The sequence below is a fragment of the Helianthus annuus genome, chromosome 10 (assembly GCF_002127325.2).
Source record: "Helianthus annuus cultivar XRQ/B chromosome 10, HanXRQr2.0-SUNRISE, whole genome shotgun sequence".
NCBI classification, from domain to species: domain Eukaryota; kingdom Viridiplantae; phylum Streptophyta; class Magnoliopsida; order Asterales; family Asteraceae; genus Helianthus; species Helianthus annuus.
This window is the reverse complement of record NC_035442.2, coordinates 148,901,243-148,968,429: the sequence shown is the minus strand read 5'-3', so window position 1 is coordinate 148,968,429 and position 67,187 is coordinate 148,901,243. Positions and strand designations below refer to the sequence as shown.

Below are 67,187 nucleotides of genomic sequence, written 5' to 3'. Positions count from 1 at the left end.
ACATACATTGTAGCGAAGCAAGAAAGATTCTTTGCCAATGTCATGAAGGTCTGCACGGAGGACATCATGGGGCCACTAGTACCGCTCGAAAGGTATTTGATTCAGGATTCTATTGGCCGACCATTTGTAAAGACTCACAAAGTCTTATCAAGACACGTGATGCATGCCAACGATCAGGTAATATTTCTTCCAAAAACGAAATGCCACAAAATGGTATTCTTGTTTGTGAAATTTTTGATGTGTGGGGATTAGACTTTATGGGACCTTTCCCACCATCAAAAGGAAACAAATATATACTTGTGGCCACTTGTCAAAATAGGCCGAGGCCGAAGCTCTTCCAACAAATGATGGAAGGGTTGTGGTAAGATTCTTGAAACGACTATTTTCTCGTTTCGGTACTCCAAAAGCATTAACAAGTGATAGAGGTACCCATTTTTGTAATCATCGACTTGAAAAAAATTTAACAAGATATGGGGTCTATCATCGAATCTCAATCGCATATCATCCTCAAACAAACGGACAAGCCGAAGTGACTAATCGAGGTTTAAAAAAGAATACTTGAGAAAATCATAGGATTAAATAAAAAAAGAATGGGCAACGTATAAATAGACGATGCATTTTACTGCGGCCATTTCGAAGCGCTTTTAACAACCAATAAGGTACCACCCCCATATAAAGCTTGTACTATTGCAAAGTTGTCACTTTGCCTAAGTAGATAATGGCACATAGGGCTACTGGGGCAATTAAAGAAACTGTAAACTTAGACCATGAAACCGCCGGAAAAAAATCGATGTTTATCAAATAGAGCGAACTAGCACGAATTAAAGAAATCAAGCATACTCTAACTCCGATATTTATAAGGAACGTATGAAAAACTTACATGATAAACATATTAACCTTAATGAGTTCGAGAAGGAGATCAAGTGCTATTGTTTAATTCACGACTGTCGATTATTTACCGGAAAACTAAGGTCTAGGTGTCAGGACCTTTTTCCGTCACCCATGTCTTTCCAACATGGTGCAATTGAGATTAATCTCAAAATGGTGTTCCATTTAAAGTCAACGGACAAAGGCTTAAGCTCTACCAAGGATTTATTGAGGATGATGAGGAAGAGATTTCGCTACAAACGGTTGAGGTATGATTAAACAAAGGTTTGTGTATATATGTATATTAACATCATGTCTTGTAAGTAATGAGCATCGGGAAAGCTTCAAAAAAATAGGTAAGAAAAATGAACCTCTTTCGGGAAAACATGTCACTCACACGTGCACTATAAAAAAAAGTTAAAATTTTAGCAGCCCACGGGGCCGTGGTCGGTGTGCAGACGGGTATAAACCCCTTTTTCTTCTTCATTCTTTCATTTCACCACGACCCGTTTCCCTGAAAAACCTCTGGTTCCTCTGATTCTCTGGCATTTTTCATGTTTTATTTCCATTCAACGTCTGCAAGGTATGATTCTAACATCTTCTTTAGTTTAGTTTAACGATTTGCATGCGAAATAAACCCTTTTCATAAATGCCAAATAAATTACTAAACATGAAACGTCAATGTCTGACTCTAGTTTTAATATATGTTACTAGATAGAGGATCCTGTACATTAATTCAGAAGTGTGAGAAGTGTATTAAAACACTATATATAACACTATATAATACCAAATAAACACCATACAACACTATGTAGCACCATATAACACCATATAACACTATGTAACACTATATAACACTATATAACAAAATATAACACTATTTTTTGTCTGATAGCATGTCTATGATAGATGTATAGTGTTATATTTGTTATATAGTGTTACATAGTGTTATATGGTGTTTCATGGTGTTATATGGTGTTACATAGTGTTATAACGGTGTTTATCTGGTGTTATATAGTATTATAATACACTTCTAACACTTCTGGATTAATGTACAGGATCCCTACCCTATGTTACTATTTATGTATTTCATTATTATTTATCATCTTACTTATATTTGTATTTATAGATTTATTTATAATTATTTTAACCTATTATTATTATTATATTATATTATATTATATTATATTATATTATATTATATTATATTATATTATATTATATTATATTATATTATATTATATTATATTATATTATATTATATTATATTATATTAATATTATATTATATTATATTATATTATATTATATTATATTATATTATATTATATTATATTATATTATATTATATTATATTATATTATATTATATTATATTATATTATATTATATTATATTATATTATATTATTTATATTATATTATATTATATTATATTAATTATATTTATATTATATTATATTATATTATATTATATTATATTATATTATATTATATTATATTATATTATATTTATATTTATTTATATTTATATTTATATTTATATTATATTTTATATTTATATTTTATATTTATATTTTATATTTATATTTATATTTATATAATATTTATATTTATATTTATATTTATATTTATATTTATATTTATATTTATATTTATATTTATATTTATATTTATATTTATATTTATATAACAACTCAAAAACTACAGTAGAATTTTTGTTATTTTTCAAATTCACCGTAAATTTTTCCCTTTTTGTAATTTTGTTCCGTCATCTTGATTCTCATTTTTTTAGTTTTTCAGTTTTTTTTCGTTCTTTTCACTCTCAATTTTTTTAGTTTTTAGTTTTTTTGTTCCTTCACTAGCACACACATCACTTAATTTTTTTAAAATTAAATATATTTTTTTGTGTTATTTTAGTTTTTACAAATCATATTACACATGTATTCCTTTTCTTTTATAGCTTTAAAGCTACAATGTTTCCGTACACTTCGAATACACTGCTGTGACGTGCTTATTGGTATCTATGTTTCGGTATAGATATTATTTAAAACCAAGCCCAATTATGTTTCGACGTAAATTTTAATCAAAATTGAGTCGGTTCAAATAATATATTTTTACTTTCTTTTATTTTTTTAATAAAACTTTAATTTTTAACGTTCATTTCTACGACATAACATTTTTCTTGATTGTCGAATATACCGTTGAGATGTGCTTTTTAGATCTAAGTTTCAACGCTTTCGTTTTTTTAAACATTCAATTTTACAACGATGTAACTATTTCGTTATATCTGTAGCGACATGATTTTTTTATCTATGTTTCGATGTTTAAATCAAACCGCCATAACGCGCGATATACTCCACTAGTTACGGAGTGCTTAATTTCAGTTTTCAATAAGCAAAGACAGGATAAAATATACATAGAAAACATAACCCACGTTTAATGCTGAAGGGGTATGGTCCCAAAAAGTCGCGCAAACCTCAGATCAGGTTGCGTGTGAGACCATACTCCTTAACACAACAAGGTGTTAACAACAACCTTGCGCGGCCTACATCGCTCTATGATTATCCCGCGCGAGGGAATGTACACAACAAACCCAGATATCAGCACTTAACATAAAACAATGGAAGAAATGAGCCACTCGGTAAGGAAGCGCGCGGCTACCTACAGTGGTACACAAGGTACAAGTGGCAGTAAAAGGAGCCAATGAGCGTCTAGCAGGCTCTGGTCAATCGTGCGCCACGATCGCCTGACGAGAAGTACACAAGGACGCCTACATGGCACCAATCAGAGGACGGAGACAACTGTCCCACGATCTCCACTCGTCTGCTGATGACAGAAGGACAACAAGGCCGACAACAATGACACGTGGCTCCAATCAAGGTGCGCCAGCACCAACGAGCATCTAGAAGCCACTAAGCGGTCGACGCCAGTGAGACAAAGAGCATATCCGTTTTGTTGTCCGCTTCTGGCCCAAGGACCCATCAGCCCATAACCCCTCACACCTCTCCGGCTATAAATAGAGACCTTACTTCACAGGTTAAACATTCTATTCTCTTGGCTCTCACTCTTTACACTTAATTACTCTCAAAGCAGTCGCTTATTCTCACGCCGGAGCCTGGTTAAGAGGGAAACCCCCACATTCCCCTCTTAACGAGTAACGGTGTTCTGTTTTGCAGGTTAGATTACCAGTCGGAGCTTAAATATCTTTAAGAAGATTAACCAACATGAAAGGAACATAAACCAATCTAATTAACTCTCTAATTAGATCACTGTTTCTTCATTGGCGCCCACCGATTTTTTCTATAACCACCCTCATCTTCTTTTATTTGAGCTTTTGACATCTTTTCCTTCGACTATGACTAGTCAAGGAATCATCCCAGAGTTCGGTTTCGGAACCAACTCTAACACGGCGTTGGGTGAAGGAGTCCAAACCTTCCAAGCCCAACAAATCGAAGAAATCGGCGAAGTCGAAATCAACAATACTGGGGGTCCGCGCGGGAGCTTCACCCGTATCACACAAGTGGTCACCCCAGGAAACGGAGAAGGACCTTCGAACACAGCGCCACCTCAAAATGTATCTGCATTACTTGGCTTACCAGAAGGCGAAACCCCAGCCTCGTGGTATGCCAAGAACATCGCCACTATCAATGCAGCATACCAATCGCTCATCGCGCAGCAAGCAGTTTTGACGGCAGAACCGTCCTTGGTCACCCCTCCGAGTCAGGGGGTGCGCCAAATGCCACCACCAGCCAATATACAAGGCAGAACCAACAGGCCTCCCCCTACAAGACGTTTAAGCGTACAAGACACGCGCGATACAAGAGGGGAAACGGATAGTTACTACGAATATCCGTCGAACCTTCAACGAGGCCCTGTTCACAGCCGGCTCACGCCGCGCAACATGAACAATGAATGGGAAGAAACCGACCCATATGATCCTACATGGGAAGGTGATGAAGAATCATCAGTCTTTAATCGTTTACCAAAAAACCATGAGTACTATAAGCCAAGACAACACATTGGCTATACAGAAGAAGCTGAACGAGATTTCCGCCTGGCATACAGACCAGCGGAAGCTGCGGAACACTCCAAGTTTATCCCGAAAATCGCACTCGCACCGCTCTCACGAGAGAAGCTACCCCCAACCGTTGGGAAATTCAATGGGTTGACTGACCCAGACGATCACGTCAGAACATTCACGAGTGTAGGTTGCATGGGAGGTTGGAACATGCCCATGTGGTGCCACCTGTTCATTCAAACTCTTACCGGAGCGGCTCGCGCCTGGTTTGACAGCCTTCCGCCCGGAAAGATTAAGTCATGGACAGATTTCAAGACGCAATTCTTAAGCTACTTTAGCCAACAACGTCGCTACCAACGCGACACAGCCGAAGTAGAAGATATTTGGAGAAGAGATGGTGAAGGTCTGGAGGACTTCATCACGCGTTTTAACAAAGAGTGCCTGGAAATAGGCGGCGTCAGTGAGCAACTCATGCGCTGTCACTTCAAAAAGGCTATACGCTGCGATAGTCTCATTAGAACCATCACAGGCAAAGATGGAATGCCGAAGGAGTGGGATAAACTGATGGAAGCCGCAAAAATCGTCGCGCAAACTGAGGAGTCCCTTGCTGGTGGAAAGGGCTACTACCCAGAAGATCGATTTTCAAGAGGAAGTACGCGCGACAACAACAACAAGCGCAACAAGTACAAGAGCCATGACTGGAAGTCTGAGAGACCCAGAGGCCGTGACGACAGGCCACGTTACAGAGAAGATGCGCGAGAAACGATTGACCGAATCGGTTACAAGAAAGCAGTCAGAGACGACAATCGTGACAAACACTGGACTCCGCTCACAAAAACTCCAAAGGAGGTATTGATGACGGAGAATGTCGATTTCAAGGCACCAAGGCCAATGACAAACAAGAAAGGGCAAGACCCTAACTTGTACTGCGATTTTCACAAAGATTCAGGGCACCTAACCGACGACTGTTACAGCTTGCGCCAAGAAATCGAGAGAGCGCTCAAAAGCGGCAAACTAAGCCATTTAGTGAAGAATGTACGCAAGGAAACCCGTCAACTCCAGCGCCATGATGAAGGTAACCACAAAAAGGTCCGTCGACTAGAGACTCACATGGTCAACGGACCCAGGTACAGCGCGAAAGAGAAAGGCAAACGCCCTTATGAACCTTCGTGGCAAGAGCAGCAAGTTGTATTTCCAGTAGTGCGCGGCGGACCTCGCGCCACACGTCCTGTGGTCATCACCGGCATAATCGGGCATTATGAAACTGACTACATATTCATAGACCCGGGAAGTACTGCTGACATCATTTATGAACAATGTTTCAATCAGCTGGATGAAGAGGATAAAGCGCGACTCGAACCTGTCGATTATCCTTTGTCTGGATTTTGCAACGAGATGGTTTTTCCTCTCGGACAGATCAGTTTCCCCGTCACGCTCTCTGACGGGAAACACTCAAGAACAACAAATGTGAACTTTATGGTAATGCCAGTGAAATCGAGGCATGATGTGCTTCTTGGGAGGGAAACATAAGGCGAGCTAAACATGGTGACGTCAACGCCTCATTCTGCAATAGGTTTCCCAACCAAAACAGGAGTCGCAATCATATACGCCAAGAAAGAAGTAATGTCAACTGAAGAGCTGCGCCCAACAAAGGCGACAAAGGTCTCCACGACTGAGCCGGAGAAATGGGTTTTAAACCGAAAATACCCCGAGCAGACCGTGACAATTGGCCACGCCATTTCGTCGGACATCAGAACACGTCTGAAGCAACTGCTGTTTCGAAACATGGATATATTTGCCTGGACGCCGGCAGACATGACCGGTGTCCCGCGCAACATCACCGAGCATTGCTTAAACACGTACCCATCTGTCGAGCCAAAGGTCCAAAGAAGGCGCAGCCTAGGGGCAGACAAGACAAAAGCAATGAACGAGCAGGTATGTGAGCTGCTCAAAGCCGGGATCTTGCGAGAGGTAAGATATCAGAGTTGGGTGGCGAACCCTGTGATGGTCGAAAAATCAAATGGCGGATGGCGCATGTGCGTAGACTACACTGATCTCAACAAGGCGTGCCCAAAGGATTGCTATTCCTTGCCTGAGATCGATAAAAAATAGATTCTCTCGCGCCATACCGATGGAAGTGCTTTCTGGATTGCTATAAAGGATACCATCAAGTGCAGATGAAGCTAGAAGATGAAGACAAGACAGCATTCAGAACAGATCTTGGAATCTTCTGCTACACAAAGATGCCTTTTGGTCTGAAGAACGCAGGCGCGACATATCAACGCTTGATGGACAAAACCTTCGCAGGTGACATCGGAAAGCACATTGAGGTTTATATCGATGATCTAGTGGTGAAAAGTCCCGAGGAGGACCAAATGTTAAAAGACATCGAAAAAACGTTCAACTCATTGCGCAGCGTAAATATGAAGCTAAATCCAGCCAAGTGTTCCTTTGGCATGGAAGAAGGGAAGTTTCTGGGCTTCATTGTCACAAACGGCGGTTTCAAGGTGAATCCAGAGAAGGTACAAGCTATAGAACGAATGCCCTCACCGAGAAACATCAAGGAAATGCAACGACTAGCCGGCCGGCTGGCCGCGCTAAATCGTTTTCTCTCCAATCACGCCGCAAAGTCGTATCCCTTCATCAGTACACTGCGCAACTGTGTAAAGAAGCAAGAGTTCAAGTGGACACCGGAGGCAGAGACAGCTTTTCAACAAATGAAAGCATGTCTGATTGAACTGCCCACCCTTACGGCGCCATTTGAGAAAGAACCCCTTGTACTATACTTGTCATCCTCGGATAAGGCAGTAGGGTCCGTGTTGCTAGTGGACAGAAACGGAATTCAAACCCCGATTTATTATGTCAGCAGGGTACTCACAGACCCAGAGACAAGATATTCCACGATGGAAAAGCTAGTGCTTGCGCTACTTCATGCCTCCAGGAGGCTGCGCCGATACTTCACCGGGCATGTGATAACCGTGCTGACAAACTTCCACATCGGAACCATACTACAGAAGCCTGAGACGTCAGGCAGATTGGCGAAGTGGGCCATTGAGCTGGGAGGCCACAACATCTTGTATAGGCCACGCCCAGCAATCAAAGGTCAGGTTCTAGCCGACTTCATCACAGAAGTGCCGGCTGATAAAATCAAAGAATGCGAGATGATAGAGACTCCCAAAGAAGATACAGAGGAAACTTGGATGCTTTACACCGACGGGGCATCAAATGAAGATGGCGCGGGAGCAGGTTTGCGCCTAGTAAGCCCCGAGAATCACGAGTTTACTTACGCCATTAAGTTGGATTTCAAAAACACCAACAACGAGGCTGAGTACGAAGCATTCCTGGCAGGCCTACGCCTCGCCATCAAGATGGGAGCAAAGAACTTGCGCGCGCATGTTGACTCACTCCTGATAGCAAGTCAGGTAAACGGCATATACGACGCAAAAGGAGAAGTCATGGCCTTGTATCTGGAACAAGCGAAGGAATTGCTACAGCAATTCAAATCCCACAAAGTTATACACATTAATCGCTCAGAAAACAAGCCTGCCGATGCTTTGAGCAAGCTTGCCTCGACTTCCTTTCAACATCTCGCCAAGGATGTAAGGATAGAGGTACTCAAGAACCCATCGGTATTGCTGCGCCAAGTTAACGTAATCGAAGCAGGGCAGCCATCGTGGATGACCCCCATCATCCAATACTTGCAAGAAGGGGTGCTTCCCGAAAACAAAGCGGAAGCAAGAAAGATCCAAAACAAAGCCCTACAGTACGAAATGAACAACGGTATCTTGTACCGAAAATCCTTCCTGGGACCACTACTGCGCTGCGTGGACCCCCAGGATGCGAATTATCTGATAAGGGAAATCCATGAGGGGATTTGCGGCATCCACTCCGGGCCACGGATGGTAGTCGCGAAAATCATGAGCGCCGGTTACTACTGGCCGGGTATGCATGTTGACGCGATGAAGGAGATCCGCAAGTGTGACTCTTGCCAGAGGCACTCTCCAAAAACGCTGCGCCCTAAAAATGATCTTATCCCCGTGTCCACCGCATGGCCTTTTCAACAATGGGGAATTGACATGGTGGGACCCTTCCCGGATGCTCCCGGCGCCGTAAAGTTCATCATAGTAGCTGTCGACTACTTCACAAAGTGGGTAGAAGCCAAAGCCCTTGCATCCACCACAGCTATGATTGTGCGCAAGTTCATATGGGAGCATATCATATGCAGATTTGGCCTTCCGCTCAAGATCGTGACAGACAATGGCACCAACTTTGCTTCGGACGATCTTAAGAGCTGGATGAAGGAGATGAACATTGAACACACTTTCACCTCCGTTGCCCACCCACAAGGCAACGGACAAGTGGAAAGTGTGAACAAATGCATCGTCGAAGGGATAAAGGCCAGATTAGGAACAAGGCGGCGCGGATGGGTCGATGAGCTCCCAAGCATTTTATGGGCTCATCGGACCATGCCAAAGACGAGTACCGGCGAGACCCCTTTCAGTCTGGTCTATGGCTCGGAGGCGGTAATCCCGGCGGAGATTGGCCTGCCCTCGCCACGCATGACAACGGTCAACACAGTTGACAATGAAGCGGAAAGGCGCCTAGACTTGGACCTGTTAGAAGAAAGACGCGAAATCGCGAGAATCAGAGAGGCCAAGTACAAAACACAGCTGGAAAGGTACTACAACACAAGGGTTCGCATTTGTACTTACCAGGGGAATACGCCTTTCGCGACAACGAAGCATCAAATGCGGAACGCCCAGGGAAATTGGCACCTAAGTGGGAAGGCCCATATCTGATTCATGAAGTCCTGGGCAAAGGGGCCTACAAATTGCGCACCCTAGATGGCCACATCTTACCAAGAACTTGGAATGCGCAACAATTGCGCAAATGTTACATGTAATCTATTTCGGCCTTGCGCCATCTTTCAATTCAATATGCCAGCTACAAGCCATTAGCAATTATGTACGAAGGCCTAAGCGCCCATTTCTGACTTGAATGAAAACATACGACATGTTTCTCTATTACATTTTTTCGTTACAAATGCATGCTAAACTTTTGATTAGCGCGAAAACACTCCAGCATTTCAGGGTTGTTCAAACCACCTCCAAGGTCCTCCACGAACAAAGCGCGAGACCGGGTGGATACCTTAGATACTTAAAAAACGCTTCCATTTATTCGAACTAATTTAACATAAAGTTTTTATAGCAATGCAATAATTGCAACGGAAAAAACCAAAATGTTTCATTCCATTTAAAACTTGCGCAAATGCGCAGCATTGTACATAGTGTGAAGAAATTACAAAGGCACAAATGCCTATCATCCACCTATTCAACAAACTATCCTATTCATCGCGGCGATCATCACCATCATCATCGTTGCCGTCATCTTCGCCATCATCATCGTCGCCATCATCATCACCATCACCGCCATCATCACCAACTAGCTCTTCGTCGGACAACTCGACGGTGACTGGTGGATCGAGGACCGCCTTAAGACGCTGGCACCAGTCGTCTTTCTTCAACGACTCAACAACCAACTCCATGATAGGCAAGGAAAGGTTGTCATAGGAGCTTTCAGCGCTTGCCAGTGCAGCATCAGCATGTTCCGTCACTGAGCAATGACTTATGTCAAATTCCTGCCCAAGCATCTGCTCAACGTGATCGGCACACTCCAGGTAGCCTCCCCGATGACCCACCGCACGCGCCGCATCTGTCAGAGCCGCTACGGCGCGGTCTAGCTCGCTCGCATTCAGGATGGAGTTGGCAACCTTCACAACAAACAAAAAGCATTAAAAATAAAACTCTCAACAAGGAAAAGCATAAGTCAAAGGCACTTACCAGCACTACTCCTCGAGTGCGCATCCATTCAGCCTCCGAGACAAGCGTATCAACGATGCCTTGGGTCTCGGAGTAGTTTGTCTGGGCCACATTAAGCGCAGCAGTGCTGACAGCACGCGCCTCCTCAGCATCAGCAGCCTTGACCTTCTCAGCCTCAAGGTCAATCTCCAAAGACTCGCATCTGTCGATTTGCTCATTCAAGCGACGTTTGAGTTCCGCAATCTCAACGTCCTTGGCGTGGAGATCCTTGTCCTTGTTGGACAATTGCACCTTGGCTTCAGTCAGCTCAACCTAAAAATTGGCAAACGCCTTGAGAATTGACTTAAAGAAATCTCATAAACAAAAAAGGGAAGAGCGAAAGTCAGTAGAACTAACCTCCATCTGCTGCTTGGCAGCTCTTTCACCCTGCGCTTCCTCCACCTTTGAGGTCAAGTCCGCAACTTTAGCCTCAAGATCAACGATCTTCTGTCGTAGCGCATAAGCACGATCGTTGTCTTGGGCGCATATACGCTTAAACTCGGACTTCTCCTTGGCCAGTTGCTCCTCAACATTGTGGAGTTTTTTCTGCAGCCCCTCGCGGCCCCACTCTTCAGCCTTCTTGTCAGCCTCGAACTTGGCTCTCTCCTCACCAAACGCGGTTTTAGATTTTTCGAATTCAGCAATACGTTTCAGCATACGCTCGCGATAAGCCTCCCAGTCGGCACGCTCCCTAACCATCGTTCGCCATTCGCGAACTATTTGATGGTTGGCAGCACGAGCGTTGGCCTCACCAAGAATATAAGTACGATACAACATTTCGTGAGGTTTCGCCCTTTGCCGATGGACTTCAGCAGGTGTAAAGGAGTTCAGGAACCACTCGCGCGCAGGGCTGAACTCGATGAAAGTATCTTTCTGTTTTAAACTCCAGGGGGCCTGGTGAGGAGCGTCCCCACGCTCTTCTTCGGTGTAAGTTTTGTAGTAAATGTCCCCAACGGTGTCCTTCGCACCTATCACATTGGGGTTATAACCCCCAACTCCACCAGAGCTCGCGCCGCTTGAGGAGAAGCGGCTGGAACCCTTGGAAGTAGTAACAGGACCAGTGTTGGTTGGTTTGGTGACCTCAGGGCCTGGAGGTTTAAGAGGCTGATCCATAGCCTTTTTCGCCGATAGCTCCTTCTCCAAGGCCTGCTTCCTCGCCACTTCAGCCAACCTCTCCTGATCCGCCCTCTGCTTCCTCTCCTCCTCCTTTTTCTTTCTCTCCTCCTCTACCTTCTTCCTCTCTTCTTCTTTCTTTCTCTTCTCCTCCACAACTCTCTTCTTCTCCTCCTCTCTCTTCCGGTCCTCCTCCACCTTTCGCTGCGCCTCAGCAGCCTTCGCGGCATCCTGAGCCGCAGTGTCAGTGGACTTGACGGTAATCTTGGGCCTCTTTACCCCGGCCTCACTAAACGTGACACCCTTCTCAGGGGTCTTCTTCTTGATTTCTGAAAAATAAAGCAAGAGCATCTGAGTAAAAAGAAAAGTATTAAGAAGAGAAGCGAAGAACTTACCAGGAGAAAATTTGTATAACAAGCGCAGCTTGCTCGTTTTCCCAACAACGGGAATCACAGCAGACGTAGGGGCGGAAGCCACACCAGTCGTGGCTTCGCTCCTACCCCTCTTCCGCCCAATAAGCCGGGCACCAGCATCTTCCTCTTCTACTTCTTCATCCTCTGGGAAAGACGGAGTCGCGCCAGCTTCAGGGTTGCGAGAACCCGCGCTCCCAGAACTTTTCGACCCACCAGCACCAGTTTTCCCCTTAGCTGCATGTGATAAACCTTCATATGAGTCACTGATTATCACATAGTCGCCTAAATCACGTTGACGAAGGCGAAGAGTACCTTTGACAGCAGCAGATGTTGCGCGACTAGGGCCGGTGCCCTTACTGGTCACCTCAGGCTCCACCTTCTTCTTCTTCTTCACCGGCTTTTTCTTCTTCTCCTCGGGGTCAATCCCCAGGTCGCGCAACACACCTGCAAAGATTTCAGACCAAGAGCTTAGCTCGCCGTTGGAAGAACCTACAGACTCCTCGCTGGAAAGATAGAAAGTTTCTTTCCCAGCGAGAGTCACAGAGCGCAATGGACGAGGTTTTGGGTATTGCGCACCTTTAGTAGTAGTTGGCGGCGAAGCGAAAGCATCAGCAGCTGGAAACATGAAGTTTCCTTTAATCTGGTCATACCAGCTTTCTTCATCATCGCGCACTGGGCGAACGCCCATGGAGCCACCAAACGTGGAGAAGGCAGCTTGATAGAGTTGCGCTTCTACACACAAAAATAAGTAAGTAACAAGGTAAAGCGAATACACTTAGAAAAGGAACAAAGAAAAGTCTAACCTTGATCACCGATCTTCAAGACCGGAACCTCCTTGCTGCTAGGTGACCACTGGTCACTCATCTTAGCAGCAACCAAAACACTTTCCCCAAACACCCGGTTAGGGGTTGGGGTTAGCTGCTGGTACCACCGAGCAGTCTTCGGGATCGGGAGATCTTCCTTGGGTATGGCCTCAGTCCATTCCCTAAAAGGCATGGCGATTGGCAAAACTTCTTCCCTGATGAAGAAGAACTTGGGTTTCCAATCGTGGAAACTCTTAGGAGGATTCAGCAGAATCTTCTTCGCCGCACCTCGGCTCGCAAACGAGAAGAACCCCATCGTTCTCTGCAACTGGTAGAAAGCACGAAACTTATCTACCGATGGCTCAATGCCATGAGACCGGCACAGGAATTCGAAGTGCCGCACCCTCACCATCCCAGGTGGGCTCATCTGGGATATATGGAAGTTATAGTAAAGAGAGAATACTGCCCAGAAAATTGGTCGCCGGCAGTCGGAAGTTCCCTTGAAGAAAAAAGTCTTCATAAAGGGTGATATAACCGGGTGGTGCATCAGCCGCGGTCTGGCCCTGAGCCGGATACCGGGCATCCCACTCCGGTGGGAATCTAAAACTACGAACAATCTGTTCGAATAGACCTAAGTCCCATCTAAGGACAGGAACCGGCCCCTCCTCATTAACAGGAGCCCCTTGGTGTTCTTCACTCATGTTTTTAAGAAGATCTGGAAAAAAGGCTTGAAGAAAGTTTGAAGATTTGAAGAAATCTTGAAGAAGACGAAGAACACTTTGAAGATTCAAAGAGTTTTGAGAGAAAAGTGGAGAAGAAACGAGGAGAAGTGAGAACCTCTCACCTTCTCTTCGGATATATATACCCATCGCATTTAATGCGATGGGTAACCGTGCCGCGTTCGCCGCTAGGCTAACCAACGGGAGGTTGCCACGTCAAGCGGAAAACCAGGGGTGACGGTTACCACGCGCGCGTGGGCCTCACTCTCCTGACATGAAGTGCAACCGCCGCAGGCGGCATGATGACACCCGTGCCAGGGGTCAACTCAAACGTCGCCCTCAGCGACTTATCTCACCAACCTGTCAGAAGTTCAAATTTCGAAGTTTCCCGCCATAAAACGTGCAAGTAACTTCATGCAGAAGTCACATGAGTCGCGCCAGATATACGTAAACTACTATAACCTCGCGCGCTTAAAAGGCCAAACAAGAAATCACTCGACACCTGCCTAGTACCTGCGCATTGAAAACAACAGTTTTTCAACGTCCGCCATACAAGTCAGGATCAAAGGAACCATTTCCCCTACTCTTATTTTTTATTAAGTCCAGAGCTCCAACCACTTGCGTTGCGCATGGTGCAGCACTGGACTGGGGGGACTTGAAGGGGTATGGTCCCAAAAAGTCGCGCAAACCTCAGATCAGGTTGCGCGTGAGACCATACTCCTTAACACAACAAGGTGTTAACAACAACCTTGCGCGGCATACATCGCTCTACGATTATCCCGCGCGAGGGAATGCACACAACAAACCCAGATATCAGCACTTAACATAAAACAATGGAAGAAATGAGCCACTCGGTAAGGAAGCGCGCGGCTACCTACAGTGGTACACAAGGTACAAGTGGCAGTAAAAGGAGCCAATGAGCGTCTAGCAGGCTCTGGTCAATCGTGCGCCACGATCGCCTGACGAGAAGTACACAAGGACGCCTACATGGCACCAATCAGAGGACGGAGACAACTGTCCCACGATCTCCACTCGTCTGCTGATGACAGAAGGACAACAAGGCCGACAACAATGACACGTGGCTCCAATCAAGGTGCGCCAGCACCAACGAGCATCTAGAAGCCACTAAGCGGTCGACGCCAGTGAGACAAAGAGCATATCCGTTTTGTTGTCCGCTTCTGGCCCAAGGCCCATCAGCCCATAACCCCTCACACCTCTCCGGCTATAAATAGAGACCTTACTTCACAGGTTAAACATTCTATTCTCTTGGCTCTCACTCTTTACACTTAATTACTCTCAAAGCAGTCGCTTATTCTCACGCCGGAGCCTGGTTAAGAGGGAAACCCCCACATTCCCCTCTTAACGAGTAACGGTGTTCTGTTTTGCAGGTTAGATTACCAAGTCGGAGCTTAAATATCTTTAAGAAGATTAACCAACATGAAAGGAACATAAACCAATCTAATTAACTCTCTAATTAGATCACTGTTTCTTCACATCCCAATATCACATCCCCTTGTTCCTGCAACTAAAAGATAGTTCATGTTACATACCCCAGGGTCCAAATGAGGAAGAGATGCTATTAGCATGTAACATGTGTCTTCTTTGAAGAACTCCTGTGTCAACTTTACACAAGCCTCTTCTGCTGGTTCTAACCGTTCGTCTCCATAAAGTACCGTCCTCATTTCAAGAATAACTTTTCTTAGTTCACATACCTACACCACAAGATTAAAATTCGTTACAAAAGCCCTAAAAATTAGCAATAAAATCAGAACTTAGAATAGTGAATTTCATATTTTGGGAACGGTTCTCTTCAAAACTACAAATACTGCGAGAAGCCGGGAACCAATCTAAATCATTCACCTATAATAAAAAAATGTATAAATGTAAAACATTAAATAATTTCTCTATCTCAATAATTAATTTTCATCCACTCTCTCATCTCTCGGTTACTTGTAACACGTTTTTTTTACATATGTGTAGCTCAGAGAATCTGTAGTGAACATGCTTCTAATATAAGAACACACATACATTTCTAGCCAAATTCATAACAAATGCATGATTTACACACATCAATCATACAGGACTGTGCCAATAAATACCATATGTTTCATCAAATAGATCTGGACAGTAGCATGACATACACTTATTGCAATTTGCATACATACATGGCATATAACACAATACACAGCCTTATCGGTACCGTAGAAATACAATTGGATTAAAATTAAACCTTTTCGAGGCGTTTGGTTGTACGAATGGCGGAATTAGGGGCGGCGTACGGCAGGAGATGACGGAGGTGACGGACGAGATCCGCAGGTGTGCGAGGCTTCGATTTGAAAAGCCCCTTCATTGGTGCGGAGAAATAGGTTAGGAGTTTCGAGCGATTAGGGTTTTGAAAGTGAAAATCGATGAAAGGATGGTGTGATCGATTGATAGGAACATTGATGATTGACGCATGTGATTTGAGATTAAAGGATGAAATTGGGGATTTGTGAGTGAATTTAGGGTTTGGATATCATATGGATGAATTGATAACAATATTCAGGTGTGAATGATCCAGGAGGTTGATGGTGGGAGAAACGTAACTGCCTGTTATTTATTCTCCAAAATTAGCGGGAAGCTCACCTCTGCATGATAAAAAAAATATATATTTTTAAAAATGATCATTTTTTCACTATAATTATGTGTTTCTAAGTATGTCGTATAAGAGTAAATTGCTAAAATCGTCCCTGACGTTTATTCACATTTGCCAGATCCATCCAAAAAAGGTTTTTTTCTCATAGAAACCACTGAGGTTTCAAAAAAGTTGCTAAATCCATCCATGATGACTAATACTCTAAGTTGATAGAGGGGTAATTTAGTCATTTTTTTAATTTATTTACTTTACCATTTTTTAACAGGTTATTACATCCGAATGGGTCGGTTTGGCTTGTATTTTAACAAGAAAAATAAGGTAAAAAGAGAACAAGTCAGATCGGCTGTTTTCAGATTTCTGGTTGTGGTCTTTACGTACATTGGAACGCAGCCGTTGCCCCAGTAGCCGGCTGGTAGCTGTGGCTTTACTACCCTTCTTATGTTCACTGCGTACGCAAATTTCACCTCCTCGTCTCTTGGAATTTTGGATGCTTCAATCCTGTCAAAATAAAAGTAAATTATACGTATTAGATACTAAATATCATTATAAACATCATTACATATTCAGATTTTAATATTTTAGGGACTTCCGTTAGATCAATTGAAGTATTTAACCACTAGTTAAATTTCAACCACTATTCTCACAACCGGATTAGCCTTTCGGATTGGAACCATCCACACAACTGGTCTGGTTGACTGTTTTCATATCAGCTGACCTCATACATTGCTGTAACTTCTTGCTGCAGTGAAACCCATAACAATTTGTGCAGAATTACATAAACAAACATAACAATTTGTGCAGAATTACGGCTGGAAACTCTATACCATAATAATTGAACAAAAACTGCATCAACAAACATAATAATTCTTCAAAGCATTAAACAAAGTACAGAAACTATAATTTTAAAAACAGCCGATCTGACTTGTTCTCTTTTTACCTTATTTTTCTTGTTAAAATACAAGCCAAACCGACCCATTCGGATGTAATAACCTCTTAAAAAAGGGTAAATTAAATAAATTAAAAGAATGACTAAATTACCCCTGTATCAACTTAGAGTAGTAGTCATTTTGGATGGATTTAGCAACTTTTTTGAAACCTTAGTGGTTCCTATGAGAAGAAAACCTTTTTTGGATGGATCTAGCAAATGTGAATAAACGTTAGTGACGATTTTAGCAATTTACTCGTCGTATAATTATAAACATTAAATTATATTGAAAGATCGGCTATTGTTTCATCTACAATGACCAAGGGAAAAGATCAAATAGTAAGTGTATTTTAGTCAATCTCATCATTTCTTCTTCCTTCTTCTCCCCAGTTATTTCAAAACCCACCATTTTCAAAACCCACCATCTCCATCCTTTTCTTCACTTACTATCTCAATAATTACTACATTATAGTGTGATTTTCGTCATCAATCAATGATTCAACCACCCGATCAACGTGTTCTTCAGCTTTTTTCGAAGAAAACCCAGTTTAATTTCATTCAAAATCTCGTTTTTTCTGATGATTTTGAAGATAATCACTTGATTTGTTCGATTCAATCGCTGATAAGTGTTTCTATCATTCAAATTTCGTCAATTGATGAAGAAACCGGCTTCGATCCATGTAAGAAATTCTTTAATTTCATTTTCACGATCTGGGTTTTTATTTAGTCATTGCGTTTTACGATCTTGGCGGGGTCCGGGGGGCAGACCCTAGTAGCGGGGTCCCAGGGGCGGCAGCTCCTGGCGGGGTCCAAGGGGCAGAGCCCCTTGCTGTACTAAAAACGCATCAGAAAAATTAATTTTCCAGAAATCGACTCATTTCGAAGACAGTAATTCGTAGACAATTCAGACAGTTCATAGACAATTCAAAAACAGTTCACAAACAGTTTTATGTGCCCATTGCGTTCTAGAAATAAGAGAGTTTTATGTGTTTTCTGGCTATTGCGTTTTAGAAAAAACACATTTTTAAGTATCTTTAGAAAAATGCGTTTTAGGTAAAACACATTTTTGAAGTGTTTTTAGTCATTGCGTTTTAGGTAAAACACATTTTTAGGTGTTTTCAGTCCATTTCGTTTTACAGAGAACACTTTCTTTTGTTTTTTTAGGTCATTGTGTTTTAGAAATAAGAAATTTTTAAGTGTTTTCTGGCATTGCGTTTTACAAATAAAACATTTCTTTGTGTTTTCTGGCCATTGTGTTTTACAGATAAGACATTTCTTTGTGTTTGTTGTGCATTGCGTTTTAGGTAAAACACTTTTTTTATGTGTTTTCAGTCCATTGCGTTTTAGAAATAAGACATTTCTTTGTGTTTTCTGGCCATTGCGTTTTACAAATAAGTCATTTCTTTGTGTTTTTGGTGCATTGCGTTTTAGAAAAATGTCATTTTTTAGGTTTTTTTTTTCATTGCGTTTTACGTAACTGGGTTTAAATTATTTTTTTTTAAATATAGCAATAGTATACTCGTTTTAAAGATAAAAAAACGCTCGTTTTTTTGGTGCAATTTTTATAAAAAAATAATGTCGTATGAAAGAGTTATTAACGTTTAAAAAATGGGGGGAATTGGAGGAGAGAGAAACTATTGGCTTGGATTGACTAGAATGCCCTTGAACAAACTCACGCGCCTCTTTTGTTCCTTTCAATTTCCCTGATTTAATCTTAGCCCTTGATTAACTTAATGGATGGTCAAGATCACTTCCTAGCCTTCCTGGCCAAATAAACTTCCTATTGTATCTCCACCCCGATGACTTGTCTAAGCTATAAAAGTTAACATTTCATCAAGTGTATGAGTTTGACGACAAATGGGTGAGCCGTGAGCATTTACAAAGGTTGGTATTTCACTAATGTATTTTTTTAAACGGCTTAAATTACTACACCCATCTTTGGCGGGCTCGACCACTAATGAATATGATGATCATAAACTTCATCATCAAATCTATACATAAGATGTTGGGTGTAACGCCCTGCGTTTTCAAACATCCTACATTTAGAAACGTTACGTGAAATTCTATCTTTGGAAATCTTGTGTTCTTATAACCATTCTTTCATCGTAATCGTTGTAAAATACGGAACTTGCTTCGTAAATAAAACTTGTACATTACACTTTTTACCTAGTTAAATCATGTTTTATTTCATATTTCACCTTGTTACAAGTTAGGGGAAACATTGTTGCATATTATTACACAACTTAATTAACAAAATTACTCATTATAATGTTTTAAAAAAATAAAAAAAATAAAGAAATATGGCAGCCCAATTCAGCAAAATTCAGCCCCATATAGTTGGGTTTTGTGGGCTAGTTTCAAGGTGTAACCCCTTCTAAACACTTCCAAAGCCCAACCCATTGAAACCCTAATCCTTCCCCCTATAAATACCACTTATAACCAGCCTCCCTACCACTTTTGCAACCCTAAAAACTCACAAAACATCCACCAAACCGTAGCTGAAAGCAAGGGTTCGAGTAGATTGACACCCCTTCACGAAAATGAGCATAACTCACTCAATTCTTATCCGATTCACTCGATTCTTTTTCCTACTTGCTTGTATAATCATGGGGTTCGATTCCTAGACTTCTCCTTGGAGAAATCAGATCTGGAAATGCCCCGAAATAGTCCATAAACTTTCTGTTTGTTTTTATGTTCATCAAAAACTTGTTTAAACCTATGCAACTTGTGTCTAACACATCTCATACCTATGTCCTAATGCTTACAACTTATCCCATGGTTGGTTAAGCTTAAAAACAAGGTTGAGACATTTAAAATCAGAGGATTAAACCTCATAAACTTGTTGTTTTGTTTAGGGTTTTTAACCCACAAGTCATGTCAAACTTTGTCTTTGATACATGAGTGATTATGGAACAACTTGGGTTGTCGAAACATACAATCCTCACATGATTTGATGATTTCTCTTAGTTAGTGTGTATATTTCTTATTCTTTATTGTATGTTCATGACCCTCCTTGGTTGTTTTTTTTACATCAAGTGTAGTGGTGAACACATAGAGGTGCCTAAATGGAAGACTTGATCTTCCTACCTCCTACATGACTTCTATGACATTTAGAGGTACCAAAATGAAGATTTTAATCTTCTACCTCATGCTTGAACTATTGGACATATATTATATAACCTAAATATATTATTCGAATAATCGAATCTTTGATGATGAACTAGTGTTCATATGTCGGGGTACTAGATTACATCATCCTAGACTATGATAACTTGTCACGATTCTAATGGAACCTTGTTCCATGAAAACATCTAAACTCCTTCGAGTTTCCTAGTGTCAAGAACAAGCATCATATGTACTAAATGATTATTTTCCATGTTATTCTCATATCTTATTTTTATGTTGTTTTAAACACCGAATCTCGACTCTAAACATACTTGAACCTTAACCCTTATACATTCGGACTCTAAATCTCTACTCGTCAACAATTGGATAATCGGAAAACATATGCAAACTTTGTGAGTATACTCGTACTTTTCCCCTTTTTACTTTTACTACTTTTGGGGTGTAACATGTTTACCTATTGAAACTTACACATGAACTTTTGTCTAAACACATGAACATTCCTATAACATGCTTGTATATGTGATGGCTTGATACTTTAAATTTGGGTGATTCTTATGTGTTGAACTTATCATTAACTTCGTACGAGCCAAACCTTGACATATGTAGCGCTATAGGATTAACGACCCGCCTCTACTGAAACTTTGGTTATGTCATGAGCAAGTTGCGTTTTCTTGGTTTGATATGTTAGACACATGCCATGTTTAAATGTTTATCTTGAATCACATGCTTGCTATGAGGAATTGTTCAAACTTATCTTTTGCTATGTACGTATCAAACTTGTATACTCGCCTTTGCTTTTGCATTGAACTTTATTTTAAACATGTTACAGGTTGAGGACGATGATGCTATGAAATGAAGTAGCGTTGATGCCTAGATACACATATAGACGTTAGGGTTTAAAATGTTGTATCAAAATTTTGTTATGTTATCATGTTGTTTTGTTAAACTTGTCGTATTTGAAATTCTTGTAATGTTGACTATTTGAAGTTATGAAATGAAATGAAATTTGGATTTTCTAAATATAGTCACAAATAGCGTTATGATGTCTCTAGCAATCTTCACACTTCGTCTCATCCCGATGTTTCCGCCATTGGTTGGGGTGTGACAGATTGGTATCAGAGCCATAACTATAGGGAATTAGGAAAAGTAGGAATGCTTTAGCCTAGTCTATAGTTTTAGAACCTTATTCGTATGCTTTGCTTGGACTACTACATGATACTTTATTTGTTACTTATTTATGCTCTTTTAAACATGTATGTTACTCATGTGTAATATTCGACATGTTATTCTTACGCATTAATGCTTGTTTTATTATGTGTTAACACTTGTTTCGTTGTTCGATTCTTTATGTGTTATTCTTGACATATTTCTCTATGTGTTAATACTTGTTTTATTTCATTATTTAAGTATCATCCTTGATATGCTTTCTTATGTGTTTATACTTGTTTGTGTATCTCCTTCGACATACACTTCCCTCATGCATTTTACTCGATTATTCTAAATCCGACAACACTCATATTGTACAAATGAGACGAATTCACCAAAATAGGCGTGAAACCCACAATTTGGTGAACGACTCTCAATCAACCTATTCTTTTTTTTTACACGAGATATCGCGATTAAGCTAGGAGTGAAATCCACATCTTAATGGTAAATCTCAAATTTCAAGTTCTAGTGGACCCTCGTCAACACGTCGAAATTAAATTTTGACCCGATGAGTACCAACCACACTTAGGATACGAAATCGTCAAGTTAGGGGTGAAACCCGCACCTTGTCGACTAGTTCCACTCCTTGGCATTTTTTTCATAAATCCCGCCAAGTCTCGAAATTTCGATTGATTTGGGACATGTAGTAACCGGAAGGGTAAATACCGTTAACCGACTTGTCGGCGAGAGTATTTTACCTATTAGGCCAAAACATGCTCCTCAAATTCAATAGACTTTTCGACCACTTTGGTTAGTCAAAGTTCCGTTTTGGAACACTCCAAACTTTGGTCAAACATGTGTTTCTATTGTTCATTTTATACGATGCAATCTTTCAACCTCGAGTTTACCTTTGATTTCTCTTTTCACACGCACAACATATCGAACCTTTTCGATACACTTATATACGCATGATTTTCATATAATTTAAATTCATATGCCTTGTAACAACTAGTGGAGATGTATCATCGAGATTGGAGTGACTTCCTTACCTTGACGATTGACTCCACCCCTCTTCCCTTAAAACGACTTCACCAACGAGTTAGGGGTGATTCCCTTACTTAGGTGACCGTTACCCAAAACTTATCTTTCAAAATATTTTATTATGCAAACCCGATCATGTTTTATACCTAAATCATTTATCATTATTCAAAATACCTACTTATACCGATTTCAAAATACATTGTTTATCAAACGTACTTCTTATTCTACCATCCATTTTCACTCAAATCATATACACGAGATTCTTAATCATGTCTTTACCGTTTTACTACACGAATTTCCAAACCTTACGAAATGCTACCTATCAATTTAATCGGTCTAATGAATCTCTTGCCCATGAACTTCACATCTGATTTATTAACTGAAACACGTTCACATTATATCATCATACTAGAGACTTCCACTCTTAATCGAAATCAAACTAACCTTTCTCAATTACTTATAAGACCTCATAGATGTTATATGACCGTTTACCAAATACTCTTTCCAACATCAATAAATCCTTTGTTAAAATTATTTTTAAACAATCACTAAGTTCTTTTACTAAATTTCTTTTCTAAGGGTCGACGTTTTCACAAGAACTTTCAAAGTCCAAAATTTTCATGTTTTGATGCAAATGAAACAAACCCGTTATTTAAAAAAAAAAAAAAAACCTTCTCTACAACGCTTAACTCGTCATCCAAATTTCAAAACACGTGGGCTAGAAGACTTCATGGGGACCGACAATTTTCAACATACGTGAACTCCTTTTTTTTTAAACAAAAGTAGCATTTCAATCATTACAAAATACGTTAAGCATGACCAATGAGTACTTTATGTTCCTTTACATATACAAACTATATTCTACCTTTCAAACCAAGCTCAATCTAATTTTGATTCGACAAACTCAACGTTTTGTTTAAACAACTATACATGCACATCATCATACACATTTTAGTCGATATCTAGCGATAACATCATTTATATCGTTCGTATCTACATACTTAACCTTTTTTTTTCTCTACAATGTCTCAACGTACACCATATACGCAATATTTATTTTTCATACCTACACCTATGTTCACACGTTTTATGCTTGTACTCATACACATACTACTTATACGTTTTACGCTTCTGCTTGTACACATACTACTTACACGTTTTATGTTTATGCTCATACATACATGCGTATTCATACTTAAACTTATGCTCATACTTTCATCCTTACTCATGATTCGTACATTCGTACCTATACGCGAGCGTAATCCGAGGGATTCGCTTACGTGGGTCCCATACATGCTTAAACATAAACATGCTTACATACGACATTCTTCTACGTACACATTCTTATTTCCAAATTCATGTATACCTTGATTCATACATAACTAGTATAAGCTATGTGGATCATGCGACAATCAGTATAATCGCGGGTGCACACGGGATTATAGTGATAGGCGTATGAGAACCATAGAGTGTACTACTGTGTATGGTAAGACACGGAACGTAACATGACCCCAAGTAACGAAACGGACGTAATGTGGTTAAAACATGGTGGATACGCCGCTGGTACGTAACATGACCCACCATCTCCATCCTTTTCTTCACTTACTATCTCAATAATTACTACATTATAGTGTGATTTTCGTCATCAATCAATGATTCAACCACCCGATCAACGTGTTCTTCAGCTTTTTTCGAAGAAAACCCAGTTTAATTTCATTCAAAATCTCGTTTTTTCTGATGATTTTGAAGATAATCACTTGATTTGTTCGATTCAATCGCTGATAAGTGTTTCTATCATTCAAATTTCGTCAATTGATGAAGAAACCGGCTTCGATCCATGTAAGAAATTCTTTAATTTCATTTTCACGATCTGGGTTTTTATTTAGTCATTGCGTTTTACGATCTTGGCGGGGTCCGGGGGGCAGCCCCTAGTAGCGGGGTCCCAGGGGCGGCAGCTCCTGGCGGGGTCCAAGGGGCAGAGCCCCTTGCTGTACTAAAAACGCATCAGAAAAATTAATTTTCCAGAAATTGACTCATTTCGAAGACAGTAATTCGTAGACAATTCAGACAGTTCATAGACAATTCAAAAACAGTTCACAAACAGTTTTATGTGCCCATTGCGTTCTAGAAATAAGAGAGTTTTATGTGTTTTCTGGCTATTGCGTTTTAGAAAAAACACATTTTTAAGTATCTTTAGAAAAATGCGTTTTAGGTAAAACACATTTTTGAAGTGTTTTTAGTCATTGCGTTTTAGGTAAAACACATTTTTAGGTGTTTTCAGTCCATTTCGTTTTACAGAGAACACTTTCTTTTGTTTTTTTAGGTCATTGCGTTTTAGAAATAAGAAATTTTTAAGTGTTTTCTGGCATTGCGTTTTACAAATAAAACATTTCTTTGTGTTTTCTGGCCATTGTGTTTTACAGATAAGACATTTCTTTGTGTTTGTTGTGCATTGCGTTTTAGGTAAAATACTTTTTTATGTGTTTTCAGTCCATTGCGTTTTAGAAATAAGACATTTCTTTGTGTTTTCTGGCCATTGCGTTTTACAAATAAGTCATTTCTTTGTGTTTTTGGTGCATTGCGTTTTAGAAAAATGTCATTTTTTAGGTTTTTTTTTCATTGCGTTTTACGTAACTGGGTTTAAATTTTTTTTTTAAATATAGCAATAGTATACTCGTTTTAAAGATAAAAAAACGCTCGTTTTTTTGGTGCAATTTTTATAAAAAAATAATGTCGTATGAAAGAGTTATTAACGTTTAAAAAATGGGGGGAATTGGAGAAGAGAGAAACTATTGGCTTGGATTGACTAGAATGCCCTTGAACAAACTCACGCGCCTCTTTTGTTCCTTTCAATTTTCCTGATTTAATCTTAGCCCTTGATTAACTTAATGGATGGTCAAGATCACTTCCTAGCCTACCTAGCCAAATAAACTTCCTATTGTATCTCCACCCCGATGACTTGTCTAAGCTATAAAAGTTAACATTTCATCAAGTGTATGAGTTTGACGACAAATGGGTGAGCCGTGAGCATTTACAAAGGTTGGTATTTCACTAATGTATTTTTTTAAACGGCTTAAATTACTACACCCATCTTTGGCGGGCTCGACCACTAATGAATATGATGATCATAAACTTCATCATCAAATCTATACATAAGATGTTGGGCCATCAGTCTCTCCTATTTTATGTTAACTAAAAAAACATAGCAGTTCTTTCCTTTGTGATTCCTTCAACTTTGTGCAAATATGTAATTAATTTGAAGATATTATTAATATTAAACTTTTAAATAACAATATTTAAAAATCGTTATTGTTAAAATTAGTAATATATACAATTTACCATAACTTGCGTAAATAAAATAAATTTATTTTGTGAAGAAGTTGGTAATCATGCAGTTAAACTGATTCTAGTATTTCAAAACATATTCCTATCTTAATTAGGTAAGTGTTTAGCTATTACACTTTGAGAAGAACCATTTCGTGAGAAATATTCATAAACAGCCTAAAAACCTAATCAATTAAATCAAATAAAAATTTATAAAATAATAAAGCTCTGTTAAATAGATTCTACAAAGCTCAAAATACAATGTGACTTAAAATTTTTGTCTAATATGATAATAAATTACATGTACACCTTGTTGCATACTATGAATATACGAATATTTGGCTTTGCATGCTAGCTTTGATTCATATTTGCTCGAACTGAATACACTTTCAACTGATACTTAATTCGAGTAGTTGTTATGCGTGCTTCGAGGTTGTTAAAAAGAAAATCCTTTTTCTACAGATGAAGGGAAGTATCCACATCAGTTTTGTCGTGAACACGCGATGCGCTAACTGTTACTGAATCTATGGACCAGAAGTCTCTGAAAGGCGTAGTCTTTGATGGCTGGTGTTCTGTTTTCTTTCCATATAAATCAAGCCCAAGAGATAGAGAATCTTGAAAAGATGATCTTGCGGTCATAGCTGGCTTGTGATGGATCATTTCAGGGTGCGCCAACAAGTTTCTTGATCGCTCATAGCGCTTGGTTTGACTCATTGTTTCCGATTCAGAAAACAGCTTTAACAACTTCATATCTTCTCTCTGCTCTCGCATTTTCTCCAGTTCTCTGAATCTTTCTTGTAGCAGAGCAATGGACGAAGAAGACGCACCACCAACCGCCGTTGGATCACCATGTTTCCGTCCCATCGAATGAAGGGCCATCATAAATTTAAAATTAAGGGTATGATCAAAATTTTGTTTTTGACTATGAGAATGAGATGGATCAACTGTTTGTGTGACTTTTTATATGTAGCATTAATTTGTTTGATACTGATATTTTGGTCTGTCAGCCACCCGGCGTTAATTCGGGGCGGTGTGGGATCAGAAACAGTAGCACAAGATCCAAGGGGAAAATGTCAAGAAGATAATAATATATAGAGTGAGTTGGTATATATGGAGGCAAAAGGACTTTTGAATGTGCAAAAAGTTGAAAGAAAAAGTCCAAATGGAAGGGGGCTTAGCATTTGGAAGGGTGTTTATGAAAGAATACAAGGTTAGGTTTGATGTTTGGTTAGCTTTTGACCTTTTTAGTCCTTTAAACATGGTTAAATGTCACCATCTCCCCTAAAACATGCATTTGGTTTGACCACACTTTCATTTAGCAAGTTGATATGATCATTAATCAATTGATCATCTATGGTTGAAGATAAGTACAAGGGCTAAGGTGACAAAAGTTGAGTCGGTATCCAAGCCGAATCCTGAAAAAGAAGGTAATCGTAACGTTTAATCGTTTATCATGTCCTTTTGTTCTATAGTATTCTCCAAAGTTCGTTCGTCCGTATGTACTTGTAAATGTACCATGTATTTAAAATTTAAATCCTTAAGTGTGCTTGATATATTGATATAGTATTTGTTTGGTAATCACAACAAATGTTAGATGTACCCATATACCTTTTGAAACTAAAAATGATGTACCTATTACATTTTAGCATTTTAATATAGTTGAATCATGATTAAATATGCAAGTGTATACCATTAAAATAAATCATTGGATCACTTCAGTATAATTAGTTATATGATGCTTTGTATGAAGATTGAAGACATGCCTACTATACATGATTAAATATTTAAGTGTCTTTGTGCGAGTTTATAACGAATGGATGTTTGATTGAAGTTCTCATAATACCGAATAATTATATACATCAAACACTAAATAACTGAAAACAAAATTTGATCAGCATATGGAACTGGGAAAGATACATGGTCCAGCCATGCTAAGTCTGGTGAGCTCCAGCGAAATCTGACCCGTTCAAACACATTCAAAGCTGAACAACGAATCGAAAAGCTAAAGAACTCGAACACAACAAACACACGATCGATGCAGTTCTTTTCTTCATAAACAACAGAGCATATGTCCCCTCATATAACCTGTGTTGTATTCTTAACTCTCTATATATTGTTTCAAAGCGTACCAAAAAACAGAACATAAATGCAATTACTAGTTAAGGATGACAATGAGCATACCTGCATTGGCTTCTCTATCAATCTATCTATACACCTCAGCCATTTCGACCCCAACCCCATTCAAGATTTCATGAATTATAATCAGTCTGTTATAAAAATAGATAACATTGATGTTCTTGAGATCCATGAACTTCCATTATATATATAACAGCGCTTACAAGCTTTAAATGTAACAATACAATCTTTCCTCTCTGCGTATACTTAAGATACTACAGATCTTCCACTTCCACAACAACAAACAAAAACAGCTAGATAGATAGATAGATAGATAGAACTCACAAGATGATGGTATATTTGAACATATAAGGGATGTTATGTTTCTTCAGGTAAGAGAGAAAAACAAACAAAACGAAAGAAAGAAAGAAAGATGTACTCGCATACACGCAAAGAGGAGATTCTTTCATAAGCAGATAGATAGAATGTACCAAAACATCCAATACCTTGATCTACATTTGCTGTAGTGTAAAGAACACCCACAGTTGATCAAGATTCTATCTTCAATGAAACAACACGCGATTGCCTATTACGCTTTGCCACCCTCACAAAGACTGCAGATAACCAAGAGGGCGCCCATCGCGGTCGCCTAACTTTTTGTTCCCCCTTTAAGCAAGCCACTGGAGAAACAAACAAACAAAATCATCCACTCACCATCAACAAAACCAAATAAATAAATAAATAGGGTGCAACTAAAAGAGGGAAAACCATAACCTTTGATTATCCTAAGTTCCTTGCAGAGTGTAATAAAGTCTCCCCATTTCATATGGCAGCGACGAATAAAGCGAAGTATTTGCTCAGTTGTAAACACAGACATACCTTCAAGATACTCTCCATTAACACCATTTTCTTTGAACACTTGCTGATACCCACCAAGATTTATCTTAACTAACCAAAGCCCAACATCCTCACCCAACAAACAAATAACATAATCAAGTCAGTCAACCTAAACCTTGCATCATCATGGTCACATCTTAGTGCACAATGCAATCATTAACAAGCAGATCAATTTGTGTTATTGTTTTGCACATAAGTTGTTGAATTCAACTATTCAAGAACAGACCCATCAAAGATAACAACATCTGTTGAAGATTAGTAATAATAATAATGAAGAAAGTATACCTCAACTGTCCAGATGAAGAAATCGAGTGGCTCTGGTGGTCGGTTCTTGTTCATCTTCCTTAAATGAAACCCTAAAAGAAGAAGATGAAGATCAACATAACAATGAGAAAGAAAACCAAAGGAAGAATTAGACAGTTTTAGAAAAAGGAAAAGTTTACGTGTGGAAAGGGGTAGGATCGTGAATCGTGATTTACGGCATTTGAAAACCGTGGTGTGTGTGTGTGCGAGAGCTCAGAGTTGTGTGTGTTTGACTTTTTATTGTCTGTTGAATGTTGTTGACTCTTGAGGCACTTGCAGCAGTTGAATTTTATTTCCAGTCTCCTTCACGCGAGGACTTCGTAACGTGCTTCGCACGCGCGTTAGATGATTACATAGTATTTCAATACAGTCATCGGTGTGTACTACTGTAGCACAGACCATAGTGTTTTACAGTTTTAGTTTTGCAACCTTTGCACATTTTTAGTGAAAATGCTATCTATGTTCGATGACTCGATCCAAGTTGATATACACATCCAATTTTCTTGTTAAACCATTTGGGGTTCTCTAGTTGGTTTGGTGTTATTGAACGTCATGCGATTTGGGTTATCTTTTATAACATGCGATAATGATTTTGGGTAAATTACACTTTTCGTTTTTTATGTTTGTAGTGGGTTGCAATAGATAGCCTTTAACTTCAATAATTACAGTCACAATCCTTTATTTGGAAAACGCATTACACCTTTCGTCCTTTAACACTAACTAAGTTAAAATTTTCAGTTATGTCTATCCACTTAAGGGTATTCTGGTCATTTTATGTTTTTATTAAAATGTTCATTAATAAATAAACACGTCTTCCACAATTCCCACCCAAACCCTAGAATATCTCCTCTTCTTATCTCTCCAACCAACCTCTACCGCCACCATTCCCACAGTCACAGTGCCACCTGTCACACCCCGATATTTCCACGTATTACCAGGGGGCCTGGTGGGGAGTATAGTGACGTAATTGATATCATCGTAGTCCATAATCACAGTTTAATGCACAGCGGAAGTCTAAAATAACAATACAAACCGAATTGAAAGTATAATAAAATATTACACAACAGTTGTAAGTGGATCCACAGGCGGATCTAAAACAGAAAGAAAAATATTGTTCAACAGACGTTAAGTATTAAAAGCTTGCAAGACTTTTTACTTAATACTCGGAGTTTCCAGCCCATTACGCGTAGTAGCTGCACTTAACATTTTTTGAAAAATACGTCAGTTTACACTGGTAAATACAATTAACTGACTCTTTTGAGAAGTATTTATAAAATTGGTTTGTATGCACAAGGCATAAAATCTTTTATACATAGCATAAGTATAAAAGATTTAAACAAATCCACATGGGAAACTAAGTTATCAAGATTAACGTAAAACTGACATGTGAATATTCAAGTCAACCCAAGGTTTAACGCAAAGTTTAAAGACTTAACATGACCTCACGTTCCGTTACTCCTATAGCGCTATACATGTTAAGGGTAGGCTCGTACGAAGTTAATGACAAGTTTATCACAAAAAAGAATAACCCCAGATTAACGAATCAAGTATAACGTACGCATGCATGTATTGGATTGTTTATGCATTTGAATAGAGTCTAAGTGTAACTGTGTAGGTTTAATAGTAAACATATTGCACCCAAAGTGTAAAACAGAAAAAAGATGTTCGAGTATACTCACGGTTTTGCTAAATCTTCTTTAGAAATTTCGCGAGCGTTGTGTTGGTTGACGTAGTACAGGAACGCCAAGGTTATTCTTACCCAGCGAGCAAAGGGATCGCTGTTATATGTCACACCCCAACCGATGGCGGAATCATCGGGGCGCGGCACTAGGCGAATCAGATTGCTCAAGAGAATCCATAACAACTTTATTGCGACAATATTTATTACATTTGTTATCCCATACTAACAATCAGTACAATCACATAAGTTATCACATATTTCTTGCCCTCTCAAACAATACAAATCCGACAACCTAGATTTTAGGTGAGTTTCTAGACTTCCTAGCTTGATTTGATGTAGACTGCGACTAAACCTGCAACATACGTTAAAACGACGTCAATACAAAAGTAATGGCGAGTATACAAGTTTTGATAGTGTAGCGTAAATAGTTAAAAGTGCTGTGAATTACCAAATACATAAATGTGATACCTCAACATATATGCACATAAGACAGATACTACCAGCTAAGTCACTCGAGCTGCGATTGCTATTCATCCTAACTAGACCCTGTCGGGTGCTATAGTACTATACTAGTTAAGGCGGGACCTTGCGAGTATAATCCTAACACATATGTAACTAGCATCACGTATAAATATGCATAACAGTTATTCGCAAGTGATAAGCAGTTGTTTGAATAATTCGTTGGTAAGTTTGATTTGATAGAAACGTATGTTACACCCAAAATGCGATAAAAAGGGTTCGAGTATACTCACAATCGGTGTTCGGCAAGCAAACACAACTTGGTTGGATTGAAGGGAGTGCGTCTGAGATTACCCTGATTACAGATCGATAGCGTGAGCGGTGAATAGTGCGTTAAACGGAGCAAGGTGTCAATGGATCGGATAGTACTTCGATCGGATGGCAATCCGATCGAGTGGTCGTTCGATTGGATGAAAGATGTGTCTGTGTATGATGGTTTGCCTTTTGGAAGTTTTCATTGTAGCATTTTGAAAACAGAGAAGTATCTCTACCTTTCAGGTCGGTCGATCAAACTGCTGTTCGATTGAGCGATAACCCGATTGGTGGACACTTTAGTGAGAACAAGTTCACAGCAGTTTGTCACTCGATAAGAGTGTAGTCCGATCAGGTGACAATCAGAGTGTAGTCCGATCGGGTGACAATCCGTTTGTGTTGAAAAGCGATGAGCGACAACGACAATCGTCGAGGTATAGGCGACGATCGATGCATTGCAAGTGATGGGAATATGCGATTTGATTAGATTAAACGACACCACAAGTTTTAACTGACATTAAGCCCCACATGGCCTTTTCCACGAAAATCCGCTGATATGGCTAAAACACTTATATATAGGAAGTACCAGCGGCGTATCCACCATGTTTTAACCCTATCAGTTTCGTCTCGTGAAGCGAGGTCATGTGTTCTAACATAATCACAGATAACATAAATACGGTAAGCGATAGCGATGGTGATAAGCGTTAAGCGATACACGATTAGCGATGGAGCCATGCACAAGCGATAGAGCGATACCCACAATATGAGATAGCGCGATGCACATGATAAGCGATTGAGCGAGCACACTATAAGCGATTGAGATTGCGAGATAGATTCTAGTGATAATGCGATTGCGAGCGTGTTGACTTACGAAAAGTCTGGCGATTACACGCTTTGAGTTGCGATTGAGATTGTTACGCCTTGCGATGTAGTGTAGTGTGTCAAAAATAGATCCATTAGTATACTTGGTCTAATAACGTTCAATTTGTATGGCACTTTCTTCACAAGACATCGGTTGGCGTGGCGAAGCACTTATATATAGGAAGTAACAACGGCGTATCCACCATGCTTCAACCACACGCCTCTGCCCCGTGAATTAGTGTCGCACTGTGTTGACATGGTCAAGACGCTTATATATAGGAAGTACCAGCGGCGTATCCATCATGCTTGACCATGCTTTTAATGTTATGGCATCATTGAAACTCATTACGATCTTCGTGCACTGATCACAATAATCCCGTGTGCACCCGTGATTAATTTGATCCTTGCACGTTTATCGTACTTTATCTTAAGAATGCATAGTAGGGGTAAACACATTATATAGTACATAGTGCTAGTATATAGTCCGTGCGCGGGTGCGAGAGATAAATAGGATCCACATTGCGTCGAGAAATAGAACAAGTTCAGCATGCAAAAGAAATTAACAGCGAAAATCATATCATAACAACATTGGAAGCATAATCAATGTTGCTGTGGAGGACTTCTACGGAGACTGTGATTGTTGCTGGAATTCCTCAAGTGTGCGGTCCCGTGGGGCAATGCTGGGTAAGATGACCATACCAGTTGCAATTTGCACAAAAGCGACAGTTAGCTTCTGGCGGGTGATGATACGTACACATGAGACACAGGGGATGAGCTCCGTTGTAGTCGCGCTTCAAGTGAACTGAGATTGCTTGGAGAGGTTCTGGTTGCGACAGTTCAGTTGTTGAAGAGTTTGGGCTCATGGTTTTTCGTTTGCGGCTGGACTGAGCTTCCTGAAGCGGTGCGTTGTCGTTGGAGGGTTCGTCTGAGGACTCGCTTGAAGAATCGTAGGTAGAATCGTCGGAAGAATTGTCAGAAGAATCGATGACGATTGCTTGGTGAGCTTGTTTGACAGGATTCTTGGAGAAGATTTCGTCCAAGATTCGTTTGTCGTTGATTTCGGCGGCTAAGCGGTAGGTTTCTTCGATGGTAGTAGGTCTTGCAGCTTCGACAAAATTGCCCACACACTCAGGCAAGCCACGAATATACTTCGTGATGGCTTTTTCCGAAGTGTTGACTTGACTTGGGCAGATTTTGCTAACTTGTTTGAACCTTGCGGTGTAGCCAGTATTGTCACCTTCGACTTGCTTGATTTTCCAAAATTCGTCTTCTAGTTTCTGGACTTCGTGAGGAGGGCAATACTCTTTCTTCATGAGCTCTTTCAGCTTATCCCAAGAGAGAGCGTAAGCTGCGGAGATCCCACGTTTGTTATGTTCGGCTGTCCACCAGTCGAGTGCTTGCGATTGAAATACTCCGGTAGCGCAAGTAGTACGAAAACCATCGGGACACCCACTCTGACGAAGGGTAACTTCGATAGAATCGAACCACTGGAGTAGCTGGGATACACCTCCTTCACCCGTGAATTCCATCAGATCACAGGCTTTGAAGTGTTTGTAGAGGAAAGCCGATTGCGGCGCTTCCGTCTTAGAGTCTTCCGGGGTTCGAGAGTTGCTGAGAGAGTGCACTTGAGCGACAATTTGAGGAATGACCTTGGCCACTTCCCTGGCCACAAGCGAGGCAATCCTCTTCTCGGCACTTCGTTTGGCTCTTCTCCTAGTTGTTTGTCTCAAGGTAGAATTGTTGGAAGTCATCTAGACAAAGAGAGATTTGGAGTGAGATTCGATCATAATGATTTTTGAGTTTGCGATGCGGTTGAGCGCGATCAAAACTTGTAGCGAGTAATATAATAGATTTCACATAGGAGCCACATAGGATACACGAGATTCCTAAGTTCCCACACAATTGATTTGCTTGTATATATAATTAGTTGTGGCTTATACTTGTACACATACATGTCAATATAGAATGCGCGAGGACGCGATGCAGAGAGAGAGAGAGAGCGAGAGCGAGTAATTAGACATCAGCTTTGTTGCGAACATTCGGTCTTCATTTTTTATTGCGATGGTTGTGCGAGTTGTGCAGTTGCAAAAGCAGGGAGCGAAAATCGATAAATCGAGAAATCGATAAAGCGTAAAGTTTTAAATTGTAAACACATAAGTGTAAATAGGTTCCATAAGGCGTAAAATCGGCGAGTCATATGCTAGAAAAATAGATAGAGTGCCTCGGGTGTTTAGGCGTCGCCTGCCCAAGGTAACCCAACTATACCCAACGAGTTCGTGCACGCGCGTTGCCCTAGAAGACTTATGCTTCCACTGGGATGCAGCTCATGGCATTCGTCTTCCTAGTCATCGCATGGCTCGAGTTATTGTTATAGCCGAGTCCTTGGTGAGAGCTTTTGAAAATCATTTTATAGAGAGCGGAACAGTTTATTAAGATACGGGTTTCATCCCTGACTTACTAACTTCGCTCCTAGCTGTAGTTGTGCTCTTCGAATAAATTCGGGAGTTCCACCGGATTTTGAAATGGAGACTTTCGTTGAGATATGGATGTCACTCCTAGCTCAATGGAAAGTTCTCGTGCTAGAAAAATGCGCTGAGTGACCGGTCTTGTCGAGAGTTCTTGGTTTTCACGCCTGATCTCGACTGGAACACTCGGTTGTGTTACACGACTATATTCAAAAATGTGTGTATTGTGTTGGCCCTAGGAAAAGCTAGGTAAGATTCCAGCCCTAGGAAAGGCTCTTCGTGTGAAGTTGTGGTATGCGGTGTTCACGCGAAGTAGTAGCTTTTAGCGAATTCGAACGAGAGTATCGAGTAGGCCCGTGCAAATCCTACGGGGTTCGCATGAGTCGGCCCATTGGTACCTAGACCATGGACTAGGTTGTTTCTAGGACATTGACCCGGACTAGGTCAAGTCTGGCTTAATTCCCTACAGTTATGGCTCTGATATCAATCTGTCACACCCCAACCGATGGCGGAATCATCGGGGCGCGATACTAGGCAAATCAGATTGCTCAAGAGAATCCATAACAACTTTATTGCGACAATATTTATTACATTTGTTATCCCATACTAACAATCAGTACAATCACATAAGTTATCACAGATTTCTAGCCCTCTCGAACAATACAAATCCGACAACCTAGATTTTAGGTGAGTTTCTAGACTTCCTAGCTTGATTTGATGTAGACTGCGACTAAACCTGCAGCATAAGTTAAAACGACGTCAATACAAAAGTATTGGCGAGTATACAAGTTTTGATAGTGTAGCGTAAATAGTTAAAAGTGCTGCGAATTACCAAATACATAAACGGGATACCTCAACATATATGCACATAAGACAGATACTACCAGCTAATTCACTCGAGCTACGATTGCAATGGCTATTCATCCTAACTAGACCCCGTCGGGTGCTATAGTACTATACTAGTTAAGGCGGGACCTTGCGAGTATAAGTCCTAACACATATGTAACTAGCATCACGTATAAATATGCATAACAGTTATTCGCAAGTGATAAGCAGTTGTTTAAATAATTCGTTGGTAAGTTTGATTTGATAGAAACGTATGTTACACCCAAAATGCGATAAAAAGGGTTTGAGTATACTCACAGTTGGTGTTCGGCAAGCAAACACAACTTTATTGGATTGAAGGGAGCGCGTCTAAGATTACCCTGATTACAGATCGATAGCGTGAGCGGTGAATAGTGCGTTAAACGGAGCAAGGTGTCAATGGATCGAACAGTACTCTGATCGGATGGCAATCCGATCGAGTGGTCGGTCGATTGGATGAAAGATGTGTTTGTGTATGATGGTTTGCCTTTTGGAAGTTTTCGTTGTAGCATTTTGAAAATAGTGAAGTATCTCTACCTTTCAGGTCGGTCGATCGAACGGCTGTTCGATCGGGCGATAACCCGATTAGTGGATACTTTAGTGAGAACAAGTTCACAACAGTTTGTCACTCGATCGGAGTGTAGTCCGATCGGGTAACAATTCGTTTGTATTGAATACGTTGAAAATTGTTTAAGTGATGAAGTCTAAATACCACATGATCGGGTGGTAGTCCGATCGGGTGACGATCCGATCGGACAGCAGTCCGTTCATTGTTCAAACTCCAAATTGTTGAAATCAAAGTCAAGTGTGGGACCCAAGGTGCAATGCGATCGGATGGCAGTCCGATCGGATGACTGTCCTGTCCATTCGGATGACTGCCCTGTCCGATCGGATGATTGTCCGATCGGACAGCAATCTGTCCAAACGATCTAGTCATCCCTGGGCACTTGACTATTTTGAAGGTTTTTGGCAGTTTTGATCGAGACGGTGTTGTGACGTGCTAGATAACAGAAACCCCATCTCGAAGCAAGGGACCCGATCGGACAGGAATCACCCAAATCTGACCGGTTTACTGGTTCGTGACGGTCGTTCTTGGTTAACCCAAAATCGGCCGTCTCTTTGTTTAGAAGCCAGATCTTGAACCAACACGACACTAAGAATGAGTAGAAGGTCGATACAAGCTCCGATTCTATCGGTCTTGAGTGCATTGAATGTAAAAGAGTTGAAAGAAAGTTGGAAAACCACCTTTCAATCCTTTTAACCGTGAATAGGTGTAGATTTATGTGAAAATATTGTTTAATCTTGTGGAAATCCTTCAGATCTGAGTTGTTCTTGGTGGAATGAGGCCAAAGATTGAAGTTCATAAGAACTCCATGATGACGTCATCCTAGAACACCCCAAATCCACTGATTTCACGGTTAAAAGTTAAGATTCAAAGGCGAAAAATATGAATAAGTGTGCGTAGATCATAGAAGTACAAGATTTAGGTTGTAAACTTACAAGAATCGCGAGAAATCGAGAGAAAATCGCCCCAAAGCGTGCTGGTCGAGTGAGAGCTCCACATCAGGGAAAATGATGTGAGAGTAGGGGTATTTATAGGCAAGAGATGAGGGAAGGTGGTGCAGTGATTCGGATCGGATGACAGTCCGATCTAAATGTCATTCGATCCAATGCCACCGGCAAGTCAAGTTTTGGCGTTTTGTTTCGATCGTTAAGCGTTACGATAGTTTGGGTACACATTTTCATCCACATTTTCGTATATTTAGTATAATTAGTCACATTAGGTCGTATATACATATCCGTATTCTAAACCTTGCGATAATCGAGTTATGCGTGCCTGCGAGTGCGTTTTTGAGTGCTGTTACCTTGCGACACATCACGGCTATCAAGGAGGGTAGAATTGGTCCTCACTCGACATCATCTTGATTGTCAGCAAGTGCAATGTGATGTGATAGCGATACAGCATATGATAATATGCGAAAATACTACGATATATGCGATATAGTTACATTATGATCCGAATCTCTGGTGCTAGGCGTAACGAGTATAACGAGTAGTAACAACGCACGAACGTGCGGGTTGTTACATTATAGTACAGGAACACCAAGGTTACCTACAGGGCAGACGAAGGCGTGAGTTGGAGTGGGAATGGAGGATTACGATGCAGAACTAAAGTACATAGTATAATACGAAATTAATAGTAAACATAAAGTATATTCTGTCCGTGCACTTGTCACGACATTGAGTTTCTGTGATTTTACGGGTCCTGGTTTGCCCGACAGAATCAGTAACAAGGAACGTGAAAAACAGAATAATGAGAAACCGAAATACAAACTATTCGGACGAGAGAACAGTTGGGATGACAGACCATTCGCGCGAGTGAGACCACCCTGTTGCACGAGAGAGATTGTTCGGCGAACCGATTCTCGTTTGAACGTTTTAACTATTAATCAGTTGTGTTCGTGATTTCTGTTAAGTTATTTAGTTATAATATTAGTATAACATCAGTCCAGAATATTCATAAGGTTCATAGAAGTCATGCAGGTAGCAACCTCGTTATTGTTCACCAAAGCACAAATCAGTTAACTTAGTTAACTGACCGGTTGGTCATGAATACGGAAATAGAAATACAGAATGTACAAGTTAACCAAACAACCGAACAAGGATAACCCAGGTGTGCCAACACGAACATGGAAAAAATTAACTAAGTGTCGGAGGCTGGACGGGGTTAACTTGTTCTATGTCCAGGAGATTCTTTGGGGTGTTCGTTTTACGTGTTTAAGTGAGGAGGTGGAACTAGGTTGGAAGCCAAGGCTCCCACAGAACACACACTGATCTTCCAGAGTTGCCTATATTGAAAATAGGGATCTGGATAATCATTCAACACTTAGAATCGTCAGAACTTAGTGAAACAATCTATTTCGGACGACTGGAGTCCCCTTTGGCGCGAGAGGGTTATCCTCTCAGGCGAGTGGGTCATCAATCCAGACGACTGGAGTTGTTTCTTGGTGAAATCAGTTTGGTTTTGGTTGAACTGATTACCTACTTGGATGGAATTGGCTCTAACATGAAACCACAACTATTAACTTAGCTTGTGAGCTCAGAGAGCCTCTGATTCGGCCGAGTTCAAAGTCAGAAAGTTTGTTTAAAAATTTTGAAAGATTATCTTCACTTCCAGCTTGGTCCTCAATGAATTGAGAGTTAGTATCAGTTTGTCATTGCAAATCTGGGAAACCAAGTGAAAGATTTATAAAGAATCTTGCAAAAGTTTATAAAATTCAGAAGAAAGTAGAAGAATCAGTTGCTAGTGAGTGATAAACTCACTTAGAAAGTGGCTGAGACAAGCTCCAAAGAATTGCTCGAAGTCAAATTTGAGAAAGAATTTCGAAGGTTGAAGGTTTGAAATGAAGGAAGTGAGGTGGTATTTATAGACTGAGGGACAAGTTTGGCACGAGTGGATCTGGGACGAGTGGGCATTTGGGACGAGTGGGTCCTCTCGTGCGAGAGGGACCAGTCCCTTATGCTCGAAAGTTCAAGTTGCGTATTTTATCGATTTTAAGCTTTTTAAACGTGGTCGCAACCCAGATCAGAGGTCAAAACAGAGGTTGGGTTGTTGATAATGGTCATAACCCAGAGCAGAGGGTGTAGGCGGCGGATCTTTGGTGGAGAACGAACGGATCTGTTTACACAATCGTTTCAATGAATATGATTTGGATTTATAAAGTACTTTTGAGTTAATTTGTGAATTTAGGAAACGATTGTGCTGTGATTATAGTTTGGATCTGAAGCAGGTTGTAAGTGAGGGTTTTTGCAGAAGATAGGCAGAGATGAGTGAGGTATTTGAAGGAGGGTTTTTGTAGAAGATAGGCAGATATGAGTGAGGTATTTGAAGGATATGAGCTACAGAACTGTGAACTGTTTACAAATTTGTCCAGAAATTGCAACGTCGTTGGTTTGGTGGAGAAGGAAGGGGTGTTTGTTAGGCAGGAGGAGACGCCGGAGTTGGGCGGTGGGTGGTGGTGGGGGTGGCAGGTGGGTGGGTGCTGGGGGTAGGGTAGTTAGAGAGAGGGAGATGAATTGTCTGGGTGTGTATATATATATATATAATATTTCTTAAACATAATTATTTTATCTAGGGTAAAATGACCAAAATACCCTCATGTGGGGTCACTTGGTTAGATTTAACTATGAAACTAACTGATTTAGGGTTAAAAGACACAATATGCAAGGGTTTGCAAACATCAGGTACGTTTTTTATACTTTTTGAAGACAAATGACACACTTTACAATCTAACGTAACATAAAAGATGATTTTTGTAATTTATTCATATAAATAACATGGTTTAATATAGAGTCAAATGATTTCATGTTTTCTTTAATATTAATCAAATACTTATAATATTACATAGATAAAACAAACTGATGAAACACAGGTTAACACTAAGGTTAATCTGCGGGACTGTCTCTTCTGTGGGTTCAATCTCCTTCTCTACTCGTGAAATGATTATGATCCTGCAAAATAGCAACACCATTAGTCTCGTTAAGAGGGGGAATATGGGGGTTTCCCTCTTAACCAGGCTCCTGCGTGAGAATAAGTACTGTTCTGAGGGAATAAAACAGTGTGTGTTGAGTGTGAGAGTATAGAGGGTAAGATGATCCAACCTGAATGATGAGGGGTCCTATTTATAGCCGGGCGATGGAAGAGGGAGGAGCAGCGTTGCCAGCTGTTACAGGGCGCCAGCTGTCCGACCAGGGGGAATATCCTCTTGGTCTCCTCTGCTGTGGTCAGGGTAATGGTAGACGTGGCGCGCCTGCATTTGCTCATGCTGGAAACGTTGTACTGCTGATGTCAGTCCTGCTCCTTGATTTGTTACAGGCCTACATGGCGCTTGATGAATGGTGACACGTTTGTCCTTTTTGTCGGAGGGAGCATCTTTGGTGCCACGTTGCCATATTCTAGAAGCTTCTAGAAGCTTCTGGATTTACTTGCTGATGTGTGCGCCTTGTAGGATGGAAAAGTGGTGTGGTCCTTGACATGTAGGCAAGGATTTGGGACCATACCTCTTCAAGTCCCCCTAGTCCAGTGTGCCTTCTAGTTGAGTTGATCGTCTAGGAGGGATTCTGGACTTTTTAAGTAAGTGGTTTTTGTTTGATGCTTGTTGATGTCCTTGCACGGTAATGGTATGATTGCGCGTGGCGTGTTGGTAACTTTGCAAAGTTGAGCCAATTGGACGCACGACGCATGGATTGTTGATGACTTTGCAAAGTTGAACCAATTGGACGCATGGCTCACAGCGTGCTGGCAACCTTTGCAAGGTTGAGCCAACTGGACGCATGGCGCACGGCGTGCTAATAACTTTGCAAAGTTGAGCCACTGGACGCGTGGCGCACGACGTGCTGGTAACCTTGCAAGGTGGAGCCAACTGGACGCATGGCGCACGGCGTGCTGATAACTTTGCAAAGTTGAGCCACTGGACGCGTGGCGCACGACGTGCTGGTAACCTTGCAAGGTTGAGCCAACTGGACGTACGACGCATGGTGTGCTGGTTTCCTTCTGAAAGAAGTTTCCTGGCTTGGGATAAAGACAACTGATGTGACTGTCTGATGTCCCTGTCTTATCGGAGGTGAACAGGCGCCTTTTCAGTGGTGTCAGTTACTTTTTTGCTCGTTGTCAGGTGTGTGCCGCCCACGCTCCCGAAAAAAGAGGTGACGGTTTCTCTCTCTGCTGACGTGTCTCTTCCTTATTAGATGACCTTCTGAATTCGTGACGGCCCACTACCCTCGCATTAAATGCTATGGGTATAAATATGAGGCGGTTTCCTTGACTTCCTTCACTTTTCAAAATTTGAACTCTCGTTTTCTCTCTTGATCCTTTATCTTGCTTCTTCCCTTTCTTGAGTATACTCATACTATCTTTCTGATTTTCTTTCAACATGTCCAGAGCGAATCCTTCATTGAAGAAGAAAAGGAACAAAGGCAAGAACCCTCCAGGTCTTGATCAAGCCATGATAGGGTGGATAGAAGAAGAGTTTCATAACTTGGTTAGGGAGATGGGTTTTCTTCCAGATTGGGGTGCCCAGTTTCCAACTCCTGGTTCTACCGCCATGGACGCACCTCCCGGTTATATCACATTGTATGCCGCTTTTTTCTGGGAGGGTAACTTCAGACTCCCGATGACCAAGTTTACCGCTGAGGTGTTGAGGAATTATGGGTTGCATATCTCCCAAATCAATGCTATTGGGCTTCCCCGTGTTACCCATTTTGAATTTGTTTGCAGGGCTAACCGTGTTGAGTCGACTATTGAAATGTTTAACGTTTTCTACACTGTGACTTACACCAGCGGTTCTATTCTTTTAACTCCCGGACTGGTGGTGTTATCCCCTGTTGTTCTACTCCTCTGAAAAGCTTGTATGATTGGAAGAAAAAGTTTTTCTACATCCGTCGTGGTGTTATTCCTATGGATATGCATTATCGAACAGTGGGTGAAGGGATCCCAAAGATAGACGTGTTGGTGGATTTTGCAAATCAGGAGTGGTACAAGAAGGTGACGCACAAGGCTATTGCTATTTCTCAGTTGGAAGAAATGGCTTTGGTTGGCGCTGGTATGAGTTTGCGGTGGTTCCCGAAGAACCCTCTCGGTGTTCCTGTTTATGGTTACCAAGGCAAACGTATGTAACGTTTCATAGTGTATTATTATTATTTTTTTTGTGTGTTATTCCTTATCTTCTTGTTTTTCACAGTTGGTTACAGCTTGTTAAATGTTTTGGACCCGAAGGCCGTTGGTGCCATGGTTGAAGCGATCCAGGAAGATGGGAAACCAACATGGTTGGATCAGATTCGTCCCCGTTTTTTGCATCCTACGAATGAGAGTTTTGCTGCTTATGCCAACATTGTTCTGGGTGAAGCTAATGGAGATGACGCTATTGATCCCACCCGAGAGGAAGTTGTTGTTCTCTCGAGTGGAAGTTCTGGCAGATCTCTTGAAGGTCTAACTTCTCGTTACGCGCGTGCAGGTCCGGCGCAAGGGGCTGTTAATGAGCCCGTTAGTGATGATGTCGAAGTTCCGGTTGAGACTACTGCTCAGTTGGAAACGCGAAAGAAGACAAAGGCTGGCAAGCCAGAGGGGAAGGAGAAGAGGGTTGAGGGAAAAACCACTGAGACTCCTCGTAAGCGACCCTCTACCCTTCCTGTCTTAGATTACGTTGTCGTTTCTGATACATTGTCTGGTTTAGGGGGCGGAGAGAAACATCGTGGGTCTGATCCTGATGACCGTGCTACGTTGACGGAGATGATGAGGAAGAAAGCTCTTAAAGATAAGAAACGCAAGCTTGATGAGCAGGCTGCTGCTATGCTTGCGTCAAAAAAGGCCAGGCTCCAGAAGGAAACTCCTCCTGCCCCTTCTGAGTCTGAGATTGATCTTGGGGTTTTCATTGCTACTCATGGGAACTTGTTGGAGAAAATTTATGAGGCTTCCGGTTCTGGACGTACACAATTTTTGTTTGTTTGCTTGGGTTGTCCTTTCTTTGCCTTTTTTCTTCTGATTGTTTTGTCTGTGTTGCAGCGGGTGTGAAGCAAGTTAAGGCTGCTTGGAGGTTTGATATTTATCAGATTACTCCTCCCTCTTCTCCTCCCTCGAGGACTTTTGGTTTGTCCACTCCTCCCGAAGTTTCAATTGAGAAAGAGAAACAGATTCCTGTGGAAGTGGAGCAGGTAGGGGAGGGTGGTGGTGGTGGTGGTGATGCTGGTGGTGCCGGTGGAGCCGGTGGCGACGCTGGTGGTGCTCGAGGTAAAGGTGCTGAAACCGAAACGAAGTCTAGTGAGGCCACGCAACGTCAGACCATTTATACCAGACGTCATCCGACCCCCGGTGGTGGTGGCACCTCTGGGAATCCTCATGGTCAGGAATTTGAACACGTTCAGGCTGGGTCTTGGGATACCCATAATCCAGCGTGTGATAATTTGCCACATGCTCCTCGCTGGAATCTGACCCAGGGTTCTCGGATGAATGATCTTGATAACTGTCATGATTTCTTCTCGTTGTCTCTCCCCCCTGCTGAGAGGCTATTTCAGAAAAAACGCCCCCGATTTGACCTGTTAGATGATCATGTTCGTGTTGGGGTTAATTATTTTGCCACCTCTCAAGAGATTGTTCGTGAGTGGAGACTGATGGGGGAGGAGACACTGGAGTTTCAAAATGAGAAGAGGGCGTTTGCTGAGGAGAGAGAAAAGTTTAGCGCTGAGAAGAAAGGTTTATTGTGGAGGGTTGCCGATGCTGAGCAGAAACTTGCTCAAGAGAAGCAGGTGAACGCCCAAAAGCAAAAAGATTGGGAGAGTGCTTGTGAGCGTACCAATGCAGAGATGCAATCTCAACGAGATGCTATTGTCAGGCTATCTGGGGAAAAGAAGAAAATTAGCGAGGAAGCTGAGCAAGCGCGCGTTGCGTCTGGGAAAAAGAAAGAAGAGTATGTTCAGCGTATAGCTAGGTTAGAGGAATTCGGTGAAAAGAAGGTTGTGGAGTGTAAAGCTGCTGAGCTCCTTGCTGAGGAGATTTCTGTTAACTGTAAATGGTTGCTGTCGCGCGCGGTGCCCTTGGTAACTTCCTTCGTTTTATATTTGCTTTCGGTTTGTGTTAATTACTTTTCTTATTTTGTTGTGTACCCCTCACAGATTGCCGATCGTATAGTGAAATCTCCTGAGCTTGCCAACTATATGTTTGAGTTGGGTCAAGCGGGGTACAATAGCGGTCAGAAAGATGGTTATAGTGAAGGTAGGGCTGCAGCTGTTAACAATGAGAAAGACTATCATTTCGAGTTCTACAAAGAGGATTGTGGTGCAAAGTATGCCGCGAAACGGCAAGAGTTTGCGTCTTTGGAATTTGCTGTTGTTAAGGCTGCCCAGAAGTTGTCTCGGAAACCTGATGGTGTTGCCCTATTGAAGAAAGCTCTTGGGGATGAAGGTCGCGCGGCTGGAGGCGCTGGGACTAGTCATCCAGAATGAAGAATTCCGGCCTGCGTGCCATGTATGGCCTTGGATGGCCTTGTAACCGACTGACAATCTTATGAAGAATTTCAACTTAACTTTTTTGTGTATAAGTTACTTGTGTTTGCCTGTGAACATTTAGCTATGCATGGCATCTTTTATGTTAATATTCACCTTTGGTTTTTTGCATGTGAATTTTGTTATCGTCATAATATGTGCATGTGTAATTACTTTGATTAGGTATCACGAATGAATGATGGCACTGACAGGTTGTGTTGTGTTAGTTACAACGTTTATTCTGTCGTTTGTGTGCGTAGGTTGGATCGTGAATTACGAAGTGATCGAATTACAGGTTATTGTGTGGACCCGGCTGTGTTCGGCCTTAGGGGTCTTACAATGTTTATTTACCATGTTATCGATGTGTTCACGTTTATGTGGGCACGAAGTTTTGGTTTGGCGTTTTCTAGGCTTTGGTTGTGTTTTTGACCCGGCTGTGCACTTGGTTGTGACGAGCCTTGGAGGTCTACAACGTTTCCTATGGTCGAGCCATTGATGTTTTCGTGTATGCCCGAAGTAATATATGCAGTTGTGACAAAAATTCGTATGGAAAAAAGAGATAGCCAAACACTTCTTGTATTAGTGCTAAATGTGTTGGCGTGCAGCCATTACAAGTACATAAAACCTTGGCTGTTTACATGTAGCATCTCCTTAACTGTTGAGCGTTCCAAGTACTTGGGACTTCTTTGTTGTCTAGGGTGCGTAACTTATACGCCCCTTTTCCGAGTACTGCATCTACCACATAAGGCCCTTCCCACTTGGGAGCTAATTTTCCAGGTTTTTCGGCGTTAGACGCTTCATTATCTCTTAGGACGTAATCTCCTGGATTGAACGTGCAAACTCGGACTTTTGAGTTATAGTACTTTTCCAGCTTTGTTTTGTATTTTGCTTCATTGATTGCCGCCATTTCTCTCCTTTCTTCTAGGAGGTCAAGGTCTAGCCTCCTTTCTTCTTCGTTGTTGATCATATTCATGGAGAGCATTCTTGGTGACGGCAATCCGATCTCCGCTGGTATGACAGCCTCGGACCCATAGACTAAGCTGAACGGTGTCTCTCAGTTGCTTGTTTTGGGCATCGTCCTATGGGCCCATAGTATGCTGGGCAATTCGTCAACCCAGCCTCTCCTTTTTTCTCCCATCGTGATTTAATTCTGTCTACGATGCTTTTGTTAACGGCTTCGACTTGACCATTCCCATGCGGGTGTGCAACCGAGGAGAAGGTATGCTCTATGTGTAGCTCCTTGAACCATCGTTGGAGATCTTCTGCGGCAAAATTCGTCCCGTTATCGGTGATGATTCGCAGGGGTAGCCCAAATCTGCAGATTATCTGTTCCCAGATGAAACGCCGTACCACAGTAGATGTGGTTGACGCCAGTGCCTTCGCTTCTACTCACTTTGTGAAATAGTCTACCACGACTATGATGAATTTCACTGCCCCTGGGGCTTCAGGAAAAGGGCCAACCATATCTATTCCCCATTGTTGAAAAGGCCACGTCGTTGTGACGGGCACTAATTCATTCTTGGGGCGCATCATCTTGGGAGCATGTCTCTGGCACCCACTGCATTTTCTCAAAGCTTTTACTGCGTCTAGGTGCATTCCGGGCCAGTAATACCCGGCATTCATCACCTTTGCTACCACCATTCTCGGTCCAACATGTATGCCACAGATTCCCTCATGCACCTCTCTGATCAAGTAGTTCGCGTCTTCTGGGTTGACACATCTCAACAATGGCCCAAGGTATGATTTTCGGTATAGGATTCCATCAACCATCTGATAGTGTTCCGCCTTGTATTGGAATTTTCTTTACTTCGGCTTTGTTCTCCGGTAGTATCCCAGATTGAAATACATGATTATCGGAGTCATCCACAACGTTGTTCCCATTTGAATAACGCTTACTTCTCTTAGTGGTACTGATGGGTTGCTCAAAACTTCTATGCGCACGTCCTTGGCTAGGTGCTGGAAACTTGTGGATGCGAGTTTACTCAGCGCGTTTGCTGGTTTATTCTCACTCCTGTTGATGTGGTGCACCTTGTAGGAATAGAAGTTTGGTAGTAATGTTTTTGCTTGGTTCAAGTAGAGAGCCATCACGTCTCCTTTGGCATCGTACTGCCCATTGATTTGTCTGGCTACTAACATTGAGTCTACGTGCGCCTCAATGTGTTTGACTCCCATCTTGATTGCCAATCTCAAACCGGCAAGGAAGGCTTCGTATTCGGCTTCGTTATTCGTGCTTTTGAAGTCTAGCCTTATGGCGTACGTGAATTCATGTTTGTCAGGGCTTACCAGCCTAAGCCCTGCGCCTGCACCGTCTTCATTAGACGCGCCGTCTTTGTATAGTAGCCATGGTTCTTTTGTTTGTTGCCTTTCAGCTTTCTCCATTGCCTTACACTCCCGATCCTTTTCATCAGGCACTTCTGTCATGAAATCAGCCAGCACCTGGCCCTTGATTGCTGGTCTTGGCCTGAAAACCACATTATGGCCTCCCAGTTCTATCGCCCACTTTGCTAATCTTCCAGAAATCTCTGGCCTTGCGAGGATGTTGCCGATGTTGTAATTTGTTAATACGTGAATGACATGGTTGGCAAAGTACCTGCGCAGCTGTCTTGATGCATGGATTAGTGCTAGCACTAGTTTTTCCATTATTGCATACCGAATTTCTGGGTCGGTCAGAGTACGAGACACGTAGTAAACCGGTGTTTGGACACCTTGGCGATCGACGAGCAAAACTGTTCCGACTGCTCTATCGGATGCTGATAGATATAATACCAGAGGTTCTCCTTTCACTTGTGCCGTCAATGTTGGCAATTTTATGAGGCAATCCTTCATCTCGCGAAATGCGCTCTCGGCTTCTGGAGTCCACTGAAATTGGCTTTTCTTCATGCAGTTGCGGAGTGTTTTGATAAACGGGAAAGATTTAGCTGCGTGATTGGCTAGGAAGCGGTTGAGTGCTGCCAACCGTCCTGCCAATTTTTGCATCTCTTTGATAGTTGACGGTGAAGGCATTCTCTCGATTGCTTGTACCTTTTCAGGATTTACTTTAAAACCCTCTTTTGTGACAATGAAACCCAAGAACTTTCCTTCTTCCATGCCGAAAGAACATTTCGATGGGTTTAGCTTGATACTTACACCGCGCAGTGTTTCGAACGTCTTCTGAATATTCCCCAGCATCGTACTTTCTTTTTTGCTCATGATGACCAAGTCATCCATATACACTTCGATGTATTTGCCGATGGCATCACTGAACGTTTCATTCATCAATCGCTGATAGGTCGCCCCTGCATTCTTTAGGCCGAAAGGCATTTTGGTGTAGCAGTACAGCCCTGTCGGCGTGCGGAATGCGGTTTTGTCTTCATCTTGGACGGCCATTTGAACTTAGTGGTACCCCTTGTAACAGTCAAGGAAGCACTTTCATCTGAATGTTGCTAGCGAATCAATCTTTTCATCGATATCTGGTTAGGCATAGCAGTCACGCGGGCATGCCTTGTTCAGGTCCTTGTAATCTACACACATTCTCCAGCTGCCATTTGATTTCTATACCATTACAGGGCTTGCCACCCAAGTTTGGTATCGGACTTCTCTGATGATACCAGCGTTCAACAGTTCCATAACTTACTCTTGCATAGCGTCGTGTTTTATATCTCCCAAGTGGCGTTTGGCGTGTACCACAGGTTTTGCACTTTCTGAGACATTCAATCGGTGTTCTGCTATGTGCCGTGGAACACCCACCATGTCAGCTGGTGTCCAGGCGAAGACATCCATGTTTTCAAACAACGACTTTTTAAGTGCCGCGCGCGTAAGATCGGACATTGCAGGGCCCAAGGTAACTGTTTGTTCTGGGTATGCACTGTTTAACACCCATTTTTCAGCTTCTATGTGCGGGGCTGGTTTACTTGCTTTTGCCGGTCGGATTTCATCCGTTGCTAGGACTTCTTTGCTTGCATATATTATCGCTACCCCTGTTTCTGTTGGGAATCCGATAGCTGAGTGTGGCGCGGAGCAAATCATGCTAAAGTCCCCTTGGGATTCTCTTCCTAGGAGAATATCATGTCTTGAGTGTGCTGGTAGTACCATAAACGTGAGCTCTTCTGTTCTTGAATTCCTTCCGTCTGAGAGTAGCACCGGGAATGATATCTGGCCGAGAGGAAAGACCGCTTCGTTACAGAAACCCGTTAGTGGGTAGTCAACTGGTTCCAAGCGCGCCTTGTCTTCTTGGTCGAATTGATTGAAACATTGCTTGTATATAATGTCCGCGGTGCTCCCTGGGTCGATGAAAATGTAGTCGGTTTGGTAATGACCGATTACCCCGGAGATGACTATGGGTCTCTTTTCTCTTGGGCCTCCACTTACAACAGGAAAAACAACTTGTCTTTCGCGCCATGAGTCATCTTGAGTGCGCTTGTTATAATTCTTTCTTGGACTTCGTGGACCCCCTTGAACCATGTGGGTTTCTAATTTCCGGAGTTTTTTGTTATCTGGCCCTTCTTCTCTTCTTTGAATCTGGCGGTAGTCGCGCTTTCCACCTTTTATCAGATGAGTGAGCTTTCCATCTCTCAAGGCCCTTTCTATTTCTTGCTTTAAGCTGAAGCAGTCGTCAGTTAAGTGGCCTGTGTCTTTGTGAAATTCACAGAAAAGATTTGGGTCTTGACCCCTCTTGTTTCGCATTTGTAGGGGTGGTTTGAACTGGTGGTTCTCGGTGGACAAGACCTCGGAAGGTCTTTGTTAGGGGTGTCCACTATTTTTCTCTGTTTTCTCTTTTTACTTCTTTTCGATGGGCTATCTGATTGATAGTATGACGCGCGTCCTCTTTTGCTGGGCTTCTTTCTCTGTGGCCGGATGCTTTCCATGGTTGGCCTCTGCCCTTTTTGTTGTGGCGGTCGTTATGGTTATACCCGCGTTGACGGTTGTCGTCACCGGTCAACTGTTTGTCAGTTTGCGCAATGGTTTTCGCTGCCTCAATGAAGGTTTCCCAATCTTTGGGTCCTCCGTCCCTTCCTTTTAGTCGCTTGATTAGGTCATCACATTTTACTGCCCTCATGAAATGCGCGCGCATCATCTTCTCACCTACATCTCCAATTTCCAGACATTCTTTGTTGTATCTGGTAATGAAGTCCTCCATGCTTTCATGGTCCTTTCGCCATATGTTCAAACAATCCACCGGATCTCTGGTGTGCCTGCGCTGTTGAGAAAAGTGCGCAAGGAACTTGTCTCGAAAGTCGATCCATGATTTGATCCTTCCTGCTAGTAAGCTGTCGAACCAAACGCGCGCTGCGCCGACGAAGGTTTGAGCGAAGAGGTGGCACCAAGTTGGTAAGTTCCATCCACCTGTTTCTCCCGCGCCATTAAAAACTTGGAGGTGGTCGTCCGGGTCTGTCAAGCCGTTGTATTTGCCCACATTGTGTGGCAATTTCGTTTTGTCAATAGCGGCTGTGGCAATCTCTTTGATGAATTTTGAATTTTCAGCCATGTCGTCTGGACGATAGCTCAAGGTGTAGTCATGCTCTGCTTTTAGGTTGTAACCTGCGCGCTTGTAAGGTTTGTATGCTTCATGCTCTGGCGGCAATTTGCTGAACACTGTGCTTTCTTTGTATGTCTCGTCGTCTTCCTCTTTATAACTATCAAGCTCGTCGTTTATGTTGCGCGGGCCTAAACGACTTTGTATTGGTTTTCTTGGTGGGTGGGAATACTGCACATAGTTGCTTTCCGTTTCGCCGTATGTGTCGCGTGTGTCATGCGCGCTCGGCCTTCGGATGCTTGGTACTGGTGCTTTATCTGGACGTAAGGTCCATGCATTGGCCTGCTGAGGCATGTGAGTGCTCAGAGACCTTTGCGGTGGAGTAACAAATGCGGATTGGTTGGCTTGTGCTTGGAGCAAAGCCTGTTGCGTGCTGAGTTGTGTATAAATAAGGTTTATAGACGCCATTTGTTCAGCATACCAGGAAGCCAGAGTTTTTCCTTCGGGTAGCCCTAAAAGTGCAGAGAAATTTAGTTGTGTTTGTTCCGATAGAGCTGAAGGGCCGGCTCCATGGTTTAGTGTTTGCACTGGTGGGGGTGTTTGTTGAACTATCCCGGACGAGGGTTGGAATGTTGCTCCGTTAGTGACTTGGGTGATGAGCCTGGATGGTGGTTGGAAAGTGGCTCCAGTTGTGTTTTGACTGACAACTCTGGAGGCACTTCCAAAGATGTCCAGGAATTCATTATTTATCTGCCCTTCTTGGATCGTTTCGTTCCTTTGGCTTCTTTGGACGTGCGCGGTGTCCGTAAGGAGCTCAAAAGAAGAAACTTCTCCATCCACCTGGTGGGAAGGGTTTGTTTCTGCCATTTCAAAGAGTTTTTCGAAGAGAAAGGAGATGAGGGTGGTTTTGCAATAAAGCGGTGGGCGCCAATGATGAAACACAGGTTAACACTAAGGTTAATCTGTGGGACTGTCTCTTCTGTGGGTTCAATCTCCTTCTCTACTCGTGAAATGATTATGATCCTGCAAAACAGCAACACCGTTAGTCTCGTTAAGAGGGGGAATATGGGGGTTTCCCTCTTAACCAGGCTCCGGCGTGAGAATAAATACTGTTCTGAGGGAATAAAACAGTGTGTGTTGAGTGTGAGAGTATAGAGGGTAAGATGATCCAACCTGAATGATGAAGGGTCCTATTTATAGCCGGGCGATGGAAGAGGGAGGAGCATCGTTGCCAGCTGTTACAGGGCGCCAGCTGTCCGACCAAGGGGAATATCCTCTTGGTCTCCTCTGCTGTGGTCAGGGTAATGGTACACGTGGCGCGCCTGCATTTGCTCATGCTGGAAACGTCGTACTGCTGATGTCAGTCCTGCTCCTTGATTTGTTACAGGCCTACATGGCGCTTGATGAATGGTGACACGTTTGTCCTTTTTGTCGGAGGGGGCATCTTTGGTGCCACGTTGCCATATTCTATAAGCCTCTGGATTCGCTTGCTGATGTGTGCGCCTTGTAGGATGAAAAAGTGGTGTGATCCTTACCATATAAACAAGGATTTAGGACTATACATCTTCACAAACATACGAACATGAACTTAATCAAGTACTTATAATATTACATAGATAAAACAAACATACGAACATGGTGATAATTACTATAACTTAGATATATGTGATATTAAATCTTGAAATAACAAGCCATCTTTTTCCAATACAGTTTTCACGTTTATCCCAACACAATATACTAATATTCAAATGATAAATGTTTTACTAAAAATGATAATCAAGGACAAAATATTCAAACACTACACCACTTCAAAAGGTTTAGACAAGCAAGTGATGCAATTATGACTTGTGTTGTCCAAACTAAAATTGGTTCCACCCTAAAGCCGTCCCAAGAGGTAAAAGAGTGCACTAATTAATAAGTTTACTAAACTAATTAAAAATAAGTTTAAACATAAAAAAAATGAAAACTTGAAAAGGGTGGTTGTGAATGTGACGGAATACGTTTTGTTTTATAGTTAGAATTTTTTTATGCCAACCTTTTATTCTTATGGCATGTGATAATGTGTTTTTTTTAACGGCATGTGATAATGTGTTAGTTCAACCTTAAAATTTGATGTGACTTACATTTGCATAAGATGTATGTAAATGTATAATTATAATGTTTAAAAGTAAATGAAATCAAATATAAATACTTGTTCATGATATTTATAATTTATAACTCATCCAAATAATCCAATGTTTAATCTGCAAATCATAAAGATTTATGGTATATAACAACACTACATGACTACCATTAAGACCTAAGGTAGAACCATAGGGTAAATTAGATAACCATAGTATTTGTGGCTCATGTAGCACTAACATGTAAAACCATTTCCCTACCACCAGATTCTGGTTGAGCTCTTGGACCCTCATTTTCAACCGATGTTGGACCGGCCCCGGTCCCAGTTCCCGAGACATTTTGAGCAACGGTTCGAGCACCAGCATTAGCACCTCCAGGCATTTCATGATCATGCCGCCCCTCATAAGTCGTAATCACCACTTTTTCATCATGAGATGAGCGTTCCACGTGTTTTTTAGCGGTGCAACCAGCACTTGTACACCGGTAATAACTCCTGAATTATGACGCATACATCTTTTATGACCCGAAACATAAAGTAGTCTACCTGTGTTTAAGAAATTAATCATGTTACCTTGGATTACTATTGCCTTTCACCAATTTCTGCCCATATTTGCGCCACCGATAGCCGTCATTTACGACATCAACTACGCTGGTTGTCTGAACAACCACTCGCGGCTCGCAGTTTGTCTTAGTTGGAATACCTTCACTCATGCTAAAAGTCTCTCTCTTCCTACAATGCTCAAATTGTAGATAAAAAATTAAAATATTTCAAAATTTAAAAAAAGAAAAACACGAAAGAATTAGGTAGTGTTTTAAGTTTTAACTTACTGTCTCTTCACGTCCGATGATAAATCGTTATTCATCTCACTTTTCCTTTCATTCACCTTAACATCAGCTTCCACATTATTATCATTTACAGGATGCACCGCAAGTTGATGCGTGTCTGTTTCCGACACCTCTTGATCATGAGATGTCGCCGGAAGCACAGATGAACGGTCTTCACATAACAAAAGGATCAATATATTATTACCGAAACTCGAGACTGAGAATAAAATAAAGAGTAAAATGCCATTTTCCTCCCTGAGGTTTGGCCAGTTTTGCGACTTTCGTCCAATGGTTTGTTTTTTCCGCATCTGGATCCAAAAGGTTTGAAATCTTGCCATTTTCATCCAACTCCTTAACTCCATCTATTTTTCTCCGTTAAGTCAGGGGTATTTCCATCTTTTTGCTAACTTAAAGGGCAATTCGGTCTTTTCCACTTTATGTAAAAAGACCAAATACCCCTTAAAAAGACTGAATTGCCCTTTAAGTTAACATAAAAGACGGAAATACCCCTGACTTAACGAAGAAAAATGGATGGAGTTAACGAGCCGGATGAAAATGGCCAGATTTTAAACCTTTTGGATCCAAATGCGGAAAAACAAACCTTTGGACGAAAGTCGCAAAACTGACCAAACCTCAGGGACGAAAATGGCATTCTACTCTAAAATAAATTAATGTTACCTTCAGAAGGCTCGTGAGAAGCTTTTGATGGAAGAGGCATAACAGAAGCCGAGCCTTTAACAAGCGTATGTGGAGGTTTAGGGTGTTCATGCTTCCATAAGTAATTTATTTCCGTAATATTTCCATCGTGTGTACGTTCCACTTGTTTTCTCGCTGGACAACTAGCAAACGTACATTTGTAATAGCTTCGAATAAACGTATTCCCTTTCACAAGCTTTTGACCGTATTTTCTCCAGTTATATCCGTCACCAGTTGGTTTTTCAGGTAGTTTTGAGAACGTAACACCTTGATCAGAAGGTGCGGATTGTGCAACAGTAACATTGTCAGCGTTACGTCTTAGTGGTAGTTTATTGAGCCCTTTCTCGGGCCTTAACGCCACAATAAACCTTTCATTGTCGGATTCTGATGCGGGAGCTTGCTGTGAAGTGTTAGTGGCGTTTTTCGGTGTTATAACCATCGTGTTTTCTTCTTGTAAAGATTCTGATCTAGCACTTTCGTTATGAGAAGTAGGTTTATCATGTCGAGCGTCTAGCTCTTTGTTGTGTTGTATGGTTGTGGAACTTCCTTCTTGGTTAGAACTATCGTGAGACTCCTCGACTTTTGTTGACTTGGATTTTGTTTCTTGATTAGACACGTCTCCACTGTTGGAGTCGTTGGTCAACTCTTGACTGTCAGATGACTTGTCCATTATTGTAATTTCAGTTCCATCTAATACTGCGCACGTATTAGAAGCAGAACATAAATAAACAAAAGTTTGAGCCACTTAAAATAGATATTAGATACATAAATATATACATCTTCAAGAGAAAAACTTACGCGGACATTTCTGAAGCTACAGCCTATGGCTAACAGAATTTGAGGACAGATTTCAGCGCGTTAAGGACTCGAATTTGTGGAGATAGATAAAATTTTGCAAGTGTGCATTTAGGTGGTTTTAATGATTACAAGAAAAGTTGAGTTAAAAAAAGACAACACATAGTTCCTCTTATTTCCTTAATGCTTAAAATCGAGTGTTATTAAACAACTAGTAATCTAGTTGTCGGCCCAATATTGTGAAATGTTCAATCAAAGAAGAGAGTAATAGCGTACTCGCAGTGAATGCAGGAAATTTAGTCTCTGGACCACTCTATATCCGGTTAATTTTACTTCTTTACTGGCTTAAAAACTTTACTTTTTTTCTTATTGGTTCAGCACTTATTGGTTCAGACTGTTTGTTTCGCGAACAAATGTCTAAATGGTTCAGACATTTGCCTCTGAATGGTTAAGCATTATACTGAGTCTGAATGGTTAAAACCTCCAATCTGAATTGGCCAGACATTCGCCTCTGAACGGTCAAGCATTATACCGGCTCTTAATGGTTCAGACCTTTTACTGGTTCAGCACTTAACAATTCAGAAGTTGCCAAACAGCCCCTAAGTTTTTCACAAACAAGATCTATTACTGAAAATCTACGTTAACCTTAAGATAGTAAGCGCAGTTATGGCCCAAATCAAATACACAGTTATTTTGTTAGCTGTTTGTAGAAGTCAAAATGTAGAAACAAACAGCTTTAACTAGTTATTAATTTCAACTTAGAAATACCTTTAAAATCATTTAAAAACGCTATGCGAAAGGATTCCCATTTCCAGTACAGTTAACAAAATTGCGAAATTTCCTATTTACCAATCCATAAATCATTATTAAATTCCCAAAACAGTCCATCTTCTGTTCTAAACGGACCGTATCCATCCCTATTCCCTCGGTTATTACAAAGAAACAAACTTTAAAGATTAAAAAACCCACCATATTTCCTTCCTAGTCAAATTAACACCACAACTACATCAAAACCCAAACATCAAATTTACCCGACACCGCAATAATCCTACCATTCGATCCAAAAACCAGATTTTTCAACTCAAATGATCCCAAACACTTGACCTAAATACTAAAAACCCAAAATTCAAAATTCAAAATTCTCTATCCAGAGCAAAATAAACCCCTAATTCCCTAAAGATGAGTAAAATTCCACTAAAACTAATAAATTAGTCAAAAACCAGAAACTGAAAAATAAAATCTTGAAAAGTCAAACCCCTTTTACAGTCAACCCCATCAAATCAAATCACAAAATTGCATAGCTAAACACTAATTGAGTGAAATACTGGTGAATCAGAGCTGAAACTGATCAAAATGAAGTAAAAAAACAACAAGTAAAGCAGTGAAATTGTAACAAAAACCCTAAAAATTGTACCTTTATGGTTGAATTGAAGGTGCGGTAGTGATAATCAATCTGGGGCGGTGGGGTGTGTGTGGAATTGGAATTGGAATTGGAATTGGGTTTAGGAAAGGCCGAAAAGGGAAAAGTGATGGATGGATCGAACAAGTGAAGAGAGAAAGGGTGATTGGGTGTGGAGGAGTGTAGGGAAGGAAGAATCTGATGATGGTAGTTGGGTAAGTTACATCAACTTCCCCTAAACTTGTTACATTTTAATACAACTTGTCCCTCTTTTTTCTTTTTACCTTAGTTATATGAAAATGACTTTTTTTGTTTATTAATATCTTGTGTTTCAATATATGGTTATGACTTATGAATGACACTCGAGTCTAGTGTGTGTATATTGACAAAAAGGAAAAAAAAAACTAAATATATAAGATTTGATGGCCATCTACTCCCACGTAGGAGGTTTAACTAGCCATCATGTGCTCTCTCTATTTTGTATATCTTGGTGTTATAGGTGTGTTTGGTCTCTACATCGTGTAATTATATTTGTATGGAAATTCTAACCAAACCCACAATCGAAACTCGTGTTTGATGTCATCGGTTGTACGGGCTGTTGTCACTCATCATCGAAACTCGTCGATAATTATGTTAGAACACCCACAATGGTATACAATTCCAACCGTCAAATCAGCTGCCACATCAGAGTTCAACCAATCTTGAAAATTTTTATTTTTCCTCCAACCCATACTATTCCAAACCTTTAGCTTTAGCTGACACTCCACTTTAATATAAAATATATTTTGAAGAAATTGTTTGTGTGTGTGTAGTCCACACTATCTTGGTTTGGAAGAGACTATGGAAAAGACCAGTTTGGAATTCCAAAGCCCTCCAATGATACACCATGGTTTGGAATTTCGAACAATGTCACGTATGCATCGTAGGAGGTGCTCTTAGTTACATAGTTATATATAGGAATGAAGTGAAGAAATGAATTATTGAGATTTATTTTTGTATTTAATTACAAAAATGAATTTTAAAAAAGTTTTTCTAAAGGCAAATTTGGATCACTGACAGACTATTGGAGTATCATCGTGTCACCAGCGGAATCACCCGATTGTATCCATCTCCACGAACACAAAACCTAATGGTCTCTAAGCCTTATTTCACCCCTAAGATGCCACTAAGCTATAATGCCATGGGCAAATTATATCTCTTATACAAAAAGCAACGAAAAGGTTTGACAAGAAACAAAAAGACGTGTCTATTCCAAACAAAATACTAACTTGAGACACAACCATTTCATGGCTTCAACCAGACACCCCTACATGCACCGATTCAAACTTGAGAAATAAGCAAGTTGAGAGACTATTTATATCATCCTTCTTCCATAGATAACTCTGGAAAATGTATGTATATTGGGGAATTTAACTCGGTCAGCATTCTTGCAAAAGATAAATCCATAGAGAATATGCAAGGAAAAGCTACGGTCACCATTTTGAGGTTAAAGAACTCGGTCAACATTTCGAGTTCAAAAGTTCACTTTTCGGTAAAACTGAAGGTGGAGGATTCTCTCCTGAGAGAGAATGATGCAATATATGATGTTCGTCACGTTTATTCACAAGGGGAAATGGACTGTATCACCCCCAACTAAACAAAATTGGCCGTTGCCACGCCCAACTTTCACTTTGGCTCCCACCACCCCCAACTGGACACTTAGGTTGCTGTGTCACCCCGTTGTTAACTAGACACTAACTAGGTTAGTTTTTTTTGCTGACGTGGCTAATTTATCCTATGTGGCATGTTGATGTGGATTTGAATTTATAAATAACAAAAAAATAAAGGACTATATAAATAAAATACCCCCTATCATCTTCATCCATCTTCAATCACAAAACCCTAACCCTAACCTTCACCTCCACCTCCACCCACCTGCAACCACCGCCCAAACCCACCTCTGCCACCGGCCACCATTGATCCTATTCTCCCTTATCATTCCCCAAATTCATCCGCCACACCATAGATCCCACAACTCAGCTGGTTGCATACACAATCAATCATAAATCCATATAATAAACCTCGTGTCTGATGGCCTTTGCTTCCAAGAAACACCAATCGTAAATCTGACCCTTAGGAGCTCGTATTTATTACTTGTTCCCTCAATTATATATAAGATATATACATATTTTGTATCGTCACATAGCTGGATTATTAATGGATCCACCAATAATCAACGTTGTTCTCAGCTGCCAATCCTTCTTTTTACTATTAACCTGAGATTTGGCCTTTTTCATCCATCCATGGTGGTGCAAATGAGGGTTTAGGGATCAAATTTAACAACTTTGTTAGTGGGTTTGGGGAAAATGAGTGATCTTCTGTAACAGATCATAGTGGTGGTCGTAGGAAACAAAGGGATGCTAATTCTGAAGATGAATCTTCAAAGATTGTGTCTACTAGTAGCAACAATGATTTGGTAGGGGTTTTCGGTGATGAGCGATGGTGATTGTGATAGTCGGTGGTGCTCACGAAGGTGTGGCGGTGGTTTCGATGACGACGGCGAAAGTTGCGTTGAACGGAACAACAACGACAGTGATGTTCTTAGGAGTTCGATGACATTGACGAAGTGATTCCGGTGGTTCAAACTTGTTTTCCAGCAACAAGGTAAACCCATTGATTTTTCAATTTTTTGAACAGTGATTGGTTGCTGGGTGGGGTGGATGGCAACGAAGGATGGTTGTGGGGTGGATGGTAGGATGGTGAGGTGGGTGGTGGTGGTGTTAAGAGAGAGAGACTGAAAATTATAAATTGTTTTTTGTATGTAATATATATCTATATACACATATAAATATTTATTTTTTTGTTATTTATAAGTATGTTCCAGATCCACATCAGCATGCCACATAGGATAAATTAGCCACGTCAGCAAAAAAACTAACCTAGTTAGTGTCTAGTTAACAACGGGGTGACACAACAACCCAAGTGTCCAGTTGGGGGTGGTGGGAACCAAAGTGAAAGTTGGGCGTGATAACGGCCAATTTTGTTTAGTTGGGTAGGGATGAGCATATGCCACCGAATACCGATCCCATACCGATCCCGTACCGATCCCGATCCCGATCGGTATCCACTTTTTGGCATTTTCGGTATCGGTACGGTACGGTATCGGTATTATACCGATACCGACCCTCAAAATACGGTATAATACCGATACCGTACCGTACCGATACCTAACCGACATGTTTCGGTATCGGTATCGGTACCTAGTTTGGGTGAAATTCGGGATCGGTATTAGGCGGTATCGGTATCGGTTCGGTATCGGATACCGATATGCTCATCCCTATAGTTGGGGTGATACAGTCCATTTCCCCTATTCACAATAGTGTGGAAACACAATATTTGATTTTAGAAATTGTTAGATAGGTTTAAAAAAAATTTTAATTTCACAATTTTAAAAAAATAATAAATCATACTTTAAAATAGATTAGAGCGCATAGGTCAAAACAATCCAAATTTTAAAACTCTTGATTGCCTTTCAAAATAAAAATTGTTTGTCGTATTTAGAATTATTTTAAAATAGATTAGTAAGAGGTGGTGGAGGTGACGAAGACGACGTTGATGGTGATGTCAGTGCTGGTGACCGAGGCAGCGAGGAGAGGTGTCGTTGAGAACACCAAACAACTTTACACTCAGGCTGGAGGTGTGGCTAGTGGCGGACACATGATTTTTTTTCATTGGGGTTCATTTTTTTGTGTTAGAAATTTTCACAACCAAATATTAAAATTTTCGGGTCGGTCATCGTAGTCGGTCGGAGCTAGGAAATAATGTAGAAGGATTTAGTGAACATGAAACCACTACATAAGAACCATTTTTAAGAATTAAGTTATCAAAATTGTGGTGATTAATAAGTTATTTGAAACCAATAGCTACCTAAACAACACAACTACTTCACATAACTTCAAAATTTTGTTTAAACTTTTTTTTAACGCAACTATATGTTGAAAGTCTTATTTGGTAATCAAATGTGAAATAAAATCATTCGAAGACATTAAATTTATCATTTTAAAAAAGCAAATTAGAGGATCAATGGGTGGTTGTGGTGTTTTAAAACAATAGTTTAATTTTGATGGAAATAATAAACTAAAAAACAAGAGATGTAAGACTTGAACTTGAGACCTAATTGTTGGAACACAAGGCGATTTACCACCATAGCATCTTTGCTTTTAATACTATAGGGTCCAACTAATTTATTTTATGGGGTCCTTAAAAAATTTAACATACCGGTTCTACTATTTTTTTAAAAACATTAGGGTCCGTGGACCCCGACCCGCATCATGTGGGTCCGCCCCTGGGTGTGGCTAGGGGCTTTATCACCGCCATCTCAGCGCCACATCACCGACACCCCACACAAGGGCTTTAAAGCCCCCTCCTTTAACTTGAAGGGTGTGGAGGGTGTGGCTAGGGGCTTTATAGCGCCCCCCTTTAAAGCCAATCAAATTCGATGGAGCCCCCCTTTCTTCCGTTACCATCTTGGCGAGCTACCTATAGCCCCCCCCCCCCCCCCCCCTAAAGATGATGGTATGGGTGGTGGAGCCCCACCGACGCCATTGAAGGTGAGGTGGCAGGGGTGACGCCTTCACACCCTCCGGCCTCATAGTGGCACATGGTAAAAAGCTTGTGACGTAGTTCAACTACGTCTTCATACGTCTAAGAGAACAATGAAGGAACGGTTGGTCTGATGACCAATTGATTACACACGAACATGATATTGGGACATCATACACACTTCTTCTTGCAAAGGAGGATCTTAGTTAGGATCAGGGGGAGCCACCCAAAAAAAATGTGTAAAACTTCCGATCCCTTTATTTAAAAGTTCAAGATCCATCACTGCAACCAGGTTTAGCCTGGTTGGAACGTTTGTTTATCTTGTAATTAAATTAAACTTATGATCGCTCATTTGTTTTATAATTATTGTTTGAAAGACAAGTCATGATAGTGTCACACAATTGCTTTGACTCCACCCTTAGATAACTTAACTAGTGAAATGAACTAATCTATATGTTTATATAGTGGATTATCCGTTACATTTTCCAATAACTTATATTTTTTTTTTTTTTTTTTGAAGAGTGACTTTCAATATGTACATGGACCATTGGTCACCGGGTTCTCGTCTAGGACGGTTACCCGTCAGCCCAGCTTTCGCAGACGCGATGTTCTATCGGGTCCCGGTTGCCGCTCTGACTGACCTTCGCCCGGAAACCATACTGCCCCCACACGAGAGACTCGCTGGGGTAACAGCTGGATGAAAACCGGGTTGCCCTCAGGACCGCACCATGCCTCGGTAGGTAACGATCCATCATTGGGACGTCCCACACCATAAGCCACAAGTTGGAGTCGAACCGGCGACCTCCCAAAGGGAAGAAGCCGGCCTAACCAATTGGGCTATGGTGGGGGATTTCCAATAACTTATATGTTCAATTAAACATCAAACATTTACAACAATCAATCCAAAAATCAAATTAATGCTAAAATCCATCAATTAACTCTCCGGGACGTTGATACCCTATTTACCCTACCTAGTCTAAGGTATACGATTATACTCTCTATATCTTTGATCGAGGCTTCGACAGGACGACACCGATCACTCCCTTGGTGGCTGATGATGATTATGAAGTTGATGTCGATGGATTGCCTTACCCAATTGGCATGAAGAAGGCTACATACTGATCATCAAAATTCAAATTCGTAGACGATGTTAAAATTTAAGTAAACAACATGTTAGACTAAAGAAAGGGACTATATTGTTTCAATTCGATGCCAAATAGCAAATTTATGGAGTTTGCTACATATAAAGATTGCATTGAGTGAATTGAAAGATGTACACAAAGTATGATGAATAGAGGTAAATGTTTACTTTATGTGTTTTTTTATTTCTGTAATATTTTTAATTTTAGTGTTTGGGAGTCAAATGAATCTAAATATCACCGATTTTACAAATTTTAAATATTTTTTATTATATTAAATACAAAATTTATGGACAAAAAGTTTATAATAATAAACAGTTTAGTTATGAAATATAAATATAAAACGTGATGATAATGTGGAAATGTAAGAATGATTGTGAGAGAAGAATATAGCATGAATTTCTGATTTGCTAATAATATAAGTACTTTTTTAGTCTCTTGCATTTAAGTACTATTTAAATATCGTTGTAACATTGTTACATATTGTATCACGTATAGATCCAACATTAAGTAAATTAAAAATTAGTCGAAGTTAATTTAGCTTGTCCCGACGGGTATACTTGAGACCCAAAATATTCGGGATGAGTATATCTGATATCTGATGGGTATGAGATTGGATATAAGATACTTTGTGGGTATATGACGGGTTCGTAAAAAATTGTGTCTGGTTGGTTTTTGATGGAATTGGAAAACATCCAACCAAATTCTAGTAAATGTAACTATGGGTCATTGACATATATGAAAGAATTTCCTCAATAGAATTGATTTTGTGAGTGCAGGTGAGTGCAGAAAAGTGTAAGGAGCTGCTTCATTTATTCGGGCATTGGCTTTACCTGTATGCTTTCTTCCTTGAATATTACAACTTTAACTATGAAAAGAAGGTATAAATAGTTGTGATATACATTACTTGTTGACAGTTTGACAAAAAAGGATTTGATATGTTGCCACAAACATTGGAACTGAGATAGAATTATACGTTTATGAACGTAAACAGACATAAAAGAATGTAAACATAAAACAAAGTAGCTTTTATATATAAAGTATTGAATAATTACGACAAGTGCTATTGGAAAGCCTTTTTTAACGGCAAATTTGGATCACTGACGGATCACTGGGGTGTCATCGTGCCATCAGCGGAACCACCTGATCATATCCATCTCCACTAAGCATAATGCCTATACACCAAAGGAGTAAACCCAATAAATATGAGAAAACCCCCCTTGTGTGAATCGAACCCAGGACCTATTAGTCCAAAGTCTTATCCTACCCCCAGGATACCACTAGGCTATAAAGTCATGGGTGGAAAACCCATTTTTATTACCTAGAAAGCTTAATTATCATTTATCAATTAGTTATATGTATATAACAAGCAGTTAAAAACCCTCTTTTATGTTTATATTTATACAAAGAGTGAATTTCAAGGATTGTCCTTTCTCTTTATACCCATTTTCAGGCGCTGTCCTTTATGTTCAAAATTGACGAGTTTTGTCCTTTATGTTTTCATATCATACACGTTTTGTTCTTTAGGCCTAACCCAGTTAGTTTTTTCAGTTAAATTTGGTCATGTGCTTTGCACATGAGGGCATTTTTGTCAATTCAAAGGTTGTAGAAGCTTTGAGCTGTAAATCTGCCGTTGAACTTACCTTTGAATTGACAAAAATGCGCTCATGTGCAAAGCATATGACCAAATTTAACTGAAAAAACTAACTGGGTTAGGCCAAAAGAACAAAACGTGTATGATATGAAAACATAAAAGACAAAACTCGTCAGTTTTGAACATAAAGGACAACACCTGAAAATAAGTATAAAGATAAGGACATTTCTTGAAATTCACTCTTATACAAATATAACCACATGTATTTCAGTATTTAATAGAATATTAACGAACATAAACGGACGTTCAAGTTCGTTCATTTAATTAAATGAACAAATAATTGTGTTCATGTTTGTTCGTTTGTTTAATAAACGAACTTCCCGCCAAACAAGTTCACGAACAGTTCATGAACGTCCCGGTTCGTTTGTTTACAGGCCTAGATGTTAGACGGCCGGAATGGTGTTGATTTTGACCAAAAACTCAAAATTGGCAAGCTGGGCCCGTATGTAAAAAGTAAATTTGCTTCTGTCAAGGTGTTGTATTGTGGTTTCAGGTTTGTAGTGGTTGGGTTTTAGAGTAGTCATTTTGTTGGGCCGTTTTTAAGCCTGATAAGAGGTTGGGCCGATTGTGCTGGGCTTGCATAAGCCCATTTTGGGCCTTTGTCGTAGTTTACCAGTGGTCTTAAATCTCAATAATTGCGGCATAACCAAAGCCATTACCGTTGCTTCTGATCCCCCACAAACTCACAGCTAATTTATCATTGAGTCTCCTGGCTCATCAATATTTATTTTATTTTATTTTTGTTTTTTAAGAATAAATATATTATACATCAGATTGTTGTGGAGTTTACATTAAGAAAAGAGGGGGAAGATCTCCTAAAAAGTGAATCAACTTTTTATTTGGTCATATCACATTTGTACACAGATTAACATACATATGATATGAGATTCAGTAAGTTTAGCTAAAAAAGTCACTTAACATACATTTGTACCACATTTGTCAAAAAAAAAAAAATTGTATACTTTATGATTAATCACCACTTAAAATAACTCACATAAGATTAACATAATACTTAATAGAAAAAAAAAACTTCAATTCATTGGAAAACTGATTAACTAAAATTTGATCTTTAAAATGGAAGTTAAGTTCAATATATAAAAATTAGAGTAAACGTCCATTTTGCTCCCTCTGGTTTGGTCGTCTTAATAGTTTTGTCTCAATTCATTAAAAATAACCATTTTACTCCAATAGTTTACAATGTTTTTTTCCAATTTGCTCCCCGCCCTCTAACTCAGTTAAAATTAGGGGTATTTCGGTAATTTTATATATAAGGTTTATATATTTGTTATTATTTCATTAAATTCAAGATATATACATATATATAAAAATACAGAAAGAAAACTCAATTCACTTTTTCTCTTCTCACAACCACCGTACACCAGCGCCATCCTACAACCACCTTGCTGCAGCTCCACCAGATCACCACCACCACGCTGCACCATCCCCACCCGACCACCATCACCACCTTGCACCAACTCCACCCAACCACCACCTTCCCCTCTTTCTTTCTCGCCTCAGCCGCCACCACCACAACCCTACTACCACCTGCCACCACCACCACAAGCCGACCACCGCCACCACAACCCTAATCCGGCCACTTCGCTTGAATAAAGAACACCTTCGCAACCCTAAATTCCACAACCCCAAATTTGAACTCCCGGCCACCTCCTACGACGACCAACACCAACTAAAATCGTCATCTTCCATCGCCACCTGCAAAATCGTAACCAACCACAACCACCATCACTGTAGGCCACCCCCTTCATTGCAGATCTGACCTTTGAACCTTCGGTCAGACCATGACTTGTCAACATTGTTGCCAAATTTGTCTTAACCCTAGCCAATGACGATGCAGATCTGACTTGAACCCTAAGCAGATCTGGCTCACCCCCTTCGCTGCAAATCTGACTTGTCACCGGCGTTGGATGATTCACCCGTAACTCTCTGGCCACCGAACAAGAGAAGCCAAGCAACAAGAGGGCAAATATGTGACGAGTTAGGGCAAATCGAGTGGTGGTGGTTTAGCGGTTGCAAGCGGTCTAAGGGTTGGAGATGATGGTGGTGGTAGTTGGTCGGAGATTGGGGTGGCGGTAACAGGTTGGAGGATGGCGATGGAGATTCTGGTGGTGGTGGTAGCCGTTCAAGTGAGGATGAAGATATGCAACGATATGTATACATTATTATATATAATGTATATTAATAATAAATAATTAACTTTATTATATTGTGTGTGTGTATATATATATAGGGGATGGTTCAAATGAAAACCACTTTTATTGTGAAAACTCGAAAACTAACTAAAAAAGCCTAAAAAAAACCTAAAAAACTTACAAAAAAAATTTTTTTTTTTACAATTTTTTTTAGAAAAATCGCTACTTTTTATATATGGAAAAAAAATTTCAAAAAAAAAAATAACAATTTTTTTGGTTGTACTGCACATGTGCACTAATACGGAAAGCCTAAACCACTTAACCCACCCCCCACCGACACCCCCACAAAAACCTAAACCCCCCACCCCCCCCCCACCCCAACCTAAATTCACCCTCCCACCAAAAGCCTAACACCCCCCCCCCAAAAAAAAAAAAAAAAAAACCTAAACCCCCCCACCCCCCACCCTCCCGAAAACCTAAAACTAAACCCTAAACATAAACCCGAAAAAAACCTAACCCCCCACCCCCACCCCCCAAAAACCTAAACCCCATCCCCCCACACCCAAAAACCTAATCCTAATCCTAAACCTCCAAAAAAACTAACCCTAAAAGCTAAACTAGAATCAAAAAACTAATTTTAAGCATGTAATGCACATTGTAGTACATGTTATATTGCACATGTGCACTACTATAATAATAGTATTGAAAACAAGACGACACCATAAATCTTTTTTTATGTCATAAAAAATATGCTCGAATATACTTGAATGAAAGATAAGAAAATTTGTGATCTTATGGTGCCATTTTTGTTTTAAAATGATAACGTATGGAGAAATGGGAAATGTTTGAAAAGTTATATATTTTTTGTTCCAATTTTACCTCTCTTCATTAAAAGTCTTCCCTCCCTCCTTTTTAGTGGGTTTTAGTTAGTTTTCTAGTTTTCACAATAACTAGTGGTTTTCATTTGAACCTTGGTTCAAATGAAAACCACTTTTATTGTGAAAACTCGAAAACTAACTAAAAAAAGCCTAAAAAACACACAAAATTTTTTTTTTCAATTTTTTTTTTATAAAAATCGCTAGTTTTTATATATAAAAAAAACTTTTTTTCAAAAAAAAAAAAAAAAAAATTTGTGTAGTGCACATGTGTAATAATACACATGTGTAGTACACATACATATGTGCAGTATTACACATGTGCACTACACAAATTTTTTTTTTGAAATTTTTTTTTATATTAAAAAACCTGCGAAATTTTGATTGCAAAAAAAAAATTAAAAAAAAAATTTTTGTATGTTTTTTTGGCTTTTTTTAATTAGTTTTCGAGTTTTCACAATAACTAGTGGTTTTCATTTGAACCTTCCGGATGGTTCAAGTGAAAACCACTTTTATTGT

At 40.7% G+C, this 67,187-nt stretch overlaps 6 protein-coding genes and 1 long non-coding RNA gene across 8 annotated transcripts; 1 reads left to right on the top strand and 6 right to left on the bottom strand.

Moving 5' to 3' along the window:
• Positions 1–10,178: 10,178 nt before the first annotated feature.
• LOC118483143 (myosin-6-like) lies at positions 10,179–12,266 on the bottom strand. Its single transcript, XM_035978689.1, has 3 exons — positions 11,101–12,266; positions 10,726–11,016; positions 10,179–10,655 (listed from the first exon to the last, which is right to left on the bottom strand). The coding sequence occupies exons 1-3, from the start codon at positions 12,205–12,207 to the stop codon at positions 10,230–10,232; spliced, it is 1,824 nt and encodes a 607-aa protein (XP_035834582.1). The 5' UTR covers positions 12,208–12,266; the 3' UTR covers positions 10,179–10,229.
• Positions 12,227–14,026, bottom strand: LOC118482721. The gene is made up of 4 exons (XM_035978353.1): positions 13,073–14,026; positions 12,582–13,001; positions 12,285–12,503; positions 12,227–12,246 (listed from the first exon to the last, which is right to left on the bottom strand). Exons 1-4 carry the CDS (start codon positions 13,653–13,655, stop codon positions 12,227–12,229), a joined length of 1,242 nt encoding a protein of 413 aa, XP_035834246.1. The 5' UTR covers positions 13,656–14,026.
• A 1,203-nt stretch (positions 14,027–15,229) lies between these two features.
• Positions 15,230–16,399, bottom strand: LOC118483141 (putative MO25-like protein At5g47540). The gene is made up of 2 exons (XM_035978688.1): positions 16,022–16,399; positions 15,230–15,503 (listed from the first exon to the last, which is right to left on the bottom strand). Exons 1-2 carry the CDS (start codon positions 16,139–16,141, stop codon positions 15,282–15,284), a joined length of 342 nt encoding a protein of 113 aa, XP_035834581.1. The 5' UTR covers positions 16,142–16,399; the 3' UTR covers positions 15,230–15,281.
• An 11,877-nt stretch (positions 16,400–28,276) lies between these two features.
• LOC110886006 lies at positions 28,277–29,561 on the bottom strand. Of its 2 annotated transcripts, XM_022133758.2 has the most exons (4): positions 29,444–29,561; positions 29,286–29,356; positions 28,878–29,070; positions 28,277–28,783 (listed from the first exon to the last, which is right to left on the bottom strand). In XM_022133758.2, the coding sequence occupies exons 2-4, from the start codon at positions 29,337–29,339 to the stop codon at positions 28,653–28,655; spliced, it is 378 nt and encodes a 125-aa protein (XP_021989450.1). In that variant the 5' UTR covers positions 29,340–29,356; positions 29,444–29,561; the 3' UTR covers positions 28,277–28,652. The 2 variants fall into 2 exon arrangements, with proteins under 2 accessions (XP_021989450.1, XP_035834580.1); XM_035978687.1 differs by lacking the exon at positions 29,444–29,561 and having other exon boundaries at positions 29,286–29,437.
• A 16,455-nt stretch (positions 29,562–46,016) lies between these two features.
• Positions 46,017–46,622, bottom strand: LOC110882862. Its single transcript, XM_022130770.1, has 2 exons — positions 46,392–46,622; positions 46,017–46,307 (listed from the first exon to the last, which is right to left on the bottom strand). Exons 1-2 carry the CDS (start codon positions 46,620–46,622, stop codon positions 46,017–46,019), a joined length of 522 nt encoding a protein of 173 aa, XP_021986462.1.
• Positions 46,623–52,605: 5,983 nt separating this feature from the next.
• LOC110886005 (probable WRKY transcription factor 58) lies at positions 52,606–56,513 on the bottom strand. Its single transcript, XM_022133757.2, has 5 exons — positions 56,285–56,513; positions 54,058–54,771; positions 53,383–53,551; positions 53,126–53,284; positions 52,606–53,047 (listed from the first exon to the last, which is right to left on the bottom strand). Exons 2-5 carry the CDS (start codon positions 54,743–54,745, stop codon positions 52,780–52,782), a joined length of 1,284 nt encoding a protein of 427 aa, XP_021989449.1. The 5' UTR covers positions 54,746–54,771; positions 56,285–56,513; the 3' UTR covers positions 52,606–52,779.
• Positions 56,514–58,118: 1,605 nt separating this feature from the next.
• On the top strand, positions 58,119–62,214 carry LOC110886004. Its single transcript, XR_004869663.1, has 2 exons — positions 58,119–58,912; positions 61,371–62,214. It is a non-coding gene; the product is annotated as an uncharacterized LOC110886004 (long non-coding RNA).
• Positions 62,215–67,187: the final 4,973 nt, after the last annotated feature.

Coding starts and splice junctions, on each gene's coding strand:
- LOC110882862 (XM_022130770.1), bottom strand. CDS start 46,622: ATGGTGGTAGCAAAGGTGATGAATGCCGGGTATTACTGGCCCGGAATG. Junction 46,308..46,391: donor TGAAATTCATCATAGTCGTG/GTAGACTATTTC, acceptor ATCTGGGAACAG/ATAATCTGCAGATTTGGGCT.
- LOC118483143 (XM_035978689.1), bottom strand. CDS start 12,207: ATGCTCTTGCTTTATTTTTCAGAAATCAAGAAGAAGACCCCTGAGAAG. Junction 11,017..11,100: donor CTGCCAAGCAGCAGATGGAG/GTTAGTTCTACT, acceptor GCCAATTTTTAG/GTTGAGCTGACTGAAGCCAA. Junction 10,656..10,725: donor GCACTCGAGGAGTAGTGCTG/GTAAGTGCCTTT, acceptor TTTGTTGTGAAG/GTTGCCAACTCCATCCTGAA.
- LOC110886005 (XM_022133757.2), bottom strand. CDS start 54,745: ATGGACAAGTCATCTGACAGTCAAGAGTTGACCAACGACTCCAACAGT. Junction 53,552..54,057: donor TTCTCACGAGCCTTCTGAAG/GTAACATTAATT, acceptor TGTTATGTGAAG/ACCGTTCATCTGTGCTTCCG. Junction 53,048..53,125: donor AAAGGCAATAGTAATCCAAG/GTAACATGATTA, acceptor GTCATAATTCAG/GAGTTATTACCGGTGTACAA.
- LOC110886006 (XM_022133758.2), bottom strand. CDS start 29,339: ATGAACAAGAACCGACCACCAGAGCCACTCGATTTCTTCATCTGGACA. Junction 29,071..29,285: donor TCTTCATCTGGACAGTTGAG/GTATACTTTCTT, acceptor TTGTTGGGTGAG/GATGTTGGGCTTTGGTTAGT. Junction 28,784..28,877: donor GGAACTTAGGATAATCAAAG/GTTATGGTTTTC, acceptor TTGTTTCTCCAG/TGGCTTGCTTAAAGGGGGAA.
- LOC118482721 (XM_035978353.1), bottom strand. CDS start 13,655: ATGCCCGGTATCCGGCTCAGGGCCAGACCGCGGCTGATGCACCACCCG. Junction 13,002..13,072: donor CTTGAAGATCGGTGATCAAG/GTTAGACTTTTC, acceptor TTTTGTGTGTAG/AAGCGCAACTCTATCAAGCT. Junction 12,247..12,284: donor TCCCGTTGTTGGGAAAACGA/GCAAGCTGCGCT, acceptor TCTCCTGGTAAG/TTCTTCGCTTCTCTTCTTAA.
- LOC118483141 (XM_035978688.1), bottom strand. CDS start 16,141: ATGAAGGGGCTTTTCAAATCGAAGCCTCGCACACCTGCGGATCTCGTC. Junction 15,504..16,021: donor CAACCAAACGCCTCGAAAAG/GTTTAATTTTAA, acceptor CTTGTGGTGTAG/GTATGTGAACTAAGAAAAGT.